General features: G+C 46.1%; 2 protein-coding genes across 3 annotated transcripts; both read right to left on the reverse strand.

Moving 5' to 3' along the window:
* Positions 1–12,804: 12,804 nt before the first annotated feature.
* Positions 12,805–53,161, reverse strand: Piwil4 (piwi like RNA-mediated gene silencing 4). 2 transcript variants are annotated; one of them, XM_051155757.1, is made up of 20 exons: positions 53,069–53,161; positions 51,776–51,833; positions 49,138–49,269; positions 46,945–47,159; positions 42,745–42,866; positions 40,969–41,049; positions 39,895–40,092; positions 38,209–38,320; positions 32,213–32,336; positions 29,438–29,555; positions 27,181–27,292; positions 25,457–25,641; positions 22,275–22,347; positions 21,183–21,383; positions 19,790–19,893; positions 17,095–17,165; positions 15,810–15,963; positions 14,279–14,407; positions 13,684–13,831; positions 12,805–13,008 (listed from the first exon to the last, which is right to left on the reverse strand). In XM_051155757.1, the coding sequence occupies exons 1-20, from the start codon at positions 53,159–53,161 to the stop codon at positions 12,892–12,894; spliced, it is 2,547 nt and encodes an 848-aa protein (XP_051011714.1). In that variant the 3' UTR covers positions 12,805–12,891. The 2 variants fall into 2 exon arrangements, with proteins under 2 accessions (XP_051011714.1, XP_051011715.1); XM_051155758.1 differs by lacking the exon at positions 51,776–51,833 and having other exon boundaries at positions 53,044–53,161.
* Positions 53,162–60,794: 7,633 nt separating this feature from the next.
* Fut4 (fucosyltransferase 4) lies at positions 60,795–62,467 on the reverse strand. Its single transcript, XM_051155922.1, has one exon. The coding sequence runs from the start codon at positions 62,286–62,288 to the stop codon at positions 60,969–60,971; it is 1,320 nt and encodes a 439-aa protein (XP_051011879.1). The 5' UTR covers positions 62,289–62,467; the 3' UTR covers positions 60,795–60,968.
* Positions 62,468–71,720: the final 9,253 nt, after the last annotated feature.

The raw sequence follows: 71,720 nt of genomic DNA on the forward strand, positions 1-71,720 counted from the left end.
TTTGAGTCTCTCCTAGTAAGCCCTCTCTTTGCTTCCTGTCCACGGATGAAGATGTGAACTCTCACCTGCCCCGGCCACAATGGCTTCTTCACCTTGCCACCATGACCTTTAACATCTGAAGCTGTAGGCCAATGAAACACTTTTCCTAATAAGTTGCCCTGGTCATGGAGTCTCATCACAGAGCGGGGAAAGTAAGGCGTTGCTTTATCTGTATATACACCTGCAGGCCAGAAGAGGGCACCAGATCTCATTATAGATGGCTCTGAGCCACCACGTGGTTGCTGGGACTTGAAGTCAGGACTTTGGAAGAACAACCAGTACTCTTAACCTCTGAGCCATTTCTCCACCCCAGCATTATGTTATTTTTTACTATGACCATACATCCCAGTGTTAGAAAACAAATTGTTTCTTTGAACTGGTCTCCACGTGCACCCCGTTCTCTGACATGCCTAGGTGTGTGGCGGCTGACACTGTCTTTGCACTGCTTTCAAGTTTTAGTTCAGTCCCTAAAGGGATTCATGAGCATTTGAATATACAAACTTGAAATGCATGTAGTTTTAAAAGCACCATAATGTTTGCAAGTACACAGAAAAATTGAAAACAAAGAGTTGTGATCTTTATGAAGGCTTTATATTAGTCATTTTCTAAAAAACAAACAAAAATATAAATGACCAATAGGAATTTTCAAATTTGTCAGGCATGGTGGTACACACCTTTAATCCCAGCACTTGATGAGGCAGAGGCAGGTGGATCACTATGAGTTTGAGGCCAGCCTGGTCTATAAAGCGAGTCCAGGACAGCCAAGGCTACTCACAAAAACCCTGTCTCAAAAAAACCAAGCCCCCCCCCCAAAAAAACCAAAAAAACAAAAACCCAAAAAAGCTTTTTTTTTTAAACTTACTAATCCAATAAACACAAATAAAAAAGGTGAATGTAAAATAAATGTCACCAATAAAAGGAATACTTTTTGGTTAGGTGGAATATGCACATTTTACAGTAGTGCCACCCTGAGAACACAATACCAGAGACATTTTGGGGAGAAACTGGGAATGTCTATTAATAGCATTGAATGTGGTAGAAACTTTTTTGGCTGGAGAGATGGCTCAGAAGTTCACTTCCCAGCAACCACATGACACTTCCCAACTATCCGTAACCCCAGCTTCAGGAGACCCAACATCCTCTTCTGGCGTCCCTGAGCACTGCACACATGGTTTACAGATGTACATGCAGGTAAAACAACTCACATATAATGTTGTTGTTGTTGTTGTTTGAGACAGGTTTTCTCTGTATAGCCTTGGCTGTCCTGGACTCACTGTGTAGACACCCAGGCTGACCTCAAACTCACAATGATCCACCTGCCTCTGCCTCCCTAAGTGCTGGGATTATAGGCATGCGTCACTAAGCCCAGCTCACATATAAAAATAATAATAATAATAAAGATTATTTGTAAGTATTGGAATTTTTTTCTTTTAGAAACCTAACCTAAGGAAGCCATCCTGAAACACATGGGGAGAAAAACTGTATGCAGTGTTGTCATAGAGGGAACAATTTAAACACAATAAAAACATAATGGTGTCTGTTACATCTACACAGTCAACTATTAGTCACTAAGACATACCTGCAGAAAATTAATAAACATACCTTGTGTGGTAGAAAAGAAGGCTTACAAAAGTCCATGGACAGCACAGCTGAAGGAGAAAGGGAAACACGCCGAAGTGTGGCCATGTTTACCCCTGGCTAGTTCCAATACTGGTGACTTTTTTTTCTACTTTTCTGTATTTTCTACATATTGTATAATGTCCATATGTAATTTTCCTAATTTAAAGTTAATGATTACACAAAACAAACAAAAAATTCAATACACAGTACACAGGAAGGATCTTTATTTTCAATCTGTCTCGTTAGCCTTTCTTCGTTGGAAGGGAGTCTTGGCTTCATCCTTCCAGGAGCAGATGCTGGCTTATTCTTGGCCAATGTGCACTGGTCACATCATAGCGCCACGTACAGGTTAACGTGAGCCACAAACCCTGAGGCTTGACAGCAAGCCTCGAGAGCAGTGAACATTCACGTTTGAATTCTTGACGTGTGCTTACGAGTACATTTTTCCATGGGAAATCGCTAAGTCAAAGCCCAGAGTTTAAAAGGCTATGGCAGCCCACGGCACACAGTTTCTTTTAGATTCCATGTTTTGACTGGTAGAACATTTTAAGACTCAAAGTATTTTTTTTACTATGAAACAAAAGATTGGCTTCAAGAACAGAACTGTGTCAGCTTGGGTCTCCCAAGCAGCAGACACCAAGACAGAAACAGATGTCTAAGAGTTAGTGGGGTGGGGCCACAGGAAGGAGACAGGTGGAAGAGTGCCTGTGCAGGCATTATGATGTCAGCACCCATCTGCCACGAGTAAAAAGAGGTGGGGAAGTCTTTAATCCCAGCACTCGGGAGGCAGAGGCAGGCGGATTTCTGTGAGTTCGAGGTCAGCCTGGTCTACAGAGTGAGTCCAGGACAGCCAAGGCTACAGAGAAAAACTCTGTCTCAACAAAACAAAACAAAACAGAGGTGGGGAAGGAAGGAAGAGTGGTAGAAAGAGCCAGAAAGTCAAGCACAACTCTGGGATAGACATGGCCATGTTCTAGAGGAGTGAAGGTCACGTGATGGTGGGACCTCCAGCTGGGCAGAAGTAGCCCAGATCTATTGCCTCTGCTATGCTCAATTGAGGGCCACCAGTAGCGCGGGAAGAGTCACGCTCACGGCATCCCATTGTAGCGGATCCTAAAGCTGGAACATTTAAAGGCTATAAGTCATCTTCGTCCCTTGCAAGGGTTTTTATTAGAAAATGAGACTTGATTATTGCCCCTCCACACCTCCCACATTTTCTTCCACCTCCTTTCCATTCCCCCATGAAAGTAGAACCGACTCCCCTCCCCCCACCCAAACCCTGTCCATAAACTGCAGGTTGACTGTGCCTTGCTAGGGTTTGAATGTGAACTGTCCTCCCAGGCGTGCGCGCTTCAAAGCTCCTTCCCAGCGGGTGGTGCTGTTGGAAGGGGTTGTGGAACCTTTAGGAGGCGGGGCCTAGCCGAAGAAAGTGGGTTGCTGGAGAGGTGGGCCTTCCTGTCCACTGGCCTCTGCAGTCCCTACAGTTGAATGCGTACCCGCTATGATGCATTGTCCCCTCAGACTGGGAGCCAAATTCACCCTTCCTCCCTAAGCTGCTTACTGTGGAAGCTTTGTCAAGCGTTTGGTCACAGCAATGAGAAAAGAAACTGAAAAACAAAAACAAGAAAACAAACAAAAACAACCGTGGCACTTTAAGCACGATTTTAAGATTCAGAGTCCAGCACAGTGCCTGGCATACAAATCTCTTGATTTAAGTCTTGACATTCTGATTTGATTTCACAATGTTCTCTTTACTAAAGCCAGCTGTATTAAGTTGATGTCTATCACCTGTCATTCTTACAATAACTCTACAAAATGGGCATAGGAATTTTTGCAAGATCCCCTTAGGCTCTGTGTGGTTATGTAGTTTAGCCAAGGTTTCATAACTACCAAGTGGCAGTTCCAGGACTCAAACCCAGTGCTGTACTGACCCTGGGCGCATATTTCCTTTTTCTTTCTATCTGCTAGCTTTTACAAGAAGCTAATTAACAGGCAGTACAGTAACATAGCAGGAGAGCCAGAACGGAGCTTAGGTTGTCTAAGCCAAGTGTCCTTAAGCCTGGCAGCATGCTGGAACCTGGTATTTTAAAACATTAAACCTGGTGTTAAAAACATTTAGATACCCAGGTTTCACCCCTGATCAGTGAAATCATTGTACAGGGGAGGGAGCATGTAGCTAAATGGTAGGATGCTTGCCTAACACATCTGAGGCCCTGGGTTAAACCCCAATAGTGAAGGATCAACAGAAAGAAAAGAAAAGAAAAGAAAAAAAAAGCTGTTTCTGCGGTAAGTCCAATAGTGCTGTCCACTCCTCCTTGTGGGGTCAACAGGAGTAAGAGAGTCCCAGGAGAGAAGAGAAACCTACACATCGCCCCATCTGTTGGAATCTGAACTCAAGTGAAGATTTCCTAATCCTATGCTGCCCTCAACCAAGGAAGCTGATTTTACTAGCAATGCGCCTCTTAAGGGCGATTCTGATCAAAGGACAGTGTACGTGCGCCCTCTGGTGGAGTCGATCAGAAAGGCATCCTCGACAGCGGAAGGGTTGGTTAGACAAAGGACATAGCACTACCTCAGCATTAGTGGTGAATCAAAGTGCTGAAGGCAGGTAATACGAGGCATCCGGTTGGATGGGGCCTCTAGATCACCTTTACTGGTTCATTTCGTCAACTTGACACAAACTAAAGTCGCCTAGGGATCCAAAACCTCAATTAAGAAACTATCACATCGGATTAGCCAGTGGGCAAGCCGGTGGTGGTGGTGGTGGTGGTGGGTGTTCTTGATTGACATGAGAGTGACCAGCCCACTGAGACAGAATCAACTTCGAGTGGGCAGATTTAATGGCTTGGCTAGCTTGCTTTTTTATGCTGTGGAGGCCCACCTGCCATTGAGAGCAAGCCAACGAGTGTTCTTCAAAGGTCCCTGCCTCTGTTCCTGTAAGCTTCCTGCCTTGGTTTCCCTTAGTGATAGTGATGACTGGACCATGATCAGGACATGTAAGCCAAATAAAGCCTTGTCTTCCCCAACTTGCTTCTGCTCATGGTGTTTATCACATCAACCAACAGCAAACTAGGACACCCTTAAAGTTTGGAGGAAGGAAAGACTGGCACGGACCACCATCCTTTGCCAGTGCCTGTGTGTATCTGGACAGTCCTGGACATGACACCAGCTTCCTCACACAAGGAAGTCCCTACACGAACTCTCTGGGAGGCCTCTTCAGCGCCTTTCATTATCACAGGAGAATTTTGTGATTTCTCTAACACGCTTCATCAAGCAAGCACGAGGGCAAGCCCATCAACTCTGGTGAACCTTTCCCTGACTAAGGCGAATTAATCCTTAATGTTATCAGTTGCCAGTGGTTGTTACATGTAGTAACATGAGTTTCTTTTAAAACCCAGTTATGTTGGGAATTTTTTTTTTTTTTTTTTTTTTTTTTTTTTGCTTTATCCCAGCTGTGGCTGCCTCAGACTGTCCACAGCAGCTGACTATGATTTGTCTCGTGCTCTACCAGGGATGTGATCTTGCCAGCTGAAGATTGTTTACGTTTGGATTTCTAGGGACTCTTGAAAGGGCATAAATGTGAGAGCCCTGAGAGGGCCTGGGGCCCGGCCACTGCTCCCCCTGTTGCTGCTGTTGCTGGTTTCTGGTGGGAGATAACCGGAGGATGAAGATCAAACATGCCCCAAGAAACTGAAGTCCCTAATCATCAGGAAGTGGTCTAATGAGATGAACACCCCCTTTATTCTCCTCTGTCCTTCTGTCCTTTACCTAGTGTCGGTGTGGCGTAGAGAGGTAGGAAAAAGAACCCAGTAAAATAGCCAGCGCCTGGCTGCAGTTAGTCTAATCAGAGATCTGTGAATTTAAATGTGAATGCCAAGCCTGACATTGGTCTGAACAGAACTCCCCGACTCAGGCAGAATGATTTAGATCATGGGTGGCAATGCACACTGGTATAATCCCAGTACTTAAGAGCTGAGGCAAGCCGGGCGTGGAGGCGCAGGCCTTTAATCCCAGCAATCGGGAGGCAGAGGCAGGTGGATGGCTGTGAGTTCGAGGCCAGCCTGGTCTACAAAGTAAGTCCAGGACAGCCAAGGCTACACAGAGAAACCCTGTCTCGAAAAAAAAAAAAAAAAAAAAAAAAAAAAAAAGCTGAGGCAAGTGTACTGCTGCAAGTTTTAGACCGGCCTGGATTATATCATGTCTCAAGACAGAGAAGAGGAAAGGTGGAACAAAAAACAAACAAACAAAAACCCCATTGTTTTCTGTGCAATGTGATAAGACTGATGCCTGGTGTCCCTCAGGTATCTGGATCCTCCTCAGGCCTCAAGAAGACCTGCCTCCTTCCCCCATGACCTTTCCACCACAGGCAGAATTTGGAAGTAGTCTTTCCTTCTTAAAAACCTTTCCTTGCCTCTATCTATACTGTTACTCCTGGAACCTTCCACTGTGGACCCGTGGACAGGGGGTACCCCAGCAGAGGCGAGTGCTGGTGAGAAGGGGGACTCAGCAGAGCAGAGGCAGATCATGGCACAGAGGAGGCCAGCAGACCACCAAGTGGTCGAATGATGCCACAGGACATCTGGCTCTAACACTTGGCAAAGTGAAAGCCCTTGAAGGAAGCAGATTTGACATAGGGATTGTGGTGAACTTCTAATTAGATCAAGGGATTGTGTACATGGAGCACAGAGTCTGTGACGAGGAGGGAAAGAGTGGGTGGTGGCTGCAGAAAGAGATGCTGTCTAACTTTTTCAGAACATTTCAGAGGATAATATGTCAGCTGGTCAGTGATGAAAAACTGGTGATCTGCAAAGACAACAGAGAAGGGCACCCATCATGGCTGGCAGGTGTGGCTCTGGTGTGGAGGTACAGAGCCTGCCCTTAGGGCACAGAGGTGGGTATTGGTAACAGTTAGGGAGTCTAGAAGCAAGGGCGTGCTTGTGTGAGGTAGATGCAGTGAACCTGCCCAGGTCCTCTCCCTGTGGCTTCTGCCTTCCCTGAGAGCAGAAAGCACAGCTCGTCTCTAGAACCTTGGGCATCGCTGCTGGATGAGATAAGAGCCTGTGACAGGACCAAGTACTGAGCTCTGTTTCACATACAGACGGGCATGTCTGTGGTACAGCCTCTTAAATACAAGGCTCATGTCACTCAACCTCAAGCTCAAATTCGTACAGTAAAAGGGACACCAATTTCTGGAGCACCTACGTTTTATACTGATGCAAATACATCAGGAAAGGCAGGTTGTAAGTCAGGAAAAATGGCTCAGAGCCCTTATGATTCAGTTCAAAAGTCATAGCTGTATGCCATTCTTATGGTATGACGTGATTTCCCTGAACCTCTTAATATGGTCACTGACTCACAATATGCAGAAGAGTTGTTTTACATATTGAAACTGCTGAACTTATTCCCGATGATTCAGAATTAACTTCGCTATTTATTCAGCCATAACAAATAACTAGAAATAGAAATCATCCATTGTATGTAACATATCAGATCCCATACAGGTCTACCAAGCCCTTGAGCACAAGGTAATGATGAAATTGATCAGCTGTTAATAGGAAATGTGCTAGAAGCCTTAAAATTTCATAAGAAACACCATGTTAACAGCAAAGGTTTAAAGGAAGATTTCTCTATCACTTGGCAACAAGCAAAGGAAGTTATAAGACAATAAATATCCTATCTGTTCTTTGTATAACTAAACTCCATCGCCTGCAGGAAGTAACCCAAAAGGTACCCAGAGAAATGAAAACTGGCAAATGGATATGTTTCATTTTACAGAGTCTGCAAAATTAGAGCATGTGCACCATACCATAAATACTTATTCAGAATTTCAATGGGTAACTGCTTTAAGTTCGGAAAAAGGCTGATTCTATAGTTACACATTTATTAGCGGTTATGGCTGTTGTAGGGATACATGTAAAAAGTAAGACTGACAATGTGCCAGCATATATTTCTAGTAAAATGAAAGTGTTTGTTTGCATATTACAGGTATGCCACACGATCCTCCGGGACAAAAAGTTATGAGAAGAGCTAATCACACTTTGAAAGATATGCTTAATAAACAGAAAGGGATACTAAAGGCCTCCAGAGATAGATTACACAGTGCTCTGTTTACTCTAAATTTTTAAAATGCTAATGAGAAAGGAACAACAGCTGCAGAGAAACATTGAGTAATGGAAAAAAAATTGCTGAATTAAATCAGCCTGTATATTGTAAAGATGTCTTGACCTCAGAGTGGAAACCAGGATTTGTGTTAAGTTAGGGAAGAAGTTCTGCCTTTGTTTCCACAGGAGAAGAAAAGCTGTGGATACTTCAAAATTGATAAAGATAGATTCGAACAAGAGAGATCTCCTGAATAAAGAGAGGCGATAGCTCATCAGACAGCTTGGTCATTCAGTTCAAACTAACATAGAAAGACTAAGTTTTTTTCTTAAATAAAAAGGATATTTTTAAAAAAGAAATGCTCAGCCTTGCTAGTCATCAGAGAAATGCAAATCAAAACGGCACTGAGATTCTATCTTACACCCATCAGAATGGCTAAAATCAAAAACTCAAGTGACACCATATGCTGGCAAGGATGTGGAGAGAGAGGAACATTCCTTCATTGCTGGTGGGAATGCAAACTAGTACAGCCACTTTGGAAATCTATCTGGCACTTTCTCAGAAAAATGGGAATAGGGCTTCTTCAAGACCCAGCTATTCCACTCCTTGGAATATACTCAGAAAATGCTCTACCACACAACAGGGACATATGCTCAACCATGTTCATAGCTGCCTTATTCATAATAGCCAGAGCATGGAAACAGCCCTCAGTAGAAGAATGGATAAAGAAACTGTGGTACATTTACACTATGGAATACTACTCAGCTATTAAAAACAAGGAATTCCTGAAATTTGTGGACAAATGGATTGAACTAGAAATTATTATAATGAGTGAGTTCACCCAGAAGCAAAGAGAGACAAATGGTATATACTCACTTATATCGAGACACTAGCCCAAGAGGCATGTCCCATGAAAGGCTTTACTTACCAGGAAAGTGGGCCAGAGGGGAGGACATCCTACTGGGACTTTAGGTGAGAGAAGCATGGGAGAATGGGGAAATAGAAGGATCCAGAAGGTCCTGGAAACCTACAGGAAGAACATTATGAAGGGTGGATCTGGGTCCTGGGATCCTGCTCAAACTATGGCACCAGCCAAGGAAAATATAGGCAGTAAACTTCGAACCCCTACCCAGACCTAGCCGATGGACAGGACATTCTCCACCATTGAGTGGAGAGTGGGGTCTGACTTTCACAAGGACTCTGGTGTCCCATATTTGACCACGTCCCCTGGAAGGGGAAGCCTGGTGGCACTCAGAGGAAGGATAATAGGTCACCAAGAAGAGACTTGATACCCTATGAGCATATACAGGGGGAGGAGGTCCCCCTCAGTCACAGTCATAAGGGAAGGGAGTAAGGGGAAAATGGGAGGGAGGGAGGACTGGGAGGATACAAGGGATGGGATAACAATTGAGATGTAATATGAATAAATTAATAAAATATTAAAAAAACACTGTTTTTGCCTAACTGCCTTGGGGTCTTTCTTCAACAGATCACCCCTAACACTTTAAGTAACTGCAAAAGTTTACTACAGTTCAAACTTGTTTTCTAAATCTCTGAGTTTGGAGCTGAAATATTTGAGCAAGGTGGTGTTAGTCTATGCCTTTATTCCCAGCAGGGACAGGCCATCTCTGTAAGTTAGTTGTTTTCTAAGTTCTAGAAGTTACAATGAAGAGGGTGGTGATAGTTCCCACTTTTAATCCTGACATTTGGGAGGCATACACCTTTAATCCCAACACTCAGGAGACAGAAGCATACAGATCTCTGAGTTCAAGGCCAGCCTGATACAGAGCAAATTTCCCAAATAGAGAAAAGCTTAGGTCCAGGTGTGGCTGTTCACACCTTTAATCCCAGCACTCAGGAGGTAGGGGTGGGGATCTCTGTGAGTTCGAGGCTAGCCTGGTCTACGAATCAACTCCAGAACAGCCAGGGCTACACAGAAAAACTCTGTCTTGAAACCCCCAAAAAATAAAAAACAAAACAAAATAAAAGGAATTACAGTGATTTAAATTTTAAAATGCTTGCAAAGGCAAGCTCAAATTCAAAGTGAACGTCCTTGGTGATCTAAACATAAATACATATCAATACCCATTAGTGTCCAATTTTCAAAAGAAAAATGTTAACACTTTTTCAATCGCCAAATAACAACAAGAAAAGATTTTGCCCTAGGAAAGATACGACCCACCAAAAAGAGGGACACGCACACAGAGTTAGGGCTCAGGTAGGGTTTTGTTTTTATCTTTGCAAGGGAATATAAACATCTAACTAAGGAATCCGGAGACCATTGGACAACGAAATATCTGAAGAAAAAGGATGGATCATCAAAGAAAAATGTCATAAGAAAAGGAATAAACTGGCCAAAAGGTCTTGGCCACCTTCATCTTGTCTCTTCTGCCCTTTACAGGCACAAATGGCAAATGGTCTTTATATGGTCCCAATTCAATTAAAAATTAAAACTGGGTTGGAGTGTGGCTCTTTCCTTCTCTAAACCCATGCATGCTTGTTAAAACAAAGTTCAAAATCTCTGTCTCATATCAGAAGAGATACCAGGTATGGGACAGAGGAAAACAAAAAATAAGGGATTGTCTATTGCCACTGATCACATTTTCATTTGACTCTCTAATTTTTTTAAGGCACAGCTATTATCTCAAAATATTATATATATATATTCTGTTGTGATACCAGTAGCTATACAGAGTATTAACTAATTTTAGAAATAAGCTTTATCCAGTACATGTTTCTAGGTTTGAGTCTGAAGCAAGTAACTAGAAACAAAGTTTGTATACCTTAGGTGTACTTAATAGATTATGGTCCTCAAACCTTCCTGAGATCTGCTGAATATGGCATTTAAAATTTTTAGGTTTTCTACCACTCCTAACAATAACCTTTTAAGTTTCCAAGAAGGTGAGGGGGCCCCCCACAACAAATCCACCAGGATTGTGTAACACCAATCACTGGGAGAAACTGCAGCGTGCTCCTCCTGCTGCCTGGTTCTGTGCAACCAGCGGACACCTTTGAGTTGACTGTTATGTTCTGCCTAGCCAGGATTGCCACTGAGTTTGACAATACCACCCAAAGGTCATCTTTGGACTACAGACTGCTTAGACCATTCAAATTGCTGAGTTCATAGGAGACTAACACGAACATATTACAGAACTTTTTTTTTTTTTTTTTTTTTTTTTATGTACACCAGAAGAGAGCACCAAATCTCATTACAGATGGCTGTGAGCCACGATGTGGTTGCTGGGAATTGAACTCGGGACCTTTGGAAGAGCAAGCAGTGCTCTTACCCTCTGAGCCATCTCTCCAGCCCCATTTTACAGAACTTTGAGCTCAAAAATACCTAATCCTAAGACTGCCGAATACAACAAAGCTGGACACTGTGGAAAGCTTGGCAAAAAATTACAGCTTCATTGCTGTAAATAATTTTACTGCATTAGAGTTAAAATAGTTCCTTTTTACTCAGACAGAAGGCATGATATATAAATAATACAGAAACAATAGGAAAAAAGGGTAGATTATTGAATCTACTCTTAAAGATCTTTGTATATTGATACAAAGTTAAGGTTATGTTTAGTTACATTAGTATAGATCTTTTGTGTATTGGTACAAAATTAAGGTTTTATTTTGGTTATACCATACTATGTATCAACTTTTTTTTTAAGGTATTGTACTATGCAGTTCTTTAAAATACAATGTGAAGTTTTAGTCTTTTTGAAATCTGATATCACAAATTGTTTAGGATAATTAGGAGATGCAAACTAATAGTTAACCAAACTTGTGGTTTTATTAGGTACTAGTTTAGTTGATCACATGTTTTCTATGTCAGTATATATTTAGAAACAAGTAATATATACTAGAGATAGATAAATGGTCTTCAAAAACCTCAGAGACCTACAAACTATGGCATTTAGAGATGCTTTATTAATCTGAGAATTTTTTTTTTTTTAACTGAGACACATCAGCTCCTGGCAGCAACCTCTTTGGACTTTGAAGATGATGAGCATCAAAAAAATAAAAATTAAAAAAATTCTTCTTTAGGAGATGGCTTCAAATGTGGCAAGCTAGCATATGGAAAAGAAAATGTCCTTGCTTCTAGTAAAGACAGAACACCGGACAAACCAGATGCAGGAAAGTTGACTGCTGATCTGTCCATGTGACCAGCAGCCTCTGTTCCTTTCTATAGTTCTGGAAGTTACTTGCTCTACACTTCCTGTTTATTTAGATAATATTTATCTTCCTCAGATCTCTGATGGGGTTGAAGACAGTTATAGTCTCGTGATTAAGCTTAATTGTTTAGGACTTCAGGAGATGTTTTGGGTCTAAAAATATGTTTTTGGCTTGGTAAAGCAAGTTTTGATACAAAGTGATTTAGGTAAAGAAGTTTGGACTCGCAAAGATAGGATAGATAGGATAATACTTTCTTCAAGGTTGCTAAATACACATTGTGAATGTAATTTAGTATATAGTTTATTAGTTTATAGTATATAGTACATATACTATAGTTTATATAGTATATAGTTTATTGATGGTAGAGGAAAAGTCTTTTATTTAGACAAAAAGGGGGAAATGTTGCAGGATATTTAATCCCAATGTGAACCCTGAGATTGTGAACTGGATCCTGAATCTTCTTCAGTAAAATCAAATGGTTAGCATTTTCACTCATTTTAAACACCAATGTGATGTTCATATTTCTTTATTTTGCAATAATGACTTAACCCACTCTACAACACCCACGACAATATTTAGGAAAAACTCTGGTAACCCCAAGAAGGAAGTTAAATCTCACTTATCCACCAACAAAACACCACACATTGTTTTAGAGTCCAGTTAACTATGATGACAAATCCCCAAATACCACAGTGAGAATTCACACCAAGCACTCGCTTTAAAAAAATACAAGGATACTGTAAGAAAATGGCGGTTGTGGTGGTGGTGGTGGTGGTGGTGTGTTTTAGACACAGGATTTGTTCTGAACTGTTTTAGATCACTTCTTTTTTTTACCTCCTCTCCTCAGCACTTCAAATTAGGCTCAAGCCCTTTTAGGCAGCAAGAGCCTAAGCTTCCGGCAGATTTGTACAAAACGTAGCAACTGCTTTTTGGAGTCTCCATCAAGCCCCGCTATTGGCTGGGTTGTCACAGGTAGAAGAGATTATTGGCTAACTCCAAACTTGGTTCCTTGTGAATGCTTTGTGCCACCAGGAAGGTCAGCTTGTGTGCGTACTGGCATGGTGCAGGGACACTGACTATGCCCTGGGGAGAAAAAGGAGTGATAACAACATTGCAGGGACAACTTGTTTGTCCTTCGAAGTGATTTTTCTTAATTGGAGTTTTTTCACCTAAGGATTGCTTATACAACAGAATGGGTCCTAGATAAATGAGATTAAACTCACCAACATAGGGCAGCTTCAGCCACTGGAAACCTAAGTTCACTGGCAAGATAGGCTGAGGGGGAGGGGGCGTCTCTTCCCTGTGTGCAAGCGGGGAGACATGGCATACAGGCCTACTCTGAGCTTCGTGTTCTAAGGAAGCTAAGAGCTACCCCGGGCCTTGAGCTCTTCACTAACACGCAGGCACACGGGCAGCACATGCCTGTTCTGGCTTCACATTTCTCAGGTGTATGGAACTGACAAGCCAGTGCTATCCTCCATGTCGCCTGAGGTAATAAGTGTCACCAAGTCCTGTGGAGAGGCTTCCTGTGACAGAGTGGGCCCCTCCTATTGCTATCCTCCATGTCGCCTGAGGTAATAAGTGTCTCCAAGTCCTGTGGAGAGGCTTCCTGTGACAGAGTGGGCCCCTCCTGTGGATTTAGGGTATCGTGTGCCCATTCTTCTCTGTGAAGTCACGGGTACGGAGTGGATGGAGGGACAGGGCAAGTCCTGGGAGGTAAGCTTCAGTGCCGCCCTTCCGTGAGCAGCTGTTACTCACCGGCCAGTTGTAGTAGAGATGGCACAGCTTGAAGGTCAGTCTCTGCATGTGGTCAGGTTTCAAGGCATTGTCATCATAGATGACGTTGTAGTGGATGGGACTAACAGTTCCCCGGGTGGCAAGCTGGTTGACCAAGTAGAAGTCATACCTGCAGAGAAACCGTGAGGAGTGGAGAGGAGTCACAAGGCCAGGCCGCACTGAAGCAATGCACGATGGGTGGGTGGGTGCATGTGAAATCAGTCTGTCCGGGATGGGGAGGTTGGGCGGATGCAGAACTTGCTGAGTAAGCTTCAATGCCTGAGTTGGATCCCCCAGCATGCACGTGAATGCAAACCAAGCATCCCAGGTGTGGCTGCATGCCTATACCGAGTCTCAGGACTGGGGAAGCAGGAACCGCCCAGCCAACCCCTGCCCTCCAGGCTGAGAGACCCTGTCTCAAAAAAGAAGGTAGAGAGCAATCAGGAAAACATATGGTATCAAAACTCTGGTTTCCACATGAGCATGCACACTTGTGCACACATGCGTGTGCAAACACACACATGCGTGCGCACGCGCGCGCGCACACACACACACTCAGTATTCCAGTGACACTTGCCACTCAGGACGTGTTGCTTCCGAGTCCACGACTGTGCCGAGTGGGGGGTTCCGTACAGCTCGGCCTGTCTCAGTGAAGAAGCGCAGCAGGCATCGCTTCCTGACCACAACCAAGGACAGTCTGCTGGTCCTGCAACCAAAAGGCAGGAGGTGAGGGCACGGAGGCTGAGCCAAACAACTTGCTTTTTGTTGTTATTGTTTGGTCAGGTTAAAGAAATAGAAATTCATTCTAAAAAAACAAAAAACAAAAAACTGCAAAACAAAGGGAAAAAGTCACTCATGAATCCTCCTGCTCTGACATACAATCATTTTAATTAGGGTCTATTTGGATTTGTAACAAAAAGGGAACCATGCTTTCTGCCTACTTTATGCCATTTCACAGGACAGAAGAATGGCTTAACTTCAATTGTCTTTTCTTTCCTAACTGCAGATGGAACCCAGGGTCTCCTGAGCCAAGTGTTCTGCCACTGATATTCTGAAGCAAGGTCTCACTAAGTTGCCCAGGTTGGAACTGCAAGCCTGTATTACCCAGATTTTCAACTGAATCTTAAGGAAAGATCTTCCAGAATTATTTCTACACTAGACTTGCCCTGTATTAACAATAGTCACCCCATTTCCACCTTCACTGAGAAGCCAAGGAGAACTGTGGTCCCTCCTGCTCCTCAGACAATCATGTAAGGCCCATGTTTAGGTGGGTGGATGGCAGGATGGATGAGCAGACACATGGACAGGGAGGGAAGGAAAAGGAGAGCAAATGCTGACTGGCCGTGGGCTAAGTGTATTTCACAGAAGCAAGGCCAACTGCAGCCGGAAGAAACATTGGGGAGCAGGAGTCAGCAGGAAGCTTCACGCTGAGCAGTTTCTGGCTGGTGCCTGGGCCTTTGGCTATTTGCAACGGGAGTGTGTCCAGACACAGATCTGCACTGCCTACAAATAAGATGATCCCTAAGAATTTGAAGATATCACTTTGAGAGTACGGTTCTTGCTTACTTTCCCATCCCAGGCTTTTCCTTGCATCTGGCCCTCCACCGAATCATTGAAGAAAACTACCCATGGCAACACAGGATCCAGAACTAAGAAATGACTATGGCACTCGCAGCAATGCAATGAGGCTCCCCTGAGCCCTACTCATAACCTTATCTGTGCACTGGTGACTGTATCCAGAGGCTCTGTGTGTGTAACGATTGAGGACTCAAATTTTAAGCCATAGCTCCCCAATCCAGTGGAGTATCAGTTTGTACACAGTGTCTCTGGTATGCTGACCCCTGCTGGCTCTCAGAAAGATGCTTACCTCCCTCTAGGTGCCTTACTCTAGGTCCCTAAGCCTTACAGAACCAGGGTACTTAATGACAACATCTGAAATATACCCCAGTCTCAGGAAAACCCACCCAAGCTGAGAGTGACGCAGAAACACAGCCAAAATTCACTGCCTGCCGAAACTAGAAGAGGCATGCCCACGACTCGCGCAAGCAGGGTGGCAGATGTGTATGCTGTCACGGAAGGGCCAGGGACAGAGAGGGAGCCCAGAATACCTGGCATCTGAGCCGCACTCCGTCACACTGCTCAGCAGCTGTGGGACTTCATATTCCAAAACTGCCTTTAGCTGGCCATCCCCTACACCGTATCGGTAGGCGACTATCCGCGCTGGCAGGTCATGGTTGGACTTGTACCATTTGTTGAGAGCACCTGGAGAATGTGATGTTAACGAGAAAAGAGTCACCGGTCCAGGGCCACCAGAAATAACGGCCCCACGGGTTCCCACGGCCAAATATCTTCGCTATTTCAGACCGCAGAAAGAAATGTCACTTAGTCTGGTGTTGTAGCCACAGTAATAGAAAAATGGCAAAATAGTACCATTCTTTCATCTCTGCTGCTTAAGCAGCCACAAGGGTTTCTGTGGCCCAATGCATTCTTAAATTAAACACACTTCTTTAGCCAAATTTGAAATATTTAAGCGACAAAACAAATTTAGTTCATGCAATAGAGAAATGACTAAAGCTACATTAACACCAATACAGCCTCAAGGCTTTGAATCTGCTCACGACAGACTGGCTGTGTCCTCATTTCCTTCCCTAATGAGAAGAAACATGAAAACACAAGGAAATGACTCTGGCATTCCTCTCAAAACAGCTCCTCGAATTGCCTCTCCATCTTGAGTCTAACTCTCACAGATGGGATGGATCTGGAAACATCTCCACCCACTCTAACTCCAAACTGCCTCAGAGCAGGCACCAGATGACAATTTCTCCATGAGAAAAGACTCGCAGCAGGAGTGGCTAAAGCACTGGCCAGGTTTTTGAAATGAGGAGAAAGTGAGATGCTGCAACTCCCTTTTGTGTATATGCTGTGTATTTATTTCAGGAGAGTTTATTGCCTAGCGGGCTGGGCCTGTGAAGAGGAGAGCTCCCCTCACTTCCTGTCTCTCTTGTCTTGTCTTTACACCACACTTTCTCCTCCAGCAGCCCCCATCCTTGGTGTAAAAGGCTGGTTTGCCATGTGCAGATTTGATGCTGCCTATTATTACCCTCATTTCTCCAGCACAGGCTTCTACTAGCCTCAAATTGCTTGCTAGGGCCACCTGGGTAGCCAGCCACACCGGTTCCTCTGTTGCCTTGTGCTCAGCACACACAACGACGTAAGCACTGCATGGTCTGTTAGCCTGTCAGTGAGCACACAGATGTGTGTGGGGGGGGGGTCTCCAAGTGGGGGAGAGCCCACAGGTTTGGGTGTTTGCTTCTATCAGCCTGTGGGTTCGGGGTGTGGAGAAGCAGTTCCCAGAGCCCGCCCCATCAGATACCCGCCCCATCAGATTCCAACCTGTCATGCAGACTTTTAGGCAATCTGCAATGTCAGCTGCCGACTTCTGAAGGACACAGCGGGAAAACCACCTGAAATAAAGAGAACACGGAAGTGCCACTTAACTTCCAGACACCTGCTGGAAACCCACCTCTAGTAGGTTAGACGCCAGCAGCAAAGGCAGGCCTGCTAACTTTGCCTGTGCCGTCTGTCACGAGCATGCTAACAGGTCTCTTCCTACTTGAACCCATCCTTCAGTGTTGCTATCTGGACTCAAACTCTGACCAGGAAACCCAATAGCTATGTGGCCTTGACATAAACCCATGCTTGAACCTCCCTAGCTATTCCAGGAAAGTTTAAAGGATGGTAGTTAGTATCTCTCAAAGTGACAAGAATAAATTCAATAACGCATGTGAAATATTTGTCGAAGAGTCCCTGGTGCACAGTGAGTGCTAATACAGGCTCATGCCTCGGTTACAACAGACTAAGTTAGCAGATCTTCTGCTTGCAGAATGCTTTAACCCAACCCTAGAGGTAATCCTTCCAGAGTTAAGCTGTCCAGACTTTGAAAAGCAATCTTGATATCTGTTAGGTAAAGGTACATGGATAATGGAAGTCAGGACTTTGTATGTGTTAGGACATGGATATGGAGGGTCCCCTCAAAAGGCCTGTATGGGGCTGGAGAGATGGCTCAGAGGTTAAGAGCCCTGGCTGCTCTTCTAAACGCCCTGAGTTCAATTCCCAGCAACCACATGGTGGCTCACAACCATCTATAGTGAGATCTGGTGTCCTCTTCTGGTGTGCAGGCAGAATACTCAATAAATAATAAATAAATAAAATTTCTTTTAAAAGGCTTGTATGTTGGAGGTCTCCTATTCAGCCCGTGGGGCTATGGAGATGTAAATATCACCAGGGTGCCAACGGTATCCGTTAGGCCACAGAACTGAGTTCGCACTAATAGCTGAATGTGCTGGCAGACAAGAGGCTTTGCTGGAGGCGGGGGGGGGGGCACACCTTCGAGGTGAGTGGCTGTGCCCACCACAGACTCATATTTGGCCTCATCTCAGGCCCAGAGCAATGGGGCCAATTGACCACGGCCGAACATCTCCGCAACTATGACCCAATCAGTATTTCATCCTTTAAGACTTGTTCTCGGGTTTCTTACAGCAACAGGAAGTGGCTAACACAGTTTGCCACCGCTGCGCCACAGTTCCCCAACTATCCGGAATTACAGTCACACTGTTGCAAATGCCTCTGACAAACCAGGAGTCTTCAGTGACTCAAGATGGTACAGCAGGTACTGTCTAAGATGCACTTGGTAAATGAGCTGATCCTCGTAACAGAATCCTACATAATCCGCATGAGTTGTGTCCATGTAAGCACGGTGTTTACTCTTCCTTTATCTTAAAAGTGCAGACACATAGCAAAGGCTAATTTAACGGAGTAAATCAAACAGCTGAGACTGGGAAATGTTTTGGGATTGGCTGCTACGGCCTCAAATTATGTTATTTAATTGTAAATCTTGAAGCAATTCCAAGACAACAATTTAACAAGCACCAGAAGCCTGTTCAAGGCATTTCTAGCTTTGTCTCCGTTTGGCAGCCTTTACCATAGTCCCCACATGAAGCATCTGCAAGAGTTGACAAGAAAAATAGCTGAGTCTACTGAGGCATTCACCGCAGATGGCGGCCATCTTTCTGATACAGTCCCCACAAAAGCCTTAGGACCGTCACTGTCACTCTCCCCATTTTATGGGTAACCATGGGACGTGTGGCCAAATTAAACAATTGTGCCTCAGCTGCAAATGCAAGCAATCTATTTTCAAAGCTGAGGCGCCTTTACCTAATACACGCAGGTGCCTAATTCACACAGACACTTAGGACGCAACAAACAAGGCATGCGGCACTCATGACACACGGAAGTGGCTGGAGTACAAACCATGACTTACTCGCTCCACTGAGTGTGAGAAATGGCTGTGACCTGAGGCTGCCCTTTACTCCAATGGTGCCAGTCACACTGTAATATGTAACTCATAAACGTAACTGCTCTTAAAAATATGAGTAAATAATACAGACTGGTATGTATGTATGTAAGGAAATATGTCAGTGTGCTCTTTAAAATATAATTTAAAATCTGTGGGGGAACAGGTGAGATGTTCAGAAGGTACGGGAGTGCAACACCAAGCCTGCTGACCTGAATTCTATCCTCACGTACAAGGAGAGAACCAGCTGCTGTCTAATACTGCAAGCTGTCTACACACACACACACACACACACACACACACACAAGCACACGAACGCACACATGCACATGCACCACGGCATATATGTCTCCATACAAACATACACACTAATAAAATATTTTTAAAATGTAACAACAATAATGGGGCAGACTTATCAAGGTACTTTCTTCAGTGTTTAAAAATATAACGAAACTCATGCTATACAAGTTTACACTTTATAGCATAGTCTAACAATAAGTTTTAGCATTTATTTATATATATTTTTTTGAGAATTTCATGCCCCATTCTTAGATGAAGAGCTACAGGTAACACATGGCTGCTGATGGTATGTGTGTGTGTGTGTGGGGGGGGTCAATGTTCTTCAAGGATGAGTCCTCAAGAGGTTACCTTGTCCAAAGGTCTCCCATAACCACATATTCATATAAGCAGTCCTAAACCATTAAGGTTAGGAGGGTGAGAAAGAGTTTGGAATACCTGGTGATCCTGGAGTTAATGCTGGCAACAAATCCGACGACCGCCACATCCCTGTTGAGGGCGTCTCTACAGATAGCAATTCCCACCACCATTAGGGACTTCAACTGTTAAATCAAGTCAATCATGATTAAATGGAGTGCATGAACATATTTCTTCCAAACAATGACATTTTAAAAACTCCTGTTATATTTTCCTTTTTTTTGGTTTTTTGTTTGTTTGGGTTTTTTTTTTGTTTTTGTTTTTGTTTTTTGAGACAGGGTTTCCCTCTGTAGCCCTGGCTGTCCTGGACTCACTCTGTAGACCAGGCTGGACTTGAGCTCACAGGGACACACCTGCCTCTGCCTCCTGAGTTCTGGGATTACAGGCGTGCGCCACCAAGCCCGGCTTCTCCAGCTACACTTTCAAGTTAAGCTGTGTGACAAAGAAATGGAGTCCCAGATCGGACCAATGATTAAACCAGAAACCAAGAATGAAAGATGGCAGAAGATAATGATAGACACTTCGCTGGAGAGTCTAGCTGGCCATCAGCCTCCCCAGGAGTGGGCAAGGGGCAGAGGTAGGCAAAGGGGCAGCCGATCCCTTTATCCTCTGCCTGGCTAGAAAGACCTGAGGCTGAACCCCATTCCTGTTTTTCTGACTGAGTACTGAAGAGCCTCACTTAGCTATACGTGAGCACATTCTCAATAGCGGAGGAGGTACAAGGGACAGGCAACACTGCCACTTCTCATTTTCCTCACTTCCTCCCAGGGTGGCATCTGGTGAGTCCCCACCATGGGTGGGTGGTTCAGATAGCAGGCCGTGCTCGCTCAGGATACTAGGCCTCGCAGTGCTGGACACAGGCACAGATAGCGGGCTGTGTTCCCTCTGCGCAGGCACACTCACTGGACACGGGTCAAGGTAGAGGCCGTGGGACAGGGTTTAAAATGGCAGCCAGGAGAACCCAAAATCAGGCCTCCCTCGGGTCATGTGTCCATGAAGAAGCCTGTTGGCAGCTAACCCCTGAGAGGAGGGGTTGTACCTCACCCGCTTTTGGAATCTCTCTGCAATGGCTCCTGTAATGCCACAACCGGGGAGGGGGGAGGGGGGCAGGGGAAGTGAGTATGCAACCACACACCCATCATAAACAGTGGTCCCCAGAGGGTCACAGGTTTACAAGCCCTTTGTATTAGCTAGCAGCTAGAAGCAATCTGGAGCCGAATGAAAGCACGTGCACACCACACCAATTAATTAATAGAAGGAAGATTTGGGCAGCACATTTTCAGGGGATCCAAGGACCCCAACCCCTCCCCCCCCCCAAGACATCAAGGGGCATCTGAGACACTGGGATCACACGACACTAAACTGAACGTGGGCCCTGACTGGTGATGAAAAAGGCAAGTGTGACAGCCCTTACTGGAATCTCCACCGCCCACAGTTCTCCACCAAGCTTGCAGGTCATCTGCATGGCGATCTTGGTGGCCACACTCATCATCATGCCTTGCTTATTCAAGGTCCGGGTCAGCACACACTGGCTCGGGACTGGGCAGTCGGCACTCAAGTACTTTTTAATGGAGTCGTAATAGTTCTTCTGATTAGAAGGCAGGATGCACATCACCTAAGAGCGAGAAGACGACAGCAGATCAAATCCAGCTGCTTACATCTGTGAACAGCTTACGGGCTGCATGAAAGCGGAGATTCTGCACACAGCATCGGCCTCATACTCCCAAGAAGTAAACATAAACACGGCTGTGGATCCCTAAAGTGGCCTTGAGGCCACTAATCACTTAACATGCCCTTTTGCTCAGCCAGTGTCCCTCTGGTTGTACCCACCATGCTGGTGAGTCTGCTACAGAAGTATTCAAGCTGCATGGACACACCCAGGGCTCCTCCTCCTCCCTGTCCTGGACTGGCATTAGTCTCCTCAATGCCCTGCTTGCTATTTCTCTCCTGGTTAGCTGGTCACCCTGTGGCTCTGTAGTGGAGTGACCTCGTTCTTAGGACATTCGTATCTAGTGTAGAGGGCGTCCTGTAATATACCTTCAACGGGTTCCAGAAAATGACAGGACATGTCAGGAACTCTGGATCCTGGGAAAGAACACGCTTGTACATGCTTGCACGTTTCTTTATGGTTTCGCTTTCGTTGAATTTAATGCCCTTAGAGTGAGAATTCTCTTCATTTAAAATAGTAGCCATTGAGTGTGTGTGTGTGTGCATGTGTGTGTGTGTGTGTGTGTGTGTGTGTGTGTGTGTGGTGTGTGTGTGTAGTGTGTGTGGTGTGTGTGTGTGTGTGTGTGTGCGTGTGTGTGTGGTGTGTGTGTGTAGTGTGTGTGTGTGTGTGTGGTGTATGTGTGTGTGTGTGTGTGTGCGTGTGTGTGTGGTGTGTGTGTGTTTAGCCATGTGTATATGGTATGTATTCATGTTTACATGTTTACCTGTATGTGTGCATACCCACGTGTGCCTACTCACGTATATGTATGCACATGCCTATATACATACTCACACTTACCAACTGAACGTCAGGGTCGACATGCAGCTGAATGGCTCGAAGGAATGCTGCTGGTGTTTCATCTACTTTTATGCTACATGAAAAGATTATTTAATTGTTTTTTTAGTAGCAATTGATCATATGGTTTTTTAAAAAAAGGGGGGGGGAAGGCAAGCTCTTCAACAGACCAGTCATTTTAAGAAAAAAATTCTTAGAGAAAAATAAAAACCCCTCAAATCTAACATTGTTTCTCTAATACATGATATGCCAAAATATTCAATAATCACTGTTAGCATGTAAAAATTGGTAAAAGTAGAAATTTTCTCACTTATACAAAATCTCCTTGGTTGACAGTTTTGAAATTCCAAACTGGGTTAAAAGTGAACTTCTGAAATTACAAACCCATAACTTCAAATGTCTGAACTGGAACCGAGATTTCCAAAATGCTTCAGGAATCATTCATAATAACCAAGGTTTTCGACTAATCTATATGAATCACAAAAGGGGTCATGTTTGCTCTTGTGTGGGAGTTTGTTTGGAGCCTGTACTATTTAGCCTTCATCAGCCTATCAGTCAGCAAATATTTGTCAATTCTATAATTAATCAGGGCCAGAGGCTACAGAAATGAGTCCTACAAACAGGCAGTTGCCAATCTAGTCTATACATGAAGTTAAATTATCTGTCCCCCACAGTTGGGGAGAAAGAGAGAAAAGGGAGAAGGGGAGTGGGCTGTCTCAATGTTTAGCTGCCTTTGTAAATGCGTTTGCCCAGCAGGTGGCAGGACTCCCGGCCTCTCCTATTAGCCACATGAAGGACTGCGGACGCTGCGTTAGTAATTCTGTGGGTCTGACTCTTCCCGTGACTTTTCTGATTCTCATACTCCAAGCTCAGACACACTTACTGTCATCAGGCAGACATTCTAGATTAAAGAGGCCAGGCGTGCAAATCTGACAGGCAAATGGATGCTTCATAGGTGAGAAAAAGGAGAATAAAATAAGGCACAAAAAAAAAAAAAAAAAGTCCAAAGGCACACAAGAGCAGGCTTGCTCTCTGAACCCGTGTGACCCAAGGACTGCTCTACCGTAAGCCCAGATCTGCTGAGTGTGACTTCCGCCTTCTCCCCATCCTGCCTTAACTCCCAGCTTAGACACTTGACAGGGGAGAACCAGGCAACTTGTCAGCAGATGGGATGATAAGAGTAGAATTCTAAATATGGTGTAAACTGAGTCTTTGGGAAGAGCGGTGGTTCTGGACAGTACATGTGCTGATGACGTAATTAATTAGTTACTGGTTTTTTTTTGTTTTTTGTTTTAAGGAGTGACTTCGACACGATATAAGCTAAGAGCCTTGATCTTTACAAGTTCATGTGGAACAGGGACAGTTTCATGGCCAAGCGATATTCGGTTTAGAGACTCTATTGTGTCTGTACACATGTAGCCCTTGCTAAATCTTTTGTTTGTTTGTTTTTTGTTTTTGTTTTTTTGTTTTTCAAGACAGGGTTTCTCTGTGTAGCCTTGGCTGTCCTGGACTCACTTTGTAGACCAGGCTGGCCTCGAACTCACAGCGATCCGCCTGCCTCTGCCTCCTGAGTGCTGGGATTAAAGGCATGTGCCACCACCACACGCGCGCAGCTAGCCCTTGCTGAATCTTTATCTTCTTCATTCCTGGCAGCCTGGTGAGTATCTGATGCACAGTAGTTACTCCAGAAATGCTCAAAGCATGCAAGGATGCCCTTGGTTTTTGGTTTGCTGTGGGATTTCAGTTTTTGTCAGAAAGCTATCTAAACACCAATCTTACTGTAACTTTCTGAAGCCTAAAAATCTATCAAGTCAGTCAGGAAAGGCAATGTTTCTTCTGTTTTTGTTTGCTTTTCATTTTTTTTGCCAAAATAGGGTTTCTCTGTGTGTAATACTCTTGGCTGGCCAAGAACTCTCTTTGTAGACCAGACTGACCACTGGGATTAAAGGCATGCGCCCCCATGCCCAGATTGCAATATTTAGTTTTTTATTTGTTTGTTTCTCTGTATACCCTTGGCTGTTGTGGACTTGCAGATGAGGCTGGCCTCAAACCCACAGAGAGCTGCCTGCCTCTGCCTCCCTGAGTCTGGGATCACAGGTGTGAGCTACCACACCCAGCTTCAATGTTTACTTTTTTTTTTTTTTTAAGATTTATTTATTCTGTATACAATTCCTGGCCTTCATGCATGACAGAAGAGGGCATTAGATCACATTATAAATGGTTGTGAGCCACCATGTGGTTTCTGGGAATTGAACTCAAGACCTCTGGAAGAGCAGTCAGTGCTCCTAATCTTTGAGCCATCTCTCCAGCCCCTCAATGTTTACTTTTTAATATCATGTTTGTAATTTTATAAGTAACTGACAAGAAAGGTTAAAAAGCAGAGCTGGCACCACATGAACTTGTTCAGGATATATGTTCAACTGATAGTGAAAGCTTCTAAGGGAATCAAAATTTATAAAACTAAATTTTGCAAAGATAAAATAAAACACATTGTAGGGTTCTCTATGATTTTCTTATTTTTGTCTTCTGTATATGAGTGTTTTGCCTGCATGTATGTCTGAGCACCATATGAGTGCCAGATGCCTTAACAGTCAAGAAAAGGCTATTATTATATCTCCTAGAACTTGAGTTACAGAAGGTTGTGAGCTGCCACGTGGGCACTGAGGATTGAACCTGGGCTTCTGGAAGAGCGGCCGGTATCTGAACTCCTGAGTTGTCTCCTGCCTCTGTATTTTAGTTTTATAAAGCAACTTAATGAATATGAAGTCTAGCTTCTTGTGACTTATTTTTGACATTTCAAGAAATATTACTGATGGCCTGGAGAGATGGTTCAGAAGCTTAGAGGATATATTTTTCCTGCAGAGGATGGGGATTTATTTCCTAGCACTCATACTGGGTAATTCAAAACCACTTTTTAAACTCCAGCTCTGAAGGATCTGAAGGCTCTGCCTCCCATGGACACGCCCACCTCATAGGTGTGCACCTCTACACACAGACATACATGTCATTTTATAAAACAAATCTTTCAAAAAGAAAGATCGTGAAAATGAACGTTTTGTTGATACGCCAGGCATTATTTCCAACTTTGAAGGCAAATTAATACATAAAAACAAACCGCTGTGTACTCACATCTTTGGGTAGCCCACGCCAAATTAATACATAAGAGCAAACCGCTGTGTACTCACATCTTTGGGTAGCCCACGCTAAACCCCATGCCACTGCCAACTCTCCTCAAGCAGCTCAGAAAGGCTTCCATCAAGTCCTCAGCCCTGTTGCAGCATACGATCAACCACCTATTCAAAGGCTGAGAACTCAACACCTTGCAAGCTCGCATATCTTTGGACCAATCGGCAGCAGATGCAGGTTGACACTGAGAGAAACCAAGATGATAAAAGGACTGAGTAAAGTTATTCGGAGAGCGACTCAGGCCATTTGTCACAACAGAACAATTGATGGACAGATGAGCCTCTGTTTTTCATAATAGGACACAGGTTTCCTGGGAGTAGAGGCGTGGGGAGGCATGCGAGCTCTGGTGAGACACGCTGCTGGTGTCTGACTCAGAGATCTCAGCATTTCCTTCTACCTCTAACTGTCTGTCCTTTCTCTTGGACATTTGGGCACGCGGGCTGTCCTTTTTGGATTCCTTAAAGTATTCAACATAACAGCTACTGATGTTGTCAGTGAATTAGGCCTGCAGGAAGGTAAGAATGTTTTAGTGAGAAACAGCCACATGGAGGAGAAATGATGAAACCCATAGCGGCCTCATCATGTGTGCCTTTTTGTGTGCATGTTTGTGTGTGTGTGTTTTCATGTGTGTGCAAAGGCCAGAAATCATAAAGACTAGAAGCCCCAGGAATCCCCCTGCCTTGTCGTCCCAGCACTAGGATTACAGGTTAAGATGCTGCACCGAGCTTTACATGGGGCTGGAGATGTGAATTTGGATCCAACTGAACCATCACCCCAGCACTGAGGCCATTAATGGTACAGAAGCAGCGAGATGCTCCTCACAGTTTTACAGGCCCAAAGACCGGAGGAGCAGAGAGAGGTGCTGAGAGCAAGGGGACAGCGAGGACAAGTTCAGAATGCTAGTAGCTTTGTCACAGCCAAGGGACTTTCTACCAAGCACTGGGTTTTATCCACTGTCACCTGCATTAGGTATATGGCTAGGCTGCAGCTACAGGAGACCTTAACACACAAACAGAAAGGAAGGCTGGCCCGTAAGTGGTTCCACTGGGGACCAAGTTCATTCCCGTGTACAGAGAGCCCTGCCCACTTTCCTCACTGCTGCTGTCTTCCTATGGAGACCATGGCCCAGGACAAAGTGCCCACAGACCTTTAGTTCACCTGGTCCCTAGGGTCTAGCTTTAGAGAAGCATGGGTCAAGAAGCTGATGACACAGCCACTGGCAGTCAAGTGGCCTCTCCATTTTGATGCCCTTCTCACTTCTTCCAACAACTCCTGGATGCAGGATGATTTTTCTCCTTGTATCTCAGCCCACCTCTGCACTGTGTCAAGGGGAAGGTGTCTATGAATCCCTTTCCTTTTATGGGAAACGGGCCAATGCTAGCTGCTAAAGTCACCCCCTCTATCAGAATTTACTTGGGTGATCATGCTTGCTTGTTTGATTTTAGTTGCTTCAGAGTGACAGTGGGTCACAGGCAGCCATGTGTGGCTTGCAGTGGTTTGAATACCAATTACTAACAGTCCTAAATCATGCTCACTGGATGCCACTAACTCCTCACAACCAAACTGACACCAAAGAGCAAACCAAAAGAAACACACAGTCTTAGGACAAAGACAGGGTGGGGGCATGGCCTAACACACATGACAAGCCCATCACCTTGGCGAGTGAACAAACGTACACACAGTCAAGCAGACCCGCTCAAATGAAAAGAGAATGACAGCTCACAGTGTAGTCCTGCAGCAGGATTTTTTCAGAAGGAACAACCCGGCCGTTCAAAGATATCTGGCTTCCAAAATGCAATCCCCAGGTCTCAAGCTCAAGCCGAGCCACTTGGTTCCTGTAAACAGACCCATTTATAAGCACTGCAGTGTCTGCTAAAGGTTTTTAAATATCACGGATACAATAGTGACTTGCTGAATTATCTTTAAGGTTTTGTCTCCTATTTTTCATGATATATATATATATATATATTAAGCAGCTCAAAAATTATGTCAACCACTGTCCCCCAAGAACAGGAAGGAAGGGAGGTTTGCAGAAGGACACAGGGGTTCCAAGGGGTGAGGGGAGCTCGCTGTGAGGCACAGGGGCTCCAAGGAAAGCCCAGCACCAATCTGTACCTTCCCTTCAATACCAGATGACCTTGAGCAAATAGTTACAGCGATTCAAATACCTTGGCTTCCTGACTGGCAAAATGTGCATACGCTTGTAAAGACTAAAACCGGCTGCCCGCAGTTGCCAGTGAAGGGGAGATACCATCCTAGAACAAACTGTAGAGTTTATGTGGAGTTTGTGTATGCAGATTTCTCCTGGGAACCTTTGAGTGTGCTGGCTTGGGGCAGACGGGGACTGCTAAGGATGTAAAGATAGGAACTTAGCTTTATCTTTTAGACAAGACATGGCTGTTGTACCCACTGCAGGGGTAGCTACCTGCACAAGACTGGGCCATCAACATCAATGGGGGAGGGGCTCAGGAGACTTCACTCCTCCTCCCGGAGCTTTGGGCAGCCAATGGCTGTGGGGTAAGGGGGAGTCATATTCCTAAGTGGTATAAGCACTGGTAAATTGTCCCTGCTCAAATAACCCTCCTACTTTTGTAGGCAACCCCAGGTAAATGCGGTGGGACACCAAAAGGGCATGGAAGTGGGACGATGACGAGGTCAGTGGGAGAGGCAAGGACAGCAGGAGGGACTATGATCCAAGTGCATTACACAGTATATAGTTCACACACATCAAAGTATTAAAGGATAAATGTTTTTTAATACAAAAATTTAGCTTCAGAAAACTCTTAGGACATTTGGTGGGAGGACGACTATGGAGGCTAGTCGCATCAACAGCGCATCCTTAATGTTTCTACAAGTCTCTACATTCGTGACACAGGAGGTTTTAATCATAGTGTATGGCTCAGCTCATGGGATCATGATTTGGTGTCTTTCTCTAAGCTTTGAGCTCCATGCGGGCACTGAGCATGCTCACATCATCGCATTTCCTGCAGAGCTGCCAAGACCAGCCAGATGTCTACAGGGCAGCAGTGAATGCTGTGGAAAGCCCCACCCCATTCCTTTGAAAGCACAAACCCCTCTCAGCTGTCACTCCTCAACAGGGCATCTTTTCCATATGCTGGGTTGTTTTCACACTGACCCTTTCGGTTACTACTTTGTTTCTGATGTTGTGTGCCCAAGATGGGTGAGGCCATCACCAGCCAGGACACGATGAACAGGAGGCATATGGTGACATGTCAGAAGTCTAATTCACAGCCCAGGTTAAGGGGCCAAATGCTATCTCTTTTGTATGACGCAGGCATACATCAGGTAGTATCCACAAGATGTGGTTAAAAAAAAAAAAAAAAAAAAAAACTGTGGGAACCATAAAGTGGGAACCACAAAGCCAGGAGTTAAAAGAGATGTACATTTATCATATAAAAATCTTTAAATGAATGATATTAGAAAATATAACTACTGTATCGCTTTCCCAAGAAGAACGGGATTAGCCTGTTTGGTTGTTTTTGTTTCTGTTTCCTGTTTTTTGTTTGATTTTTGTTTTTTCAAGACAGGGTTTCTCTGTGTGGACTTGCCTGTCATGGACTCACTTGTAGACCAGGCTGGCCCTCGAACTCACAGCGATCCAACTGCCTCTGCCTCCCAAGTGCTGGGATTACAGGCATACGCCACCATGCCCGGCCTGTTTCTTGTTTTTAATGTGAATAATAACCCCTTTTTTTTCATTCGAAATCGTCACCCAGAATGCAATGCACTCTCTAGAAGAGAGCAGGGTCATGCCTGTTCAAATCCTATCAGCCATGACTGCCAAGATCTTGGCTGTGCTTGGCTTTGGGCTTGGATGTTTCGAATCCACAGTGCCTTGTTCCTGAGTTAGCAAGATGGGACATTCTCATCAACAAATGAACAGAAGATCGTCAAAATCATCCAGTCCTACACACTCAGCCCCGAGCCGGGCACATGTGGGTCCCACAGGTGGCCCGTACCTCTGCATGTCATCCACAAGTCGGGCCAGTTGCTGCTGTCTTCCCATAGGACTGAGCCGAGTTGCTTCAGCTACTGCCTTCATCAGGTGGAAATCTGAGGTTGCTTGGCTAGTTAGGCCTGGAGAGGCAAGCGAAAGCAGTTAGACAAGGGGCGCAGGTGAAGGGCCAGCCTGGCGCAAGCACATCAGCCAGAGGTACCAAGTGCAGAGCACTGGACAGCACAGGGCAAGCCCCAGGAGAGGGCCTCACCCTCCCTGACACTGCCACCCTTTAACACAGTTCCTCATGCTGCGGTGACCCCAAGCCATGACATTAGTTCACTGCTGCTTCATAACGGTAATTTTGCGGTTATCAATCATAATGAACATCAGGGATGCTGGCTATCTGATGTTGACCCCCAGAGGGTCTCCACCCACAGACTGAGAACTATGGCAACAGTTTCTAATAGCATAGCTGAGTGTGGAGGTGCACACCTATAGTCCCAGCATTCAGGAGTTCTAGGCCAGCCTGCTCATTGTAAAACTGTCTATTTTTCTTTTTAAGGAGATCGCTCTGTAGTTAAGAGCACTGGCTGCTCCTCCAGAGGACCTGGGTTCAATTCTTAGCACCTACAGGAACTACAACTGTGTGTAACTCTAGTTCCAGGGTGTTTAACATCTTCACACAGACAAAACACCAATGCAGGCAAAACACCAATATAATTAAAATATAAATAAATAAATAGATAGAGAGACAGATCTTAAAAATAAAAGTTTTCTAGTAGTAGTCACGTTTCTAAAAAGTGCAAAAATGAAGTATATGAAATTATTTCAAGTAGTATTATTTAATCCAGTGTATTAAATGTATTAATATTTTAAATGGAACAGATATAAACAATTATTGCCCAGTTAATATTGTTAATACTAAGTCTTCAGACTCTGGCCTATCTTTCTCATTCTTAATATACCTTATTTCACTTTATTGTGGGTAGGGGATAGTAACACTTCAAATTTTCAATAAATGCATGTGGCCAGGAACTATATGCCAGACCTGCAGAGCCTCTGAATCATAAAAGCACTTAGAATGAACACCTCTCCTTTCAGACACTGTATTCCCTTATTATCTATCCTTAAGCAAATGTTTATGTCATAAGCACTTCAAGCAACACAGGTTGTCACTCACTTGAGCACTGCTAACAGCACTGTAGACACTCAGGCAGGCTCTGCCATGGAGTGTGAATTGACACTCAGGCAGGCTCTGCCATGGAGTGTGAATTGACACTCAGGCAGGTTCTGCCATGGAGTGTGAATTGACACTCAGGCAGGCTCTGCCATGGAGTGTGAATTGACACTCAGGCAGGCTCTGCCATGGAGTGTGAATTGACACTCAGGCAGGCTCTGCCATGGAATGTGAATTGACACTCAGGTAGGCTCTGCCATGGAATGTGAATTGACACTCAGGCAGGCTCTGCCACGGAGTGTGAATTGACACTCGGGTAGGCTCTGCCATGGAGTGAGTGTGAATTGACACCCAGGCAGGCTCTGCTATGGAGAGAGTGTGAACTGACACCCAGGCAGGCTCTGCTATGGAGTGAGTGTGAATTGACACTCAGGCAGGCTCTGCCATGGAGTGTGAATTGACACTCAGGCAGGCTCTGCCATGGAGTGTGAATTGACACTCAGGCAGGCTCTGCCATGGAATGTGAATTGACACTCAGGCAGGCTCTGCCATGGAGTGTGAATTGACACTCAGGCAGGCTCTGCCACGGAGTGTGAATTGACACTCGGGTAGGCTCTGCCATGGAGTGAGTGTGAATTGACACCCAGGTAGGCTCTGCTATGGAGAGAGTGTGAACTGACACCCAGGCAGGCTCTGCTATGGAGTGAGTGTGAATTGACACCCAGGCAGGCTCTGCTATGGAGAGAGTGTGAACTGACACCCAGGCAGGCTCTGCTATGGAGTGAGTGTGAATTGACAACCAGGCAGGCTCTGCTATAGAGTGAGTGTGAATTGACACCCAGGCAGGCTCTGCTATGGAGTGAGTGTGAATTGACACCCAGGCAGGCTCTGCTATGGAGTGAGTGTGAATTGACACTAAGGCAGGCTCTGCTATAGAGTGAGTGTGAATTGACACCCAGGCAGGCTCTGCTATGGAGTAAGTGTGAACTGACACCCAGGCAGGCTCTGCTATAGAGTGAGTGTGAATTGACACCCAGGCAGGCTCTGCTATGGAGTAAGTGTGAACTGACACCCAGGTAGGCTCTGCTATGGAGTGAGTGTGAACTGACACCCAGGCAGGCTCTGCTATGGAGTGAGTATGAACTGACACTCAGACACTCTCTGGTATGGAGGGAGAATTAATTTTTGGGAACTGGTGCATGAAGAAACTAAGGGTCATTCTGGTTCACTCTAACAAAATAGCATGGTCAAAAAAAAGGGGGGTCGTATTATGATTTCCTCTATTATTAAACTTCAAAACGCCTGCAACGGGCAGGCGGATCACTGTGAGTTTGAAGCCAGGACAGCCAAGGCTGCACAGAGAAGCCCTGTCTCCAACAACCAAACAAACAAACAAAAAACTTCAAAAACACAGCAAAAAAGCAGCTCAGCCTCCAGAAATTATCCAGAGGCAGATCTGACATCAGATCACCAGGAGAAATGCATAAAAGAAAAGAGTCTAGCTCTTCATCCTCCCATTTGGCCAAACTACTACCTAAGCCATTTCAAGGGGGCCTTGCCCTCTAGTTACAGGGACACTCTGGAGTTGGGCAGTGGAGTTCGACACCCAAGCCTTACCTGTGAGAAAGCAGAGCTCCGGGATCAGGTGGACCATCTGAGGCTCAGCATGATCGGTTCTCTTTCTTTTCAACAGACTAACAAGCACTGGCTGATTTAGGTCAGATAAAGTGATATCATATTGCTATAAAATACAAGATTAACAAGGGGCCAATAAATGTGGATACAGAGCAGAGTGGTTACAAGCAGCACAACCCACAAATGAGTCATTAAGTAAATCATTTTAACACTCCGTACAACTTCCTTTCCATGCCTCGTCTTTTTATACCTTTAATTATCTTTTATTTTTAACTACATTTTAATTTAGTGTAGTGTAGTGCACGTGTGTGTGTGTGTGTGTGTGTGTGTGTGTGTGTGTGTGTGTGTAAATACATTTATGTCATAACATAACTGTGGAGTCTGCTGTCTCCTTCCATTATGTGAAATCAAATTCAAATCATTCAGGCTTGGCAGATGAAGTCTTCACTGATGAGCTGTCTCACTGCTCCTTTTTTATTTCTTATTGCAACACTGGTTCCAAGACGTAACTCCTCTGCTTCCTCTGGTTTTCCTCCAGATTCAGAACAACCTTCAGCTGTCTCATACGCATTGTAAATGACTGAAGCACATGCCCACGTTTAAACAATTGGTTCTAACCCATCTCAATTTACCTTAACAATGTTCACATACAACTTGCAAGCAAAGGTTAAACTGTACTCAGCTTCCCAGAAGAACAAAAGGGTCTTTGATACCCAGGATGGCACTGTATATCACGAAGTAGAAGCAGCTGAGAACTGACAAGGGGAAATTTGATACCCAGCTCTTCTGTCCACTTTTCTTCTATGAAATGAAGGTGACAACAACTCACAAGTACCACAGTGTGTGGCTTATGATGAATCCTCATTGGTCACATCACAAGTACCACAGTGTGTGGCTTATGATGAATCCTCACTGGTCACACTATACTCTTTCCCCTTCTTAAACTTGAATTTCACCTTGCCAAAAGTTCATCTCCAAAGGCAAATCATAGCTAATACTAGCTTCTAGTACACCTCATGACAGGACTAGAATTATAAAATCTACAAATTACCTGGGAATTAAGTTTTACTGACATTTAAATGTATAATTAAGGGCATGAAATGTAAACTTTTCTCTAGTTCAATAAGGGCTTAAAAAAAAAAAAAAGAATGGTTCAGGAACTCTGGGTTACAGCTGTGAACACAGAAAATGCTGTGGGAAAATGTTCGCCTTTATCAAAAGAGTCTATACAAAACTTCATTAATTCAGTTTAGGAGACCAGAGTGCTTTCTTCCTCTCAGAAACCAAGGTGGACACAGAAATAGAAGAGAAACAGTCTCTGACTTTTCTGGTAACCACATGAAAGCAGAGCCACACACAGGAGAGACCATGCACCCATGATGGGAATAGACCCTGGCACGGCCCCTCCCACCCAAAGCAGTGAGGAATCAGACAGGTTCCTGAAGGCTCCACAGCTGGTAAGCTGGAATTTAAGCACACTGTGCTGAGCTTGGGCTGGTACGTCAGGGGCGCTTCATAAAGGAGTCCATGGATGGAGAACAGACAAGAGTAGTGGAGTCATACAGAACCACCCTCCGAACTACCAGAAGAGGCTCTTCTACGCAGGATGCAGGGGCAAGCATGGCAGAGGTGGCTGTCCTAAGGCAGAGTCTACCTTCTCCCTTGGCCCCAGTTTTCTAGGAGTTTTCAAACATTTTTCATAAGATGCTTTCTATCCTGAAAACTGATTATACAGAAATTCAGTGTGCATCTTCTAGTTCAGAAAGGAGGACATTTTGAAACCTGACATGAGTTTGTTCTTCCTCCCTAACTACACAGAGCATGCCAACTTTACCACACAAAAGGGACCAGGTCTCCCTATGGTGCCCTTTTTAGAAAATGACAAGACCTAAAATACATTTGTTCAATTTACTGATACAGGGCGGAAACCCAGCCAATTAACAAAGTACAGGTTTACTGCGCACACTCAGAGCTCGCATTGTGCACAAGACACCTTACACGCTCCTGTGCAACAGGATTCAGAAGGCCATCTCTGCTGTAGAGAGAATGTGCCCAGGAGCTATGCGACGCACTTGCAGGCGGCTGCTGCTCACCTTCCGCATCAGTTACAGACAAGCTGTAACTGCAATCTGAAGCTACAATCTGCCCTGGGGAGCCAACAGAGAGGCACCGCGTGGCTGCATGGCAGGTATCTAGGAAACACGCATGGAGACTGGGCTGCTAGTGACCACCAAGTAGACAGGGATTCTGAGGGAGACTTGAGTGGGTGATGCTGAGGGAGATGAGGCTAAGAGGCAGGATGGGCCAAGCTGTGATTCTATCGATGAGGAAGTGGAGGGCAGCAGGAGTCTCCACCAGCTTCCTGTGCTCACAGTGTGTAGGCATTAGGTAAAGGCTCTGAATACACTCGCTGTGTGCACTGCTCACACTACCCCACAAAGGTAGATATGACCCCATGACAGTGAGCTTAGGAAAGGCCCCTCCCCAAGCTCTTGACTTCATTACTTTGTCTAACTTACACAGCTAGCGCCACGCCTTCCCCGCCCCTTCTTTGAAAGGTTGATCTTTTATTTTTCTAACCAAGAAAGGTCAGATACAGCGGGGGCAGAATGCTACATCTTAAGAAAGTCATTATTGGGGCTGGAGAGATGGCTCAGAGGTTAAGAGCACTGACTGCTCTTTCAGATGTCCTGAGTTCAATTCCCAGCAACCACATGGTGGCTCACAGCCATCTATGATGTGATCTGATGCCCTCTTCTGGCCTGCAAGTGTACATGCAAATAGAGCAGTCTTATATATATTAATATATATATTAATGAAAGTCATTATTTTTTTCAATTAATTTATTAATTTATTCATTTTATATCTTGATCCAAGCCTCCCTCCCTCCTCTCCTCCAAGTGTCCACTCCTACCTCTTTCCCCTCTCTCCCTCCCCTTCTTAGAGAAAGGGAGCACTCTCCCATGGGTACCAACCCACCCTGGCACATCAAGTTTCAGGAAGACTAAGCCAATCCTCTCCTACTGAGGCCAGACAAGGAAGCCCAGATAGGGGAAATGGATCCAAAAGCAGACAACAGAGTCAGAGACAGGCCCCGCTCCAATTGTCAGGGGAACCACGTGATGATCAAGCTGCACATCTGCTGCATATATGTGTACGTATGTGTATGTGTGTGTGCATGTGTGTGTGCATGTGTGTGTGTGTGTATATATATATACATATATATACATATATATATATGAAAGAAACCATGCTCTTCTGATTTCAAGGCATAACCACATTCCTGGGCAATATTCACAGAATGCTCTCCCCAATGGCAGAGACAGTGAGGAGAGATGCAACGCAAGGCGACCACAGGACTGACCACCACATTACCTGCACCATGTGCAGTCCCACACTAGCACACCGGGCTAGGGGAGGTGGTCCAGGGAGCACGTGATGGTTAAGGTGGAGAGCTCATGCGGGTGAAAGCTGAACGAGGAGGTGGGGGCAAAGAGGGGAGGGGAAAAGGCAAAAGGATTTTCCAGCTGAGACTCACAGTCCTAAGGAGCACGGGTGAGTGAAAGACAGCCAGCTGAGACAGCCCCGGCACGCTCAGGAAATGGAAGTGAGTGTGCAATGCTAGAATGGGGGTGTGCTGGTTAGTCGACCCGACCCCCACCCTAGAGTTATCTGAAGGAGGAACCCTCAATTGAGAAAATGCCTCCGCACAGCCCAGTGTGGGTAAGCACAGGATTTCTGACATGGCAGAATTCGACATGGCTTCCTCCCACATGGGACCATGCCTGGGCTGGTGGTCCTGGGTTCTAGAAGTAAGCAGGCTAAGTAAGCCAGGGAAAGCGAGCCAGAAAGCAGCAACCGCCTCCATGCCCCTGCATCAGCTCCTGCCTCTCAAAGTTCCTGCCCTGACTGACTTTGGTGATGAACAGCAATGTGGAAGTGTAAACCAAATAAACCCTTTCCTCCCCAACTTGCTTTTTGGCCATGGTGTTTATATACAGCAACAAAAAGCCTGACTAAGGACAGAAAGCAAGGCAAAATTACTGGCTCTGACTACAATGTCTCAAACTACAATGGAGAGAGCTGCCTTGTAGGAGCCAAAGTGAATGATGGTTCTCGAGGAGAAAGAAGAGAAAGAGAAAAAAAGTCAGACTAACACAGATCAACCTGAAACACAGAAGAAAACCACAAAGGATGTGACCCAGGGGTCAAGAAAGGAAGGGATGAGGCCAGACCGATGGGCATGTTCACAGAAATCTGATACCATTGTAATACACAATACAGCATTGTTAACTGTAGTCAGCCTCCCCCATCAGCGTGGAATACCACCTCCTGTGTGACTATGAGTTTCTCCAACAGCCAGTCTCCCTCACACCTCCCCCAACTCTGCCCTTTCTGGCTCCTGGAAACCTGTTCCACTGGCTACATCAATGTGCCCAACTGTTCCAGCTTCCAAAGAAAAACTGTGTCGTGTATGCCTTTCTATGCCTCACTTCTTTCTATGCCTCACTTCTTTCATTTAACACAATGATCTTAGGGATATGACATACAAATGTCCCAAATATGCATCATAGAGGTACGTAATTATCTACCCATGGGGAAAAAAAATCATTACTGATAAATAAGAAAAAAAAAAAAAAGAAAGCCACTCAGGCTGAAAAAGGTTTTTTTTTTTTACTTTCATGGAGCTATTTCTGTAATACAAAGCCAGATGCATAACCAGTGACACTTCTGGAAAGAACTAGAAGAACTTGGAACCACCACAGCTATTTTCCCAAAGTGGCTAAGGAGGAAGAGAACTTTTCCAGGATATAAGTGAGGATCAAGGACATGAATCTAGTTTTTTGTTTTTTAATTCCTCTGTGAGATTTGAGAGGTCTGAATGATTACAGAAACCTCCTCCAGATGCTTGCAAAGCGAGGGCCACAGGATTGTGGCACATAACACGGAGCTTCCAGAAGCAGCGAGAAAGTCCACCAACATCGCTCTTGAGTGTCTGCTATGGGATGGAGACTTGGCTGATAACCTGAGGTGCCCAAAATAGGTCAATGCATGACTTGAGGAGGCAGACGTCTCCCTCCCAGAGACTGTCATGTCCTGTCCCCAATAATGAGGCTGAGTTCAGGGATGGCAAACCTCCTGGATTAGCACCACAGGCTCCTAGGGGGCCTGCTGCCTGGCTGAGAACAGAAGGTTGGTCACTGCTTGTCTGGCTTAAAGGGGTATGCAGGAAGAGGAAGCAACATGCATGAACATGCATGGGGGAGAAACTGAGTCAAGAGTCACAAAAGGACAGTAATTTCGAGTACAGGGAATGAGTATAGGAGAAGGGCGGGAGGAAGAGAGAGAGAGAGAGAGAGAGAGAGAGAGAGAGAGAGAGAGAGAGAGAGAGAGAGAGAACTGCAGTGGCCAGACCAGAACCCCACAAGGAAGCATACAACTGCCTCCTAAGGCAATAAAGTCATGGACACATTAAAGCTTGGGTGTGACATGATCAGATATGATTTCAAAGCCAACTACAACAAGAAAGAAAGAAAATAGAGCAACAGAATGAGTTGGGTGGGGGATAGACTCACCTGGACAGTTCAGGGAATTTTCTGGAAGGAACGGTGTTGTGGTCTACATTTCTAACATGTCTCCTATAGGCTCCCCTATTTGAGCATTTGATACCCAGCTGGAAGTATCATGCTAGAAGATTCGAAAAGCTTTAGAAAATGGAGCTAATGACCTGGGTCACTGGAGAGGTGTCTGGGGGAGCGGGGGCGGGGGGTGGGTGGCGGGGGAGGGACAGGCCTGAGGCTTCGCAGCCTAGCCCCACCTCTGGTCACTCTCCGCGGTGTGTCCAGCCAGCTTCCTGCCTCCCGCCTCCTGCTCCCATCTCTTCTCACAATGGTAGAACGATCAAGAGGTCACAACCACAAGACAGAAAGCGCTACCTCTAGGCAAAGAAGACAGGAGACAGGAGGAGCCACTCCTACCTGCTTGTAGTAGTCCACGTACGTGACCACAGAGCCGCCTCGCTTCTGAAAGGCGTGTGTGGGCTTCACAGACCAGTCAATGTCGTCGATACGGTACGTTTTGTTGTTGTATCTGGTAAATGTGAGACACTTTGAAAACACATCACCAAATCACCTTAGGTGCACGGCTACCATGCTACGAGATTGAGTTAATTCAAAAGACAAGATCGACTCCTGAGGTTGTGGAGACTTCTAGCACGCTCACATCTTTGCGCCACGTGAACAGCTCTTAGCTGAGAAGAGTGTGAACTGTTCAGTACTCAGGAAGACTACACACACACACACACACACACACACACACACACACACACATTCCATCTGATGTACTCAGCAATTCATGCCCCACAGTGTTCATCTCACTGTCAGACTTGAGTTCTAGGCAAGTCAAGCTTAAATGTTCCAGGGATAACATGTCATATATTAACTCCCAGGTAGTCTTTATGATAAAACACACCAATGCAGCTGGTCAACCACACAGTTCTGGCATCCAATGTTAATCTGTCTCCTTGGACTGGCCCTCAGCCACACTCAAGATCCAATGGGCTAGGCCATTCCAAATGCCCTTTCCCTTTCAGCACTATGCACTATGCTCTCCTGTGGCCTGGCATGCAGCAGAGACCTCCAAGGCAGGTTTCCAAGAGCTCTGGGTACCTTAAAAGGTGTCTCTAAAGGAGTATGGTGAGCTAATGCATCAAGGTGTCACGGGAAGGCAGAGGGAGCATCCCCGTGCCCGGCAGGGGGAAACCCGCCCCTCTGCTGTCTAAGCCGGGAACCCAGCTTTAAGACAAAAGTCCACACCAGGCTAGTCACTAGGATGGTCCAGAAAGGAAACCAGTCTTTGACATGCCGTTGAAAACCCAGGAAGATTTCTAGCCTGCCAGCCAGTGTTCAATTTGGCTCACTGTTCACTGAGGTCAAATTACAGTGATAAACCCAGAAGCCTGCAAGGGAGTGAAGCATGCCCTTGGTCTAAAAGGCCTCAGAATCTTCAGGGGACAGCACTGGGACACACATTCTGTCCAGGAACAACAAAATGGCCGGGAAGTGGTGGCCCTAAGCAAAGCACTACAGGGAGTGGCCAGAGGAGGGTAAGAGAGGATGGCTCTAACCCAGTGGGGCCATGGGAAGCTCCGGAGCTAGGTTTGGGGAGGTAGAGATCTGAAAGGGGGAACCAGACACTGAGAACCAGGCAGAGGTACTGGACCAACACAACACAGGCTGCTGAGGGCCAGGTGAGGGAGGGGGACAGTGAGGGAGGGGGACAGTGAGAGAACACATTCAGCCACATTGATTTAGGATGGTCCAGAAGTCCAGAAGTCAGCTGCGATGATGGGGGCCAGATAGGCCTTCCACATGGTTGAACCATGCCTGTCTGTCTGTCTGTCTATCTGTGTGTCTGTCTCAGTCTCTGTCTCTCTCTGTCTCTCTCTCTGTCTCTGTCTGTCTGTCTGTCTGTCTGTCTGTCTGTCTGTCTCTCTCTCTCTCTCTCTCTCTCTCTCTCTCTCACACACACACACACACACACGCACACACACGCACACACACACACACTGTGCCAAGTACTCCAGCCAATGTGCCGGGGACATTTTGGATCGCAAACACTCGTAAAACGTCCATTCTTGATAACAGTCAGGGGCCAGCTCTTACCTGGTAAGGACAACAAGCCCCACCAGCTGTTTCTGGCACGCCTCAGTGAAGCCGGACATGCCAGTTCTGAAGCAGAGATCAGTCATGAACTCCAGAACAGTCTCATTGCGGAGGACTTTGTAGCTCACGTCAGCATTGAACAGGAGTCTGCTTTCAAAGTAGGACACAGAAATGGCAAACCCAGGCCACAGCGACAACCTTCAAAAACAGCAATGGAAACATTATTTTTAATATTTAAGATGCAGTAGCAGAAAAACTCCCAACCTGATGAGTTCACTCTAATTCTCTGGAGGTCGTGGGTGGTTTCTGTTGTCATTGTTTTGTCTTTGTTTTCTCTTTGGGGCAATTTATTCCAGTTACTGACTAAAAACATTAACTTTTTTTTTTTCCAAGCTGGGGTTTCTTTTCTTTTCTTTTTCTTTTTTTTAAAATTTATTTATTTATTTATTTTTGTTTTGTTTTGTTTTTCGAGACACGGTTTCTCTGTGTAACAGCTCTAGCTGTCCTGGAACTCTCTCCGTAGACCAGGCTGGCTTCAAGCTCACAGAGATCCTCCTGCCTCTGCATCCCAAGTGCTGGGATTACAGCTGGGGTTTCTTTAAACATAGATTTAGGATACGATTCCTGTGAACAGAATTTCAAACTGAGCCCTGATACTTTGGGCCCCGCATTTCTCATTGGAGCTGTTCAGGTGCTGCAGGGCTGTCACCAGAGCCCATGTCAGCCGCCTCAGCCATGCTAACTTCCATCAGTGAGGACACAGGGCACTAGACGCATTTCAGAATGAGACAGTCTGCTTTTGTTGCTGGTTATCCACAGGAAACCAGTTCTGAATCCCTTCTAGAATTTTATGACCCAGGATGCTAACCAAAGAACACAAACATCTGGGTTCACTATCCCCCAAAACAAACAAAGCACAACAGAACACTCGAAAATTTCAAAACCCCGTTGCATTGCATATTCCAGACAGCCCACACCTCACAGGAGGCAGAGCAGCGAGGTACTTGCTGTCTCATAAATTAAGCCGGTATATCTAACTGGCTTGGTGGGGACAGATAATATAAGCAAACCTACTTGTGCTGGGGGATCTCCACTGGTTCTGAAGGCTTATAGAAGTTCCGTCCAATTTGGTACATATTCAACTTTTTAAAGATCCTGGAAGCAAATGTTTAGAATCTTTAGTAAACATTCATAGCAATGTGATAAACATTTGGGGGCCGGGGAGACAGCTCAGTGAAGAAAGTGCTTGTCACATGTGTCACATGAACATAAAGGTCTGAGGCTGGATCTCCAGAAGCCGTGGAAAGCAGGACACAGTAGCACAGATGTAGAGTCGCAGCCCTCCTATGGGGAGATGGGAGGCAGACACAGGAGAATCCTTTAAAGCTCACGGGCCTGCTAGCCTGGCGTTAAGTAGCAATGAACTGAATGAACAATAACGAGAACTTATCTCATACAGAGGACATGAGGAAAAACAGAAGAGCTGTCCTCTGACCGCCACACACACTAAGGCGTGTGTACACACACACACACACACACACACACACACACACTACACATACAACTAGAACACTAAATATATGTGAGTATATATTTGTAAGAACGATAATTTCATACTTAAAATAATGTAGTTGACTTTTTTTTTTTACATTCAACTGAAATAATATGGTCAATTCTGTATAACTATAATTCTAGGTAACCGTAACAGTAAGATATGCCATGTATGGGGCTCTTTTTAACCCCTCCCTATTTCAGGAGGATGAGCCTGGTTTTGATAAATCACTCACATTCCCTGGGTGCACCACATCTTGGTGACACTATCTATCCTGGTCACCCCTGGGAAGGGGCGGTGCCCAGTACATGGAGAAACGTAAGCACATTGCGTCAGAACACAGACGTGCCAACTCAGGCGATCTGGCTGCTGCCGCCACAGAGGCCAGTCTCCCATATAAAGTGTGTAGATCAGTGCCTGCTCTGGTAAGCAAGGGGCACTATGATGAAACACACAGGAAAGTACCTTCCACACACCAGCTGGTGTAACACAGTCCCCTCACCAGGGCACAGAGGGTCAAATATTTGACTAACCTTAAGAAATAGCATGCTGTGTAAGGAGGAAGTTATTTTATGTGCTCAGATATTCTGGAAAGCCCCCTGACTTCCTGACTTCCTCCCCCTCAGTCTACTGTGGAACAGAAGGTTGGCATCTCTGCAACTAGGGTCCAAACACAGCATCCTAACACACATGATGCTGTGCGGATCCAGTCCACTTGCTTTAGTGTATCTGCTTGTCTCAGCAGGGAGGCTTGTTCAGTTTTGTTTCCTCACCTCCAGGCCCTACCAATGGAAAATCTGCTTTTGCTAAGTGTATATAGGGACCAAGGATTCTGTATGTGGTCGGATTCCTCCATCCCCAAGGTGATTGTGAATCCTCAGTTCATTCTGAAGAACATCAAAAGCTCACACACTCACACTCCTCCTCCCCTCCTCATGCTGTGGACAAAGCTTTGGGGCTTGAGAAGGAGCGAGGGCAGAACACAGCTAGCACGCGGCCTTGTATATCCAAAGGCAGCCAGATAGCAAATCTGTCACCTGGCTAATGCCACCTCAGTGAATTGGGTCTAGGATCACTGTGGGGCAGTGCACAGGAAACAAAGGAAAGACTAAAAACAATATGACCTAAGTTGGGGGTAAGACTGGATAATAAGGATTTGGACCAAAAAGTGGCTGAGATGGATTGTGTCCTATCTTACCGCCAGGGTACACCATGCAATGTCTGTGAAACATCACCCCAGAGACCCAGCACAGTGGCTGATCACGTTCATATGTACGTGGAAAGGCCAAGCCACTTACTTTCTGAAGATGACACTGAAGAACTGAATGCACACAGGGGAGTTTGAAAGCAGCTCGCTCGTTAGAGTGAGAGTTATCTTTATAGTCTCGCCTCTTTGAGTTTCACATGTCAGTTCTGTGACCTGGGAAAGAGTGGTATGTAAAAGGCACAGTTTATCCTCACGTGTGTGGAGCACAAGTCCTCTAAAGTAGTTGCACACACATCAACAGCAACGGAGCTGTAGGTACGAGCGTGTGGGACAGTTCAATCTGCATCTGGGGATCAAATTACTTTAAAAGACGTTTCCTCAAAAAACATCCCATGCGCATACATATAGAGAGAGATGCAATGCACATATTTTTAGAAGACAGCAGACTGACTGCCTGGCCCTTTCCAATTCCTTCAGGAATTCCTGAGAAATTCCTCCAAAAGCTTATTTACAAAGCAGAGAAGCTGGGGAGCAGTAGTCCTCAAGGGGGAAAAGGTCTAACAGGAGAAAGAGAAAGACAGGGGAGGAGAGAAAATGTGGGTGCTGGGATGGGAAATTTCATCCTATTAATAAAAGCTTACAAAGGGCTGGTGAAAGCCTTGGAGCTCACTTAGAATGAAACCGTTTTAGCAATGAAAGGACCACAGGGATAGGTTCTCTCTATATAAGCTCCCCAACTGAAAACACAAAACAAAAACAAAAATAGAAACAAAAACAAAAACAAAAAAAACCTCCAAGTCACCAAGGCTGGAAAGATGGCTCCAACATCTTCTTGTTCTTGCAGAGGACCAGAGTATTGTGAGTGCGCACACACACACACACACACACACACACACACACACACACACACACTCACACACACTCACACACATACACACACACACAGACACACAAACACATATACACACACTAATAATTAAAAACAAAAATAAATCTTCAAACAGAAACAAAAAACTGCCTCTAACCAAGCAAGGTTCAGTACAGGTTTTTTAAAATACAAACATTCATAAATCAGTCAATAAATATCAATCAATGATCAGAGGCTTTCCCAAGGGTAATAGATTAGAAGTTAGCTCATTAACAAACATCTGCATAGTCTCATCCACCTTCTCCTAGTCACAGTGTCAGTTTTTATAGCAGGAACTGGACGGCATAGATGCAAAGAGAAACTGGTCCCTCCACGTGAGGTAGGATATTTCACTGGGGAGATTCCTGGCCTCCGATGACTAACACAGAAATGGCAACAGCTACAGAGACCTCACCAAGGTCAAGGTAAGTCCTAGACACAGGAGCAGGAGGGACATCCTGCTCCCAGCCCCACAGAGACTGCAGACAAAGGACGCAGACAACAATGGTTGTGAGGTGAAGAGCTGAAGAGGGTTGGCAACAGGCAGTCTTGGAAAGTGTATTTCTCAACAGCTCTCAAGATCAAACACTTCACCCGCTTTGACCCCCTCTCACCAAACACCAACTGCTCCAGCACTTCCTCCATCTGTTCCTGGACCCGCCCCATCCAGTGTCCAGGCTGCTACCCTCCCAGTGCACACTGCTTCTCCCCCTCCTCCCACCGCCTGTGCCATCCACACATCTCTGTGCATCTGCAATGTTTCTAAGTGATTTCACTTGTTCTGATACTGCCACGCCACGGTGCTTAGAGAGGCTCTGGCGGCTGCCTCTTCCAGGGTACTGAGTGGCCTGGAGGAAGCTGCGTCCACTGTCTCTGAGGTGGGAGTGAATCCAGCTGAAGCTGCCGGATTGTGAAGATGAATAGGACACTCCGGGACCCTATCTTCATGTAGAGCACAGAATGCTCGCAAAGGTCAAATAGAGAACACAGCTTTGGATCTCTCTTCAAGGCCGTTTGACACAGTGCCAGGCTCTTCCCGCCCCTCTCAGGAAACAGCAATAGAATGCAACCGGGAGACTCTCTTGTGATGGAGGAACTCTCCTCCCTTCCCTCCATGTCCAAAAGGACTTTTAAAGTTCTCCTTCCCGTCCGGAGCCACTTCCACACCTTGCTAATCAAACCTCTGAGAGCAAACATTTCTCACATGTGGCCCCTTGCTTCTGTCATTCAGCCTTGGCCCTTCCCCATTGTCCACCTCTCTCACCCTGAGTCCTTCCTAAAGACACTGACCACAACTCTCACCAAGTGTCCTGCTAGGAACAATCCTGCTTTTCATTACGCTGACATCCGACTTTGGAGTAAGACCTTCAGGCTCTGTGAGCTCCCCGAGTGATAAGAAGGTTAAAACACAGGTGTCATTAAGAACCTGGCAGGGCACACCGTCTACAAATGGAGTCTGGTAGATGCAGCAGCCACATGCAGGACAGTTCTGTGAAGCTGATCTGAAGACTCGCCAAGCATAGAACTCTACACTTAGACAATAAACACAGTATAATAAGAATACGAATTCCGGTCTAGTTATTGCTAAGCACTCATGCCATTCCATCTGGTTCTGTGTGTATTTGTAACTCTGATGTTAAGCAGAAAACCTTTTTAAAGAAAAAGCCCCCTGTTCTGTGTCTTTATTTCCCCCGTGGTGGTGCTAACACCCAACATACACAGTTGGCTCTTTGTCAGTGCACAAAGGCGGCAAACAGACGTGAATGGTGGAACCTCCCAGTGACAGACGGTGTATGGAGAACACAGGAAAGCCAGGAGGCAGCTGGAAAGCTGCTGCCAGAGTACGGACAGGAACGTAAGTTGCTGCAGAGCCCGTTCAAACCTAAATAAGCACTCTAGAATCGTGGGGACTGAGAGGGGATGTGGGATGGGTTATTCCAATAAAGGGTGAACAGAGCTCACTCAACAAGGACAGGACATACACCAAATAAGGAACGCAGCCATCTTGTGTCTGCACCCGTATCACCTAACCTGGGAATAAGGCCAACAGCCCTGAAGAGCCCCACGCTGTCCTACAGCCTAGCTTGTCACCTGCCTCCCTCACCACACTCTGTCCCCAGCATGGGGATGTGTTTGACACATATGACATGCTATCTCTGAACTGAGGTCAGCAGTGCTAACCTCTTCCTGGCATGTACGGAACAGAATTTTTCTAGCTTTGCTAGGAACAGCTGAGGTAAACTGGACCATGCCAGTGTCACACAAGTGACTTCTAACACCACTGAAGCCTCTCAACTACTGCTCTAGAAGTGACTCAGAGAACAGGATGATCTTCGGCCTGACAAGACACTGGGAATCCATTGTGTAAGGATAAGAAGGCATGTTGCAGGCTACCTGGGTGTTACTGGACAAAGGGCTTGAAGGAGAAAAAGAACATTTTTAAATGCATGGACTCAGGTGCTCTGAGCTCACCATTTGGTGTCACAGTCTTAAAAGGATAAAGATATGCCCAGAAACTAATTTCCTGTGTAAGATCACAAAGACTTACTTATAATCAATTTTAACCTATGCTATTGGCACCATAGTGCTAAAAATGTTGAGCTGGTTGCCTAAGCTTTCTGACTGAAAGCATCAAAGATCTAGTCCTACGCTGTAGCGTAGCTTTTTAAGACCTGGGTCTTTTTCTCATAGTAATTCTAATCTTGTTTTTAAGGGAGAAGGCTGAGAGAACCATGCATACTGATGTCTATTTGAAAGACGATAATGTTAAAAATCTGAAAGGCGGGCTAAGAGAAGAGCAAACACAACTATTTCAAGGGTCTCATTTTGCAAACACTCTTGGACGTGACATCATACCTCATCTTGCCTATGACTGAGTCATGACAGGAAGGTTGGTCCTACATTCAGAAACTGATGTGACATTATTCGGCCACACAGACCCCTGCACAGGGGCAAGAACAGTGTGTAAATGCACGCACAGCCCCAGAGCCATGGAAACGGTGATTCTGCTTGGGGAAGCTTACCAAGCATATCTGTGTTAAGCATCTGCAGCTCTTGAATGTTTAGCATGCTGGAGCATCAGTTTCATCTATGACATCCATGGCTGATGATGTCTTTGGAAACCTTTGAGCTCTCAAGCCAGGGAGCAAAGTGGAAAAAAAAAAAAAAAAAAAAAAAAAAAAAAAAAAAGAAAGAAAGAAAGAAAGAAAAAGAAAAAAAGAAAAAGAAAAAATAAAGAAAGAAAAAAGAAAGAGAAAAGAAAAAAGGACAGAAAAAGACCACACACATGCATACCTTAACATACAGAGAGAGAGAGAGAGAGAGAGAGAGACACGGATGGACGAACAGACAGACAGACAGACAGAAACACTGACTACACTGTACCTTTTGGTCCAGCTTTTCTGAGAGGAAAAGGCTGGTGCCGTCAAATGCTTTTGCCTTGTCCAAGAGTATGCTGTGATTATAAAGCAAAGCGATCCTTAGCCTCCTAGAGGCTAACTCTGGGCTGTATGTGGCATGGTACTGGTACAGCTGCCAATCCTGGGGCAAATCTAAACTAAAGAGATTCGTAACCAGCCGCACAGGTATTCCACTAGAACCTGGGGAGGGAAGGAAAAAAAAAAAGATGTTTCTCACAGGAAGAGCACACCATGCTGATATTAACCCTATTTTTAAAACTTTACATGGACAGTGGAGGCTATAAAGCAGGGGCTTCTGGTCACTGGTGTGGGATAAACACTTGCACTTTCAGCCTGGCAACACCACAAGGTGTTAGTGTAAGTATGTATGCACAGAAGGCTTCTTAATCCGGAGGGACAGGTGTGACTTTCCAAGCTTGGGGGAAAGAAGCGTCTGACACCTTCCAGATGTGATGCCACCTGGATGTGCTTCTGCGGCTCCAGTCAGGTAGCTCGACGGTCTCAGGGGCTGCTTTCCCGTTTTACTGCTGAGATCACACAGTCTCACCATGAACGATACAACTCCCAACCTCTGGGAGATCCAGATGATCAGACCTTCACCAGGAGTTAGAGAGTTCTGACAAAGTTCTGTCAGTGGCTCCACCATGGTGTAAGTCCCCCAAAGAGGCAGAGGGAGGCTCTGAGAGAAGGACTCCTGTACAGAAGCAGTGTGACTTGGGCCTCTAATTTTACAGGCACAAGGAATCCATGTGTGCTTCTTGGAATTCCTTCCCCGTACACATTTTTGCTCACAGCTTAAATTTCTGCAGGGCAAAATTGGAGGTGGCCACAGCATCACTGGCTGTACAGGGGATGTCACATGCTCCTCTCCAGGACAGAATCTAGTAGGGTACAAATGGCTTTTTTCCCCCTCACTTCTCTTCACAAAAAATCACTCAATTTGTATCTTTCTTCAAAACATGCACTATTTTGCTTCTTTATGGAGAAGGTGGAAATGCAAGCCCCTAAGGGTATGAGAAATAAACTGTACTTGTATACCTTAGTGCTTCCTCAGCCTCGGCCCATGATACCTGCGTCTAGCATAAGCAAGAGATAAACAAGTCATTTTTGCTTAAAATTTTTTTTTGCTCTCTCAGATTCCGGTAAATGGCACCACATTTCAGCCATTACACGGATTGAGAGGCGTCAACCTAGACAGTGAGCTCTGGCAGCGCCTTGGAGATGATCTGTGCCAGTGTTTTCAAACTTCAGCAAACCCCATCAGTGCTGAGGTTAGGGAGGCATGTAAACCCACGGGTTTTAGTGTGTGGGGGGGGGGGGTGGGGTGGGGGATAAAAAAGACTTATTATCACTTGTGTGCACACTCATATGCACATGTATGCAGGTGCCCATCTAGGCTAGCAGGGCGTGTAACTCCTTGGACCTGGACTTACAGGTGTTTGTGAGCTGCCTGAGGTGGGATTGGAACTTCAATCCTCTGACAGTGCCGTTCGTGCTCTTAACTGTCCAGCCATCTCTCTAGCATGTTTCATGGAAAATCCAGAACAGCACAATGGACTCAGAGCACCTGCCTGCAGTGAGGTATGCACCGTGTGACACTGTGTGACAGACCCTTTGGCTTCAGCTGTGCACCTGCTTGCTAGATAATAACATATGTTTTTCATTTTTCTGCCTTTTTCTTGGGGGAAAAAAACCAGAGAAATTCCCGTCAGTGAGGGGGGGGGGCGCCACAAAGCCTTCTGGAAAGTCCAAAGAAAAGCACAGACACTACTTCCCAGAAGATACATTGGCCCACAACTGTGTATACAATTTCAGAAGGAGCCTGGATAAAGAAGTGTCTCCATTGGCTGTGATTTCTTGTGTACAGCTAAAACCCCAACAGGCTGATTCTCCACATAGGATATGGATTTGGAAAGAGACTCTATCTATCTATGCCCCCAAGTGAGAAGAAGGTATCTTTTCTAAAAGTGAGGTGTGGCTTGAGGAAAATAGTTCTGCTTCCAACAACAAAGCCAACACACTTAGAATGCCTTCCACACCACAGATGCTTGGTTGGTAGCTACCAGGTTGATAAACACACTCGCCTATTTTAGAACTAGAAATTTAAATTCTGCAGCAACACTTGGCAGCCTTTAAGTAACAAGAAGGGACTGGCTACCTGTTTTACAGTCTTTCACATGTGCCAACTTCTCTCTGGTACAGACACCCAAATCTATGAAGTCTTGTCTGTCTTTGCCTTGTGTTTCCTTGAAGGTATGTCCACCATCACCAGAAGAGATACCAACCTCATCTGAAACAAGAAGGCAACACAGTATGACAGGATACGTGCACCGTCCACATCAGGACCACACTGACAGAACTGGCAGGGTTTTCACTCAGATGTGCCTGCACAGCTCACACATTCCTACCTCTACAGAGGACTTTATCTCAACCCTCAAAGTTATAGAGAAAGCCTGGAAGGTTTAATTAGAAAGGAGACTTAGCATTAGCTTTTACAATCTCATACACGTCCTCTTCTTGGCTCAGGAGGCAGCTCTGCTCTGTGCCACACGTTAACAGGTGGCACTCCCTCCTCCTTTGCCTCTAGGGTGGCTGCACTCTGAAGAGATCCAGGCAGGGCAATCCACACTGACTCCTGCACTGAGGGGCTGGGTCCCTCACCTTTTCCCCAGCAAGGCACAGGCACCAATGATCAGCCAGATAACTGATCCTTTAGGAAGGGAAGGCAGTCTGCCCCAGTGTCTACCATTTACTTTAGGCCTTACAAAACTGACTAAGTCTGTTTCCATCTGAGTGGCCTGTTTAAGTGAGCACAGAAGATGGTAGCTTCTAGATGTCTTCAGCACTTGGAAGGTAATTCAGGATTTTACAGCAAAGCAACATGCCTAACAGTGTGCTGACCCTCTGGGCTCTGAGTTCATCTGTCCCCAAATGTCCCTTCCACCAGCTCCAAACTTCCTTTCAGACCTTTCTCCATGGAAATGGAATCTCCCAGTAGGTTTAAAAACAAAGGGGAAAAAAGCCCCCCAAACAAAAAACAATTTCATTTAATTTTCAGAGATTGATTTTTAACTGACCATCTATATCTCTCGCTGCTCTAGATCTAAAGAGATTTTTAGACAGTTTAAAATTTTAACAGAGTAGGCAAAAGCTCAGTGCTTTAGAGCACTTGCAGAGGACCAGAATTTAATTCCTAGAGCCCACATCAGGGAGCTCAATTACTTCACAGGGATCCAATGCCCTGGCCTCACAACACAGACACACATAATACGCATAATTAAACATAAACTCAAATCTTATTTTTTAAAAAGTTCAAACTAGGCTGGGCGGTGGTGGCGCACACCTTTGATCCCAGCACTTGGGAGGCAGAGGCAGGAGGATCTCTGAGTTTGAGGCCAGCCTGGTCTATAGAGAAAGTGTGAGTTCCAGAATAGCCAGGGCTACACAGAGAAGCCCTGTCTTTAAAAAATTAAATTAAATTAAATTAAATTAATAAAACCAAACCAAAACCAATAAAGTTTAAACTACACTAGAATGGTGGTTCTCAGAAACTGGGAGGATGGCCAGTGGGAAGTTATTTTTAACAAATAATAAGTTTCAGTTTTAGAGTACAAGAGAGCTCTAGAGACAGATGCCAGTGGTAACTGTACAATATAAGTGCATTTAAACCCCCAGGACTGTACACGTAAGGAAAAAAAGTTAGGTTATAAGTATATTACCATAATCCAGGGAAATCAACAACAATTCAGTCTGTCTTCAGAGAATGGAAACCGTGATGAGGTGGAAATGGCAACATTTGAGTGGCAGTGACAGACTGGCCCCACGCTGCCTGTCGGAACAGGCCTTCTGGGTCCATGTAGCAGAATTTCACTGCAGTTCAGATCACTGGGCACATGGACCTGGGAAGCCGCCACGAGGACACAGAGCCACGCCAAAGACTGCCTCTGAGAGTCAGTAGGCGCCTCAGTGCTTACAGCTTACCCACCGACTAGAAACCAATGACTTCACTGCATGGCCAAAAGAAAGGATATGGCAGACAGGCTTCACCCCAGGACATGAAATGAGCTCTGTTCTCCCCAGATTCATTTTAACCCTCTGGAATTAGGGGAGAACAAATGTCTCTTATTTAAGTCCCTCAGCTGATGGTACTTTGTCATGGCAGCCCACGCAAAACCCAAGGCACCTGGCATGCCGACTCAAGCTGTGTGACCAAGAATCCCGAGACTGATCCTGGAGCGATGTATCCCCAAGTCGCAGAGGGGACAAGGACAGCAGAGGTGTGTGCCTGGCTTCTCCCATCCCATAAGACAGGGGCATTTTTGGAATGTGTTTAACAAGGGCTCAGAATGTAACTTGGCCAGCAAAGGGTTTTGTCTAGCACGCATGAGACCCTGAATCCAATGCCCAGAAACAAACAAACAAAATCAAAAAACAAAATGGGTGTGGCAGAATACCGCTGCTGTAATCCCAGGACTGAAGGGGTGGGGAGGGCGGAGGCAGGGGAATCAAAAAATTCAAGGTCATCGTCAGGAACACAACAGGTCTGAGGCTAGCTGCACTCTGAGGCTCTGTCTCAAGGTTGGTTGAGGTTTCAAAATTATCTGCTGAGTGGCATGAATGAAAAGACTGCCTTCTCCATCTGGATTCAGGTGTCCCGGGCGCCACCAGGAAGCCGAGGGACTCCACAAGGAACATGTGAGAAGGATCCCTCAGGAAAAGGGAGCAGGGCGGTGGACAACAATGCTGTCTGCCATCTCAGGTGGGTCCCTCTGCTCAGCCGACCCAACAGCACTTACCTGGCTGGGAAGCGATGCTGGCTCCACTGCTGGCGGCCTGACTGGCAGCAGATATGGCCTACAAAGCAGGCAGAAAGTTTGCTCAGATTTAAACCAACTCACAGCCTACAAGGTTACCAAAAGGCAAGAATGGTATGGCGTCTGACATGGTAGATGACCGTGATCCGGAGCAGAAACCCTTGAGGGACAAGAGGGAAGGTGGCCATTCTCTACAAAAGGCTAAGGAGACCTTGCCACGTGCTGTTCGCATGAGCCATGCTGGCATCTGAGCATGAGCCAGGCAACAATATCAGAGCCCAGAGGTCAAAGATGTAGATGCCGAGTCCTAAGCATGGGATGACCCCTGTAGGTGCACTGAACCCAAACGAGTTCACAAAACAGGCAAGGACAGAGCCATTGGTATTGCAGAAACTTCTCCTTGCCCAAGAGATTATTGCATTTTGGCCCGTTTAAAAAAGAAAGGAAGGAAGAGAGGGAGGGAAGGAGGGAGAAATGGAGGGAGGGCGGCAGGGCGGGCAAAGTCAAGGGAGCTCCACTAAGTGATAACAAAGTCAAAAATGTTCACAAACCACTAGTCCTGGTCTGGGTCTAAAATGTTCTCCAAACATTGGCTGTGTAGTTGTTATTCAGGATCGGCTCTGTCTGGCCACCCAGCAAGCAGCCACACTCCCAAGTGTTTGTTCAATCAACAGCAGCTGAAGGGAGCTGGAGAGATGGTTCAGAGGTTAGGAGCACTGACTGCTCTTCCAAAGATCCCGAGTTCAATTCCCAGCAACCACATGGTGGCTCACACCCATCTACAATGTGATCTGATGCCCTCATCTGGCATGAAGGCACACATGAAGGCAAATGCTGTATAAATAAAATAAATAAATACACCTTAAAAACAAAAACAAAAACAAACAACAAAAAAACAGCAGCTGAATCTAACCCACGTCGTTATTTGAGACAATTTCTGACACAGGTTATCAAAAGCATCTGTATCACACCATAAGAGGCAAGTAAGGCTAGGTTTTGCTGTCTGTTTTTCTTTCGTTTATTCCTTCTTTTTCTCATACTTTCACAAGCAATTTACAACCAACTGAATTAAAGCTAAGAAAAGTAGAAGACAGCTATGCCACAGTGCTTTTTGCCCTCCCGGGTCTCAATAAACGCATCCACTTGAAAGAAAACCATGGGAACCACCCTCCCCCCGCACCCTCCCCCCCAAAAAAAGCCTTAAAGAAGTCAGAGGACAGAGGCGTGCCGAGGAAAGCGCTGCCCGGGACAGACATGGGAAAGAGAGAGAAAAACACTCACGGTGATGTCTCCTGGAGCATTCCCCACTGCCCTGGCGCCGTGGCCTGGGGTGCTGCCTCGTGCCCTCACACGGGCCCGGCCACTCATGTTCCTGGGTACCCAGAGACTTTCTCGAGCTGCTGAGCCTCAACACGTTTCCTTTCCTGCACGGTGATGATGAGGCTTTGACTAGGAGATTGAGATTATTTAGCTTTCTGAGATGGCTGTGGCAAACAGCACCCGATCGTGGGCGGACACGCCGTGGAGCCCCAGAAAACGCGCAAGAGCACGTGGGGCGTAGGAGTGCGGGGGTGGGCCTCGAGTAGCATCGCGGGACTTTCTGACTCTGTCTCTCGCAGTATGTGTTTTTTTTTTGTCCCCTCCTGGCACTTTCTTTTCTTCTATGCTCCCTCATTTGCAATAAATACCCAGCTTATAGTCCATCATTTTGAAGATGGATTTCTCTGCTCCTGGCTTTTAGAAATGACCCAATCATAAGTGGGTTCATCTGAGTGTTGTGAGAGCAGGTAAAAGGGTGGGAGGTTAGTCGATGGACCACTCTACAGAAGTTTGGAATGCTGTCAGAGAGATGGCTCTAACAATGTGAATCAGTCTTTTAACAATTAGGTTTGGGGCTGGAGAGGGCTTCCGAGTTACTGTTTCAGAGGACCAGGGTTGGGCTCTCAGTACCCACATAGTGACTTGCAACTGTCTGGAACTCCAGTTTCAGAGGGCCTGACACTCTCCTCTGGCCTTTGGGGGCTCCTGAATGCTCCAGGTGCCCATACAGATGCACAAATAAGAATGGTTTTTAAAAGTATAGTTTTTAAAGTGTTTGCAGAGCCTTGAGAACTCTTAAGAGACACGGAGCTGGTGAGATGAGGGAGAGCTTCGAGGGTGACGTCATTGGGGTCAGAGCTGCTTGTGTGACTATGGATGAGTCACTGCACAATCTGTGCAGGCAGACCAGTATTGTACTGGGGACCTGCAGGGACTGTGTCCAGCAGTCTGCTGTGAGAGTCCTAAGTGAGCCGATAGCTTTCTCTGCGGTGGAAACCTTGTGGTTTTGGGGAAGGGGGGGGGCGGAAACTCCAAATGGTCAATCAACAGCATTTGGAAGGATGTGAAACACCACAGAAGATGAAACATTCCGTCCTGCAAGCAAACTCTTGGGCTCAGGAAGTAAACAACTCAAAGGCTTCGCCAAGTTCCTAAAACTGACCAGATTCAATAGGCCTTTCAGTTCTCAATCATGTGGAAGCTGTAAAGGAGAGCTGAGAGACACTCTCAGACAAAAGGATGTCCATTAGGAGCCTCAGACCAACCAAACTGTCCCAACCTGGAGAGCAGCCTGGAGCTGGATAGTAAGCACCAGGTTTCCAGCCCCTGTCAAGGTCACCCATGCCGACGTGGATTTCTGGTGATGCACCTTAGAGTCATTTCTGCTCCTACAGTTAACCCACATTCATGTTCCTGTAAGTAACTCCAATCAAACTCATTGGTCCACCAAGATGGACTTTGGTGGTGCCCTTTGGTCTGTTGTTGCTTCTGTATCTGGGGTGTTCACGGCACCATAGGGATAGTGTCAGATAACACTGACTGAAAAGACATGAAGTCTGGAACAGCACCACAGCAAAGCTGCTGGGGCACCAGCCATTTCAACCTCTTGGATGAGAACAGCCTGAACCATTTCCTTCCAGCAACAGGAAGGCCCTGCCAGGTGTCTAAACAACAAAGAAAAGGGATGTGGTAAGCAGGGATTTAAAGCAACAGCAGCAAAAAAAAATAATTCCTCCTGCTTCTTAGAATATTCAAAAGCTGGGACAGCTCAAGATGCTACCTGATGACTTTTTTTTTTTTTTTTTTTTTTTTTTTTTTTAGCTTTTTGCATTGGTAGAAGCTAGTTGCCTGCTAAATTAATAGATTCTCAAAGTTAATTTTTAAGTCAGTTGTCACAAGATATTAGTCCTGACACAGCAAGGAATGGCTGATCTGGAGGACAAGAACTTAGCCCCAGGGAGGATAATTAGCCTCAGGACCTGCCACTTTCTAGTCTCTCTACAGTACTGAAATTTGAATCTGCCTATTAGTCTCTGAAGATTCCTTCCAGGGCTTTTCATTCACAGTCAGTTGCAGCTCCTTTTCAGCAGTTTTTACTCACGTTGTCTACATCCCCACCTCCTCCGTGAGAACACACAAGTCTGAGCATCCTCGCCTTCCTTGTATTTTCATCTCTGAGTCCTAGTGCAGAGCCTACGCATAGCAGGCACCCCAGACACGTTTAGTTATTAGCGGTCCACTTCTCTGACTTTGCTTAGCCTGTGGTCTAATGGGACATTCTATTTGCTAAAGGATTAGATAAGACTCAGCAATTTAAAAATACATTCACTTATTCATTTATTCTATATGTGTGTGGGCATGAACATGCCATACACACAACTGGAAGTCAGAGGACAATTTTGGGGGGTCAGTTTGTTCCTTGTACCATTTGGGGCCTAAAGATCAAACTCTGGTCATCAGGCTGGTGGCCAGTCCACTGGGCCATCATCTCATTGTCCCAAGACAGAATCATTTAAAAAAATATATAAAGATCGCAAAATGAATGTCAAAAAAATCCAATTCTTTACATCTTATTCGAAGCAGTTTTACAAGGCTTTCCATGCAATGATAATGTGCTTTATATTACACACACACACACACACACACACACACACACACACACACACACACACACCTTCATTTTCTTTTTTAAAAAAAAAAATGTTGGCAGTCATTTCCAAAAGTCAGTTTCTTTAAAAATTGATATTGAGGGCTGGTGAAGTATATTAACTGGAATTAAATGAAGGGCAATAAATGAATTTTTCTCCAGATAAAACAGTGGCCTTCACAAGCACTCAGGGATCTGCTACAGTGAATCTGGGTTTGTCTATTACTGTTCAGCAAGGTCCAGCTGTGATGTCACTCCCATCTGCCCACAAGGCTGTTTAGACTGGCCCTTGTTCTGGGGCACACATTCCACTTTCTCCTGCCTCCTTTGGTCTGCAGCCCTTCTGCTTCCATCCCCCTTTCTTTGGGTTCCTCATCTCCTCACTTGCTTCTCACTGACTCCATGTCCCTCTCCAGCAGCTTCACACTTTTTTTTAAAGATGTATTTATTTATTATGTATCCAGTGCTCTGCTTGCATGTACTCCTGCAAGCCAGAAGAGGGCACCATATCACATTACAGATGGTTATGAGCCACCTTGTGGTTGCTGGGAATTGAACTCAGGCCCTTTGGAAGAGCAGGTGGCGCTCTTAAGCACTGAGCCATCTCTCCAGCCCCGCCCCCCAACTTCCCACTTTTAATTCATACACTTTTGAATCTTTTTCCCTGAGATCCCTGGTTCCCCTTAGACGGCCACGGTGACTTTTCCTTAGGTAATTAAGTAAGTCTGTCACTGTGTGTTTGCTGGAGAGGACAGAAGGGAATCCATAGTGTTTGTTCCAACTTCACATTTTCCCCTCTAAGCGACTCTTGTGCCCTCTGTTAAGAAAGCAGCTTGCCTTTTCTGCTCTTGGCCCACCATTCCACCATTCGGTTTGCAGTCTTTATTCTACTCAAAATTGACGTCACTTAATGTGGTGGACAGAAGCCAGTAACTCTACTGTTGAGGACACAGGTGCCTGTGGGAAGCAAGCCCCGCTGGAACCCAAGAGTACGCCCTTGCAGACAAGTCTCTATAAAGTGAGAAAGGAAGTAGAGAGAGGCCAGCTGAGCTGAGCCTGGTGTACCTCCACACTGGCAAACCAGTGCAGAACCAATGAACTCACTCTACCCACTATCAGAAAGATGCCTGTGGTTCAGAGAACTCGTTAGTGCTTATAAACAAGGAGCCATTTTCTATTATTAGTTACTTATCAAAATATTTACATAAAGACTGGATTTGATAGTTTTGTTTGTTTGGGGTTATTTTGGTTTTGTTTGTTTGTTTGTTGTTTGTTGTTTCGAGACAGTGTTTCTCTGTGTGGCCTAGGCTGTCCTGGACTCGCTTTGTAGACCAGGCTGGCCTCAAACCCACAGAGATCTGCTTGCCTCTGTCTCCTTGAGTGCTGGGATTACAGGTGTGTGGCACCACAGTGGGTTTAAGGCTGGATTTGTTAGGAGACCATGTGGCATAAAGGCCCCTGAGACACAGGCAAGAGTGACCTGAAGTGTACACCTTGCCCTTACCAAACTCAACACCAAGAACTCGGCCCCTCTCCTCAGTGTCTAAGAAATATAATCTGTACATACGCACAGAGGCAAACACAGATTAAACCTAAATACCACAGTCTCTCTCTCCGCTCCCCTACTCCATCCCCTGGTTTGCTGCCAGTTTCCTGCTCCTGGGCGTGAACCCACAAGAGGGCAATTAACTCTCTAAGCTCTAGGGAGCCAATTAGCAGAATGAGAGCAACTGGAACCAGAAGGCCCCTAGAGCTTCTGTCCAGCCCCCTTATTTTGCAGTTCCAAGTGACAGCACTCAAGGGGCGTGACACACAAAAGGTACCTTACTGTCACTTGTTTACATAAGTCCTTTAGAGGCTCTGGACCTTGGCCCCTCCCTCTGTAGGAGGAACTGGAGGTGATCTTAGCAACAGCTTCTAGGCACATGCTCCCGGGCCAGGACTATGTCCAGGGTCTTACTTCACGCCTTCTGTGAAGTGAGGCCATACAGGATTGCCATCAATTAGACACGAGACCACCCAAACCCAGAAAGCTTCAATAATTTGCCTAAGATCAGACAACTAGAGAATGTTGCAAAGCGAGTCTAGGAGCCCAGCAACATCCACCTCCGGAATTCCTAAATCCTAATTATTAAATCCCTTTCAAGAGCAACACTTCAGTTTATACTTTTTCAAAAAGTTAAATTCCCCAAATGTCATCTGTAAACACTGAGCGCTGAGTTGGTGAACTCTTGACTCAAGGGCTAAAGCCAGCAGCTAGCCCCCCCCGCCCCCCCCCACCCCGGTCCTGCATCCTCCTGGCTGCTCCTGCACCCCCCACCGCAACCCCCCAGCAGAGGTGAACACAGGCCAGTGTCCAGCCTGCAAAGCTTGAACTATTCACCCTGTCCCTGGGCAGAAAACGTGTCCTAAGCTGTGCTCTAGAGCCTTCAAAGATTGGATTTTGCAAGGCATAGCACCTCCAACTGGCAAAACGCCTGGGCACACATAGGATGGTTTCCTGCAGCATTCACGCAAGACAACGGAAGCTAAATACAACTCAAGAGCTTAAGTAAGTTGTCTGACTTGACTTATGCCACTGTCTCAGGTTCTGGCTCCCCACTGCAAGCTCTTTCCTGAAGCCACCCTGGCACCCTAACTGTCTTCCTCTTACTGTCAGGGGAGGGCTCAGGAACACAAAAGAATCTAATTACTGCCAGCAAATTCTTCTGAGAATATCCCTGCAGATGTGCTCTTGGAATGAGGGCTGTCCAGAGGTGAGAAGGTTACACTTGTGATCAGCTTGAAAGCAAAACTTAGGCCTTACACAGAGCCACCGCAGTCACAGGAAATACACAACACATTCAGAAGCATTCCATAAACACAGGCTAGTTTTACATGATTTAATGGGAAAAGTATAGGCGAAACAATCCATACACCAATGTAATTACACAGCTTTACCAAAACATATGTTTTGTAATCTGAAAATACAAGCGTAATAGAAACTCTATGACCCTAAAATGTGGCTCAGCTTTAAGGATTTATTTGAAATACGCAATACATGACTAACCTTCGTAGTTTACATTTGTTCTGTAATAGATCTTGAAATTTAATTTCAGAGGTAAAAATGCCTATGAGGGTATCCTAAAATCTCTGCAAAGAAATAAGGAAATATGCTCATAGATACATATATATTTAGCCAGCTGCCGACCAAACATGTGGAGCATCCTCACTTCACAAAAGAGGAACTCTACGCTTGGTTCACTCCCCAGGCAGTGTCCCCCAGCTCGAAGGCAAAGCTAACCCAAACTACCAATCCTGAAGCCTCTTCCATTGCCCAGTGCAGATCTCCAACAACACTGAGACCCCTGACCAATATTTCATCAATACTCGTTTTTAAAAACAGAATTTTTAAGCTGGGCGTGGTTGTGCACACCTTTAATCCCAGCCAAGGGAGGCAGAGGCAGGTGGATCTTTGAGTTCAAGGCTAGCCTGGTTTACAAAGAGAGTTCCAAGACTACAGAGAAACCCTGTCTTGAAAACCAAAACAAACAAACTAACAAACAATCACATCCCCCCAAACCTTTTGTTTGCCTTTGTTGGGCAGCTGGTATTCTGTAATTGTGGTTTTGCCCACACTGTAACATGTTAACAAGGCACTGCTATTCACAGCTTTTAATTATTCCTTTTATGGAAGACAGAGACTAGAAACACCTGGGCCTAAGCGAGTTTTGCCAAGCCCATACAAACGTCCTTGGAGGTGAATCTGATCTAAATTTCAGATAACCGTCCTGACCCAACAGGCAGAACTCGGCATAGAGCAAATGAATCTTGGACCAGTGACCGAGGGTCCTAGCTTAATAGCTTGAGGCCTTCAGTCAACTGGCTGGTTTAATGAAGGACCCTGTTCCTCTGCAGCCATGACAGACTGTAGTTGCCCCCAAGAGCAGGCACTTCCTCACAGCTTTCTGTACCCTCCCTGGGGAGCCCAAGCCCAGTATTTGGCACATAAGCAGGCATGCCCTGACACCTGTTGAGCTTGGAAAGTCAATGACTGTATCTTCAAGATTGGTCCCGCAGCATAGGCTCAAAGGCACTGGACACAGTGTGCTGAGATACAGATTCCAAGGAGAACCTGTACATCTTAGCACTTAACAAAAAACAGACAACTTGTTGTAGGCACTAGTTCAGTTGCATTTAAGGAAAAATGGACAAAAAACAAACCACCATATACAAATGCCATGAAAGGTTTTTCCCCCCTTTTTGCACAAACCCATAGTTCACCAAAATCTTTACTGTTTTCTCTGCATAACACTGTCAACATTGCTGAAGGACTATCATTCCAGGTTAAATTTCAGGTCCAGCAGAGACACAGAATAAACAAATTTGTGGACATGACATCATTTTTCATCCATTTGTAAACACTGGTTGGGAAAATGGCAAGAAGACTGTGTTTTTTCCATATCTGTATTTTGACTGTTTTCCTAATCCAGGTTACAGGAAACTATAAAAACAGAAGAAATAATGAGGAAGGGTCATTCACATTGTAAAGGGATTTCCATTTATTTCTATTAAATACTGCACACCCTTAGGCCCCAGGGTTTCGGGGTGTCACTTAGATGCAGATTTTCAGGAATAGGTTGTCAGTGTGAAGTGAGGTGCACCCAGATCTTCATCTGAGTTTTCCTCTGAGGATAATTTTGCCTCTGCTTTCTAATCACAGGGCTAGGGGCCTACACAGCTGGTGAAGGAGGACAATGGCTTCTTATCTTTTCCAGGATTGGAGAATTTGAGGAATCCAACCACCAAAGAAAAAACGCACCTGTGGGCACAGCCCTTCCAATATCTCACACCCACGGCTTTTAAAAACCAGTGGTCTGCTCCTCCTTGATCCAAGCAGCCATGGATCAGAGAACAAATATATCTACATTTTAGAGGGCGCATGGATGCCCGGTAAGGTCTGTAGCCAGAAGGAAAAGTCACATCTTCACATGGTTGAGAGCTGTAAGAAAGGGGCCTCCTTCCTCACCCAGCACACCACAGCCCCTAACAGAGAGCCAGAGCAGCTCTCTGTTTAAAAAAAAAAAAAAAAAAGCCACGAGGGCCTCGGACTTTCCCATTCTTGTGCCAAATAATATTAATTGGTAACTCATCTTTTTCCCATCAAGCAAAATTGGGTGTTTAGAAAACTCAGCCAACGTGATGTAGTCAATTCACAGCAGAATGGCCTCATCGCTCGAACCAGCCTGCCAAGTTTCGGATGCTCTTGTGCTGGTCCCCAGAGATCTGCACAGCTTGGCATGTCCGGCACCATGGCTCATCCCAGAAAGAGGTGATGTGCACCGCATAGCTCCGGCGCCAATGGAAGTAGCGGCGATAGACAGCCACATTTCGGTCGAGAAAGAGGAGGTAGGCAGCAAGGGAGGCAGCGCTAGGGAAGTCGTCCACGTGAATGAAGGCACCACGAGGCACGAAGCGCTCATAGTTGGCACGGTCCGGACCTAGCACCACTGGCACAGCCCCGGCCAGGAAGGCATTCCGCCACAGTTTCTCCGTGATATAATCCACGTGCTGTGAGTTCTCAAAGGCCAGGTAAAACTTGTAGCGGGCCACAGTGTGCAGCAGCCCGCTGGCTGGCAATGGCTTCCCGGGTCCTGCCCGGCCAAACACGTCCACAGAGACGTGCTGACTCAGCTGGCGGTAGTAACGGACCCGTGCCTGGCGCTCGTTCCAGTGGCTCACGACCCAGGCCACCAGTCCCCGCTTGCGGGCCAGCGGGGGACCCAGGCCCGGCGGCTGGTCAGCTGGATGTCTCCTGGGATGGAGGAAGCCATAGGGCACGAAGATATCCGAGTCGATCCGGTAGGACAGTGTCCAATTGAAGAGGTCCTTCGCCAAGCCGCGCAGCCCAGGGGTGTGGGAGGGCGATTCGAAGTTCATCCACACCCAGCGCTGACCCGGGGGTCTAGAGCCTGCAGTCTCCAGAGCTTCGCCAGCTAGTATCACTGCTCCCTCCTGGTCATCGAACACGCGTAACTCCAGCGCCTCATCGGTCCGTACTTGGGCGTCCCAGGGCGGGGGCCAGTCAGGGGGTCCCTTCACAAGGTCGCGGTGGTGGAACAGCACTGCCTGAGCCTCCCCGTAGGCCGCGCGGTCGGTGAGCAAGCGGCAGCCACTGATGTTGAATCGCAGGCTGCAATCAGGGGGAGGCTTGGGGTAGCCGCCGCGCCCCCCAAAGGGTTCCCACCAGAGCAGCACGCCCACCGGGCGTGCCGGAGCTGGGGACGCCCAGGGCAGCAGCGGCAGCTGTCCCCAGCAGATGCAAGCGGTCAACGCCGTGCATAGCAACCCCGCTGCGGCCAGCGCAGAGGCGCGCCGGGGTAGTCCCCAGGCTCCGCGCTGTGCGCGTCGCTGGGCCCCCGGGGTCCCCATGCAGCGCCCACGAGCGGCGGCCGCGGCTCGCCACGCGTCCACCGGCCGTGAGGGACGGCACCGGCTCTCATGCTGCCGTTCTCTCGGCCCGTACCAGGGAGGGGGCGGGCGGGGCATCCGAAGTCCCACGGGCTGTGCCTCGCCCCTCCCAGGTCCAGGACAAGGTGAGCTGTGCGGGCAGTCTTGGCCCGGCGCCACCCTGTCCCTCCCAGACACTGCTCCCTGAGCTCGGCGGGCCGGGGCCCGGGGCGCTTCCTGCTGCGCCTGCGCTGGCTCCCTTGCCCAGCCGGGGCTCCAGAGCTCCTAAACTGCGCCCCGCTGGCGGCTCACCGGGGGTCGTGGCCTCTTGGCTCGAGTTCTCCGTTCCTGAGCCTAGGCAGCCCTCGCCCTAGCCTCCAGAGTCTTGGACTGGAGACCTCTCCAGAAGCCTCGAAGGGGAGGTGGGTTGGGGTACGCGATCCCACTGCAGAACTCAGAGCAGAATCAGCTTCCTTCCGTTTTTTCTCTGTGCCTGGCCAATGACGCCCCAGGGAGGGAGGGAGGGAGGGAGGGTGGACACAAACCCTAACACAGCTGGAATGTAGTCCAGACGCAGGCCAGCTGTGGAGTCACCACTGGGCAGTGTGACTGCTCCTAAGAACATTCCAAAAGGTGCTTGGGGGCTCACCACAGGACAGAAGGCAAAAGTATTATCTGAGTTGTGGAACACATCCTTTCTTTGATTCCCCACCTCCACCCCCAGCCCCCAAAAAGTTTTTAAAGAGTTTATTTCACTGAAACTTAAAACACACATGCCTTTACCCGCTAAGGCGGTCTAAATTTGCTTCAGTTTCTCCAACCCCTATGTTTACAGGTTTGGTTTATTCATTTATTTATTTAGATTTACTGATATATCAATATATCAACGGCTATATAGATTTTTTGCCTGTGTACTTCATGCATGCCTGGTACCATGGAGGTCGATCCTCATGATTATAAGGCACTGTATGTATGCTTTAAACAGAACCCAGGTCCTCTGTGAGAGCAACAAACCCTCTTAAGCATTGAGGCATCCATCTCTCTCACCCCCAAACAGCTGGTTTCTGAACATGAACATTCAGTGTAAGGATGACCTATGTGAACGTTTTAATATACAGACATGTCACACACAGGCATGTGGAGGACACTGCCACAGGGATATATGACCCCAATTCAGTTAAGTCTAACTTCAAATGTACTCTGATTTTCATAAGCAATTTGATGCCTGCTAATGTGAGTGCAGCCTTTTATATAATCCTTGAGTTATATAACTTCTAACATGAGTCTCTGATGCAAAACTGGGAACTATAGGAGCTAGGTTCCCCCACCCCGACGAATACACCTGGCTGCCAATGTTCCTTGTACTTACAGGGCTGAGAATGCATAAACTGTGAGTGACGACTGAGGCCCTTGTGTCTCAAGAACATTCTACTCTTAGCTGAGTGGATGGGGATCGTCACTTTTAAGCACTTCAGAAACAATTTCTGCTCCCAGAAAGGGTGTGCTGGATATGTGGGGCTATGAAATCAGATAAATGTCCTTGTGCCCAAAGTAAAGGCTATGTGTGGCAATTCTTCACCTGTGTCTGGGAGACCACAGCCAGGCGCCCACATCTGCAGTCGCATGGAAAGCTTTTCCCCCAAGCTAGAATGACTTCCTGGGCTGGATCCTCTCTATGAAGTTACTCATCTGTTATTAGAATTCAAAGGAAGGGGAGCTGATTTAAGGCGAGGAGGCAGTTTTTAAGTAGATTCCTGCTGTGCGGCTGAGGGCTCTCCTACAGGATGGTGTCCATATAAGATGTTCTGGGAAAGCTGCTGGGAGCAGGGCCCTTCTTATCAGCACAGAAAATACACCTGTGTAGGTGGTTGGGCCGGTGCACTGTGTATTCAGATGCGATGTCTGTGCGCTGAGCTCTGAGTACAGTCTAGACACAGGCATCGTCTTTCTATGAAGAATCTCCTGTATCAATGCTGTATAAACACTGCTCCCCAATTATCTCTGATTGGTTGATAAAGAAGTTGAGGCCCTATAGCTGGTGAGCAAAAACAGGAGGGGGCGTTGGGGGCAACGAACGGACTGTACTTCCATTCCCAGTCCAGTGACCTCAAGTGGGGACCATGAAGGAGAGAGAAGGAGGAAGAAGAGGTAGAGAAAGGGAGTGGCCCTGGGGATTGACCTGGACCCAGGCTGGACCAACATGGCAAGTAATTCGGGGCCTGCAGCTGGGTAGCTGGAATAGATGGATATCGGCCCAGCTCTAGTGCCCTGAAGCTCGTTGGATAAATCTGCAGGTCTCTGTCTTATTCTTTGGGAGCCAGAAGGGGTGACTGAAAAAGGCCCCCCAATTACACAATATCGTTACACACCTGGATTTGCCATTTGGATGCATCTTTATTGGTTTAATTTTTTAAATGTTTGTTATATTTCTATTCATCGTGTGCGTGCGTGTGCGTGTGCATGTGTGTGTGTGTGTGTGTGTGTGTGTGTGTGTGTGTGTGTACAGGGGAAGGGATGCATGCAATGGAGATCAGAGATAACCTGAGCCTCTCTTTCCACCATGGGCTCCTGGGAAACCAAGAGTAGAAGGTAGAAGCTGCTTTAAGTGTCTTCTGGTGACATTTCCCACCAGTACTGAGCAGTCAAGCAGGAATGCCTTGGAGAGTCCGGACACTCTTCTTTACCTGTCTACTGGTTTTCTCTTCCCACAGCTTTTATAGTGTTTCTAGGGTAGTTTTTTGTTTCGTTGGTTGGTTGGTTTGGTTTTGGGGGTTGGTTTTTTGTTTGTTTGTTTGCTTGTTTTTTGAGACAGGGCTTCTCTGTGTAACCCTGGCTGTCCTGGATTTGCTTTATAGACCAGGCTGGCCTCAAACTCACAGGCCTGCCTCTGCCTCCCAAGTGCTGGGATTAAAGGTGTACACCAGCACTGCCTGGCTTCTAGGGTAAATTTTTTAAGTGGGGAAAAAAAATACTCCAAAATTTTTATTTGAAAATAGAAGTTTCGGTAATTTCCCACTGTTTTTGTTTCAGTCCGGGCCCCTTGTAGCCCAGGCTGTCCTTGAGCTGACTGGATACTGGCCTTGAATCTGTGACCTTCCTGCCTCCGCTTCCTAAATCCTGGGGTTATAGGTGTGCACCACAGGGCCTGGCTAGCTTTTGGTTTTTATTAACATAGAGCTATAAAGGCACATCCCGTTTCACTCAAAGGAAGGAGTGCATAGCTTTCCTTCTATGAAACAGACAAGTAGGAGGGATCAGCAAAGACTGAGAAAGACGCCCTCTTGGAGGAACTAAGAACAGTTAACATGAAGGACGAAGGGATCTGAGAAGTTTGTCCAGGAGTGTGTCCAACCCGGAGGCAATAATAAGGTTCAGATTTGAAAGGGAAATTTTTGTCGTAAGTGAGGGTGAACATATGGACATCAGTTCTTGATAAGCTGGCCTGCTCACATGCGTAGGCTCCAGTGAACAGCTGTGTCGGTTAAGGGAATGCAGCAAGCTCTTTTGCCTCAGATGCTCTTTTACGTTCCTAGAAAAGCCATTATGCCATCAGTAAAGGATGGGGTGAGGGAAACGGGAGCAGAAGGGAAAGCTGTGAGAACATGGGCCGGTCCCTTTCGGCCAGATGCCATCACCTGAAGAGTCAGGCCACAGTTGTCTGCAGCTCTCTCTGGAAGAGAGTTAAGAAGCTTTCACTCTATGCTATCTGGCTCCTCTGTGCTGTTTTCACATATGCTGTATTGAAGTGGATCGCGCTGTGCTGGGAAACTTTCTAGCAGCGTCACCCCCCAAACTTATAAAAGTCTGGTGCGTATTTTGTTGCTGTCTGAAGAGGATCTTCTGGCTGCCTCCATCTCCTCATTGGCAGTGTCCCTCTCCTTTCCTGTCCCCTCTCTTGGTGAAGCTCCTCTCTGGAATGCTCTTCCTGCCACCCTGAGGCCTGCTCATGCCCTGAGGGCCATCCCTCTTACTAAGTAGCATCTTCTGAAGAAAACTATGTGTCCCCTACCTTTCTAGGCCAACCACTGCTCCTCTTCATTCTTTTTACTCAACAAAAACCCCTGTTGTAATTCAGATGTGAACCAAAGTTGTCCTAAACCATGGCAACAGCTGTGAAGATGAGGAAGAACATCAGAGAAAGAGCCTACGTGGTACTCCAGGTACTTCGTGGGAAGCCTTTCTGGCTACCCACATACCCATGTCCACTGTAAATTGAAAATAGGTGTGGGTGTGCCAATGTGTGTGCTCTGTTCTGAGGAGGGGATTGTGATTGCTTCAGTCATATCTAACTCCGTCCATAGCCCCAAACCAATCATCTAGCAATACTCATTGTCTCAGTGACCACCCACTGGATGAGCAAATGGAAGAACGAGGCTCACAGTGCATTGCTAAAATTATCTTGTCAATGTCCATTCCCTATGAGAAACTGTGGCAATGGAATAGCTTACTGTGACCTTAAGGCGCCCCATAAGCTTCAAGTGGAAAACAGTAGACATGTGTGCATTAGAATTCCAACTCCACCAATAGGTCACTAAAGTTGATAAAGCCTGGGTCAACAGTACATTCATACCTCGATGACCAGGGAGATGTGGATTGTTTTTAGAACTTTTTTTTTCCCCAAGCTTGGTAGCTTGGTAGACCAGGCTGCCCTTGGATTTACAGAGATCCACCTGCCTCTGTCTCCCAAGTGCTGAAGTTAAAGGCATGTGCCACCACACCTGGCTGTTTTTAGAACTTTTTCAAGACCAAAGAGATAGAAATGACCCCATGTAAATTTCATGGGATAAAAATGGGAAGGAAGTAGTTCCTCGTATAAAGTTCTACTCCCTAAAGAAGACGGGAGGGATGTGAGTCAGGGGGGCGTTGCTAGAAGATGAAGCAGCCGCTGGACTAACTGAGCCCTCAGTCTCCTAATTTAGTAACGAGGAGCGATTTGTACAGTTAGAGGCCTCCCAGGTTTCACAGAACATCCCTCTGGGGGAATCATCCATCTTCCAACTGTTTGCATGAAGCTAACAGCCAAGTCAACTATAAAGGAAGGGCGTCTGGGTGCTGAGGTTTGTGCAGAGAAATGCTTTAACTCAAGGGCCATGTGGAGGAAATCAATTCACAGTATGCAAAGGTTGCCTGTTTGCCTCGTTTCATACGGGACCAGGATCCAGGAGAAAAGGGGCCAGGACGCTGTAATTCCTAAATTCAAACTCCTTTGTTCTTCCTCCATGCAAACAGTTCATTTGATTCTTCTGGATATATATATATATTTTGCTTTGTTTTTTGTTTTTTGTTTTTGTTTTTGTTTTTTCAAGGCAAGATTTCTCTTTCTGATAGCCCTGGCTGTCCTGGAACCGTCTTCATAGACCAGGCTGGCCTCGAACTCACAGAGATCCACCTGCCTCTACCTCCCAAGTGCTGGGATTAAAAGTGTGCGCCACCATCGCCTGGCATATAGGGTTGTTTTTGTTTGTTTGTGTTTTGTTTTTTTTTTGAGGAAAGGTCACATAGAGCCCAGGCTGGCCTTAAATTCACTGGGCAGCCAAGACTGGTTCTTCTGCCTCTGCCTCCAAGTGCAGGGGGTTACAGGTGGATGCCACTGTGCCTAGCAGGAGATAATTTAAACTAAGACCACACCAATTCTTCCTAAGACTACGTTGGTGTTACTCACCAGAGACAGCTGGTATTTCCTAGGAAAGCTCCAGAAGGTGTTCTGATGGCCTCAGGCTGTACCTAGGCCTGTGAGAGCCCAGCTGATGTCAAAGGGGCTGATGGTTTTTGGTTGGATGTGAAGTTTCTGGAGCCAAGCTCAGAGCTCTCAAGTTAACCTTCGGTTGCTTTCTTGAAGAGAGGAAGAGGTGGTTCAAAGTCCAGCAAGTCATGTGTTTATTCTAAAGGGGAAGGACCAGTGAGCAGGTGTGGTAGGAAGGGCAAATGGGCGGGCTGTTGGTTTTGTCAGCCACACCTTATCTCCATAACTGGGGAAATAGGTATGGAAAGGACAATTAGTGAAAAGTTAGGAATGGCTTAAGATTAACAGCAGCTCACAGCTTACTCTCCCCTGCTCTGTTATAGTTGCTGCTGCTGCTGCTGCTGCTGCTGGTGATGTGATTGTGTGTGTGTGTGTGTGCTTGCACTCGCAAGTGCAGACATACACATAGAGGTCAGGGGACAACCCTATGTATAGGGTTTTGATTTCCACCTTTGTTTAAGGCAGATCTTTTGTTCCCAATTTCAAATATACCATGGGCTAGCTGACCTGTGAGGCCCTCGGGATTTCTCTGTCAACCGTCTTGAATTGCGCGTGCTGGGATTAAAGATACATGCTACTATATTTGGCTTTATGTAGGCCCTGTAATCCTACATAGCAATCTGAATTTTGCATGCTTGAATAGCAGGCCCTTATCCACTGAGCTGTCTAGCCCCTGCCCCATTAACTTCTTGATAGAACAATAAAATGGACACATGTGCTTTTCTTTTTTTGTTCAAATAAACCACTGACCTTAAATTTTTAGTCAATATTAGAATCTGGTGCATTTACTTTACAGTTTTAAGCTTTATGCACACATGTTCTACCTGTACTTTTTCTTGACTTAAGCGGTACTGCAAGAATTTTGAGGGCTCAGGAAGAGGAACAGAGGGAAATTTGGGGTAAGGTCAGAAGTGTTTGCACACCACTTGCCTCTGCATTCTTTCACACCATCTTTCCTGAAGTAGTGCTTGCAATCACATATGAAAGTGGCAGGATGTGGAATACAAGACTTGCCCAAAACAAAGTTGTTCTGACCGAGAAGGGAGCTAGTGAAGCCCAGGCACCTTGAGGAACCTAAGTCCTGGTAAGGTTTTGGTCTGGGCAACCATGCAGAGGTGTAGTTGAGATTCTCCCGGCACTCAGCAAGGAGAGCCTGTGCTTGCTCATGCCTGATGCATACATCCACAAGCTCAATGAAGGCAAACAAGAGAGGGCTGTTACGCTTCCACATCAGTGCAGTTTGGTGGAAACAGATGGCTGACTCTCCAAAGCTCTCCAAAGTAACTCTGTATGTTACTTACTTTACTGATGCCCTGAAAAACCACCATGATCGTGGCAACTTTGAAAAGGAAGGGTTTAAACGGGCTTAAGGTTCCAGAGAGATAAGAGCTCCTCGAGGCATCAAATAACAGGTGTGGCCGCAGGAGTGGAAGCTGAGAGCACAAGGGTGCAGCACAGAGAGCAAACTGGAAGGGGCCAGAGCCTTGAAAATCTCAAAGCCACCTCTAGTGGTGTACCTCTCAAACAAGTCACACCTCCTGAACCTTCCCAAACAGCGCCACCAACTGGGAACCAGGGGACATTTTCATTATCACATGATGTCTATACAAGGCTTGAAGAATATTAAGAAGCATTTTTTTATGACTGATGGAAAAATAATTCTATTATGAACATCTACCCCTGCTAGTCACCTTTAACGTATTTTATTATGTAGTATGTAATGTGTCATGAAAATTTTTTTTCTTTTTTCTTTTTCAAGACAAGTTTCTCTGTGTAACCTTGACTGTCCTGGAACTCACACTGTCGACCAGGCTGGCATCAGACACACAGATACACCTGCTTCTCCTCCTGGGTGCTGGGATTAAAGCCACCACCGCCCAGCTACGAAATTTTTAATTAAAAAAATTTTTTTTAGGGCTGGAGAGAAGGCTCAGAGGTTAAGAGCAGTGATTGCTCGTCCAGAGGTCCTGAGTTCAATTTCCAGCAACCACATGGGGGCTCACAACCATCTATAATGTGTTTTAATACCTTCTTCTGTTGTGTAGGCATACATGCAGGCAGGGCACTGTATACATAATAAATAAATAAATCTTTAAAAAACCATTTTAACATTGCATGCATCTGGCTTATGCCTAATAAATACTTATAAATAAATTATGAGCATCACTATTAATTTTGCACTTCATGAAATATTAAGTGATTAGACTTCTGCAGGTATTCAGATAATGCAAAAGGCTTTAAACTATGAAATGATGACTAAGATTAAACAGTGTGCCTCCTACATAGCGAGTGAAAACGATGATGACTGACCAAGTCAAGTCAGCAGTGTTCCTCTCAACCCAAACCGACTTGAGTTAGCACTAATTCTGTGCAGTTTCAGGAACCCCGACCAACCTTGTCTGGCTTATTGTGGCACCCGCCACTTGTTGGAGTTTCTGCATTGTTCCTTGAGGTAACTACCTTAGACAGCCACCTGCCTGGTGCTCTGCAGGTGGGGGCTTGGGGCTTGGCTAGCCTCCCCCTCTTCCTTTCGGACCTCCATTTTCCCCACAGACCCAGAACATACCTCAGGGAAGAAAACACATATGTTCCTCAGAGAGTCAGGCAATTCTTGCTGGATACATTCCTCTTAACCAGCTGATCAGCGGACAACAAGTGTGTCAAAGACCAGCTTCAACATTCTAGGCCTAACCTGAGTCAGGGCATGCATAGATGGGCTGCTGGCTGGCCACCCAGCAGACTTTCTCTGAGGGTAGCTTTCCAGGCTGGATATGATTGTTACTGACAGTGCCTTCCGGTGACAGTGGCAAGCTGAGGGGCTAGAGTTAAATTCCTGGTGGCAGGCCAGTGCTGGTAACTTCCTGGTGGGAGCTTACACCTGTTATTGTAATTGGGGGCTAGAGCTGTTGACTCTTAGTGGGGGCTTCCACTGGTAGTGGCAAAGCATCTAAAAAATAAAGAGAGAAAAAGACACCCCCCCACACACACATACTTACACTTGTTGATGAAATCAGACAGACTCCAGCAGGTAGGTTCCAACAAGCTGTGTCTACAAGCTTCTCTTACTTCACACACACACACACACACTGGATGGATAGAGTAAACCCCAAAGAATGAGTTCCAACCTACCTTACACACATACATAAACACACATACGTACATCTTTGCAGATGTAAAAAGATTCCAAGTCCTTTGTGGATGGAGGAGAATTCCTACCCAACCTGCACTGTGTACAGTGTTATGCCTGCATATACACCTACAGGCCAGAAGAGGGCATCAGAGCACATTATAGATGGTTGTGAGCCACCAGGTGGTTGCTGGGAATTGAACTCCTCTGTAAGAGCAGTCAGTGCTCTTACCCTCTGAGCCATCTCTCCATCCCCCTCTAGCTTTACTATTAAGAGTATACCTTCCTGAACTTCAAATTGTCTCCTAAGATTTTCTACATCAGAGCCACTTGCAAAACCATCTTATTCTGACCTTACTGAACAATCTATTTTTCCCTAAGATTTTCTACATCAGAGCTGCTGGCAAAAAACAGCTTTGCCTAATCTTGCTAAACAATCTATTTTTCCAAATTCTTTCTAAGGGTGGTGGTCATTGCTAACAATCTACGTCTCTTAGTTGTTTTCAAGGGTGATGGTTGAATCATTAATCTGCTCCAGCAGCAATGCCTGCGAGAGATCAAGCATTGATATTGTGAGTGCTAGTGATACTGCCCAGTGAGGGGCTGGAGGCCCTGCATGGTACTCACACAATCCACATAGGAGGAGGATTATAAGGACCGC

This window comes from Acomys russatus, chromosome 14 (assembly GCF_903995435.1).
Source record: "Acomys russatus chromosome 14, mAcoRus1.1, whole genome shotgun sequence".
NCBI lineage: Eukaryota > Metazoa > Chordata > Mammalia > Rodentia > Muridae > Acomys > Acomys russatus.

What these genes read in the sequence shown, in the direction of transcription:
- Piwil4 (XM_051155757.1), bottom strand. Translation starts at nt 53,161, where the DNA reads ATGAGTGGCCGGGCCCGTGTGAGGGCACGAGGCAGCACCCCAGGCCAC. An exon ending in GGGCTTGTTGTCCTTACCAG is followed by an intron (nt 38,321 to 39,894) that starts GTAAGAGCTGGC and finishes CACATTTACCAG; the next exon opens with ATACAACAACAAAACGTACC. An exon ending in TCCTGCTGCAGGACTACACT is followed by an intron (nt 25,642 to 27,180) that starts GTGAGCTGTCAT and finishes GGTTTCTCTCAG; the next exon opens with TGTCAACCTGCATCTGCTGC.
- Fut4 (XM_051155922.1), bottom strand. Translation starts at nt 62,288, where the DNA reads ATGCCCCGCCCGCCCCCTCCCTGGTACGGGCCGAGAGAACGGCAGCAT.